General features: G+C 44.3%; 1 protein-coding gene, 1 non-coding gene and 1 pseudogene across 2 annotated transcripts; 1 reads left to right on the forward strand and 2 right to left on the reverse strand.

Moving 5' to 3' along the window:
• The first annotated feature begins 4,235 nt into the window (after window positions 1–4,235).
• LOC134384256 (neuroblastoma breakpoint family member 6-like protein) lies at window positions 4,236–19,587 on the forward strand. The gene is made up of 7 exons (XM_063105825.1): window positions 4,236–4,413; window positions 6,170–6,272; window positions 8,772–9,007; window positions 10,153–10,204; window positions 11,087–11,250; window positions 12,781–12,885; window positions 19,532–19,587. The coding sequence occupies exons 1-7, from the start codon at window positions 4,236–4,238 to the stop codon at window positions 19,585–19,587; spliced, it is 894 nt and encodes a 297-aa protein (XP_062961895.1).
• An 18,335-nt stretch (window positions 19,588–37,922) lies between these two features.
• On the reverse strand, window positions 37,923–37,996 carry TRNAN-GUU (transfer RNA asparagine (anticodon GUU)). The gene has a single exon. It is a non-coding gene; the product is annotated as a tRNA-Asn (tRNA).
• An 18,854-nt stretch (window positions 37,997–56,850) lies between these two features.
• LOC134384257 (serine/threonine-protein kinase tousled-like 1) lies at window positions 56,851–58,324 on the reverse strand (annotated as a pseudogene).
• Window positions 58,325–72,089: the final 13,765 nt, after the last annotated feature.

The raw sequence follows: 72,089 nt of genomic DNA on the forward strand, positions 1-72,089 counted from the left end.
GCATTTGTTATTTTCTGTCTTTTTGATAGTAGCCATTCTAAATGGAATACGGTGATACCTCATTATGGTTTTAATTCACATTTCCCTGATGATTAGTGATGTTGAACGTTTTTTCATGTGCCTGTTCGCCATTTGTATACCTTCTTTTGAGAAGTGTCTGTTCAGGTCCTTTCCCCATTTTTTAATTGGGTTATTTGATGTTTGTTTGCAGGGGGCGGGTGTTGGTTTGGTGTTTTGGGAGGTTTTTTGTGGGGTTTTTTTTTATGTGAGTTTTTGAGTTCCTTATATATTCCACATATTAGCCCTTGGTCTGAAGTGTAGTTTGCATACACTTTCTCAAATTCTGTAGGTTGTCTCTTCACTTTGTTGACTGTGTCCTTTGCTGTGCAAAAACTTTTGAGCTTGATGTAATCCCATTTGTCTATTATTGCTTTAGTTGCCTGTGCCTTTGTAGTCTTGTTCAAAAAAGTGTTGCCCACTCCCATTTTGTGTAGTGTTTCCCTATCTTTTCTACCAGTAGTTTCACAGACCTCAAATTTAGGTCTTTGAATCATTCTGAGTTTGTTTCTTGGCAGCTGGCAAATATGGGGATGCTACCCTTTGACCTTGGTGTTACAAGGTGGTTCTCTAACCAACTGATCTAACTGGCCAGCCCTCATTTTGAGTTAATTTTGTAGAAAGTGTTAGGTGAGGGGATAATTTTATTCTTTTCATGTGGATATTTAGTTTTCCCAGCACCATTTGTTGAAAAGGCTGCCCTTTCCTCCATTGATGGTACTGGCAACCTTATCAGAAATCATTTGACCACATGTGTGGGTTTATTTCTGGGCTCTGCATTCTATTCCCTTGGTCTATATGTTGTTCTTTATGCCATAATCACTCTGTTTTGATCACTGTAGCTTTGTAGTAAATTTTGAAATCAGGAAGTGTGAGCCCTCCAGCTCTGTTCTTTTTCAAGATTGTTTTGGCTATTTGTGGTCCCTTGATTCCATATGAATTTTAGAACGGGTTTTTTCCATTTCTGCAAAAAAACTTTATTGGGATTTTGACAGAGACTGCATTGAATCTTTAGATTGCTTTGGGTAGTATTGACATCTTGGTAAAGATATTAGAAGCCATGGCCTTAGGCCAGGGAAGAGCAAGGCTTATGGGTAATGATCTGTATAGAACTGATAGGAAGCTGTGAGGAGGGCCCTTAGGGACTTCCAGGCGGGTAAAGGTTAGAGATGAATTGGGGTTCTGTGGTTTCCAACAACACCAGCTGCCTGTGCTCAGCCCCCCTCAGCTGTGCCATCTGCCTTCAAGGAGCCATAGCACATCCAAAAGATGAGAAAAGGCTGAGCAAAATGCTGGTGGTTGGGTCCTCTGATCTAGACAGACATAGTAGCATGCAGGGACAAAACAGAAGGAAAGGCTGGGCAGAGGTACTGATAATCTGCCTGAATCTGTATAGCACATATAGTAAATGCAGTTTTCAAAATTGTTATCTTACATTTGTAGGTAGCATTAATTAAAAAGCTGTTGGACTGAGGGCTTCGTTTCTTTGTGATTCTCACCAATCAGCAATGAAGAGTTTCTTCCTCAATGAATCCTTGACATGTTTTGAATCTCTCTGACTTCCTAGTTCTCTGACCTTCAAACCCAGATTTAAAGGGCCCATGTGACTAGGTCAATATACCTGGATAGACTCCCCATTTTAAGGTTGATTTAATTGCATATGAAAAATCCCTTTTGTCATATAATGTAACATAATTATGCAATTAGAAACCATAAGAAAGCTGAGTGACTATATTAACAACAGATGAAATAGACATGACACTTTAAGACAAAAAATGTTACCAGAGGTAAAGAGGGATATCTGATAATGATAGAAGGGTTAATCCATCAGGATGATATGCCAATTATAAACACATATGCATTGAACAGAGCCCCCAAATACAGAAGCAACAACTGACACATTGAAGGGAGAAACTGATAATTCAACAATAGTAGCTGAAGACTTCAATACCACACTTTCAATGATGGATAGAACAACTAAGCAGGAGATAACAAGGAAATAAAAGATTTAAACAACACATCCTAACAGACATCTATAGAACGCTCCACCCAGCAAGAGCAGAATATACTTTCTCTCAGGTAGACATGGAACATCTGTAGGATAAACCATATACTCCCTAGTCCTGAAAATAAGCCTCAATAAATTTAAAAGGACTAAATGTAAAAGGACTGAATCATATAAAGCTTTCAGACATCTTACAAACAAATAGTATCACACAGTATAGTTGCAGGATGGCATGTGGGGCAGGCATTTTTTCTGGCCCTCCCTTCTTCACTTTATCATTGAATGTTCAGTGGCACATGTGGAGGTGACCGTGGTGACCAGCAGCTGAAGAGAAAAGAGAGAGATTCCAGGGGAGTATCCCTAGTCTCAGGCTTACAAACCAGGGAGGAATTGATATGTAGGAAGTAAGGAGGTATATCAGAGGGGATCACTTTCTCTCCAGCCTTTCTGTTCCTCTCTTTAAAACCTTGGTTTCTGTGCCACTAAACCCCATTTCACAGGAATGCTATGGGTCACCAACCACCACCACAGACCCATGACCTTGACTTTTACCATGCTCTATCTAAGAATACATCTTCAGGTCAATGCTTTGGCTCAACACAAACTGTCAATCAGTATTCCATAAATATTGCTTCAAACATAAACAATAATAGCAGTTTATAAGTCATTCCAGATTAGGTGGCCACTACACATATTCAAAGAGATATATATAAACTATTTCAATGACTGACAAATTCTCAAGAGATTTTGTGGAGCTAGAATGAAATGCCTAAGTGACAAGCACAAAATATGTAGAGACTAAAACACAAAGAAATCCACACATAGAAAAGGAAGGTAGGGTTAGGAGGTAGAAGTGTCAAACTTGATTGCAAGTTTAAGTTTGATAAAAAGCTATGTTATAGGGCTGAGCCTGTGGCGCACTCGGGGCGGCGCTGGGAGCGTGGCAACGCTCCCGCCGTGGGTTCGGATCCTATATAGGAATGGCCGGTGCACTCACTGGCTGAGTACCGGTCATGAAACAGACAAAAAAAAAAAGAAAAGAAAAAAAGCTATGTTACAACACCAAGGTCAAGGGCTTGCAGCCCTGTACCAGCCAGCCGCAAAAAAAAAAAAAAAAAAAAAAAAAAAAGCCAACATGCTTCCTCAGTAGGGGAAAAGACACTCATATAACACTGAGCTGCATTAAGAAGAATATTAAGACACAGGACCAAAATCCTTATAAATTAATTATTCACACACTGAGCAGAATATCATACTCCAGTTTTTTCTTATAATATTAAAATGGTGTGGAAATGACTGGAGAAGAACCAAAGAAGAACACCAAGACTATGTAAAAGTTTTAAATTTTTCATGGGGAAATAGTGACTTTATCACAGATCTTAAGACAAAGCAATTTGGGAAAGTGATTCCTTGACGTTTTCTATGTACCTGTAAGAATAAACAAGGAAAATATGTACAGGGCTGGCTGGTTAGTTCAGCTTGTTAGAGTTCAGCCTTATAACACCAAGGTCACGTGTTTGAATCCCTGTGCTGGCCAGCTGCCAGAAAAAAGAAAGAAAGAAAATATGCATAGCTTTTAGAAAAGATGAGTCTGTGGTGTTGTCACAAGACACTGAGAGGGGCTGGTGATGGGATGATCCCCGCCAGTGGTGACCTTGAAAGGAAACCAAGCTGCCATGCGTATCAGCCTGGCCTAGACAACTGGAAGGCATGGACTTCTAGGATTCCATGACACCCTCCACCTTCTAATTCTATTATTGAGACTACAGACTGTTACCTGCCATGGTGGGCCCACTCTACCTCTGGCATTCCCACTGCTACAGGCAGTGCCTTAGACTCTGAGCTTAGGCATCTTGTGCTTTATTTTGGGAGTTAAGGATTCTCAGAGTTGTGGGATGCTGACAAAGTTTATCCAAAAAGTAAGTTATAAATCAAATTTACGTTCTTTAGACCTGTTTAAATCCTCTTTTTTTTCATGTAAAAAAATTTTGTTTTCTGGTATAATTTACATACTATAAAATTTACGCATTATAATTGTGCACTTCAATGATGTTTATATTAATTCATCAAGTAGTGCAACCATTACCATAATCCATTCACTTGTTTCTCATTTATTATTTGTTTGGCTTTCCTCTCCACGGGCTCTGGCTCTATATCCACCATAAGCTTCAGCATGGCAGTACCTGTCACCACGATCTCTGGTCCCAGGTCAGAAATGAGCATCCTGGAAACCAACCAGCACCTGTGCTCCCAGCTACAAAAAAGCAAACAGAGCTTCCGAGACCTCACAGAGAAATACCTAATATCCCAAGCTACTGCTTACTCCCTGGCCAACCACCTGCAAAAATACAGTAAGTACTACAGGGTCATGGTCACTAAAATGATAAATGATCATCTTTCCTCTGAGAAACTAAACACTCTCCAGACTTTATTCCTTTCTCTCCTTCATTACAAGAAATTTCATCCTGACCATACCCCTAGAAAGGTAAAAGTGGGTATTTTACCCTCAATTTTCAGAGGATGGAAAAACTGAGGCACAAAGGAATAAACTCTACACGGAGAGAGTGTGTCAGGAGGAATAGGGACTGAAATCGTGGCTCAGGCACTGAAGTGCCTTTTCCCTCGCAGGAATATTATGTATCAGCTTCTACAAACATATAACATCACCATCGCTTCAATATCTCAAAATTCATTGCCAACACTGAGTACCCATTTGCAAAGCACACTGTCAGCTGCACTAGGGGAGAAAGAAGTAATACCACACTCTATCTGCCTTAAAGGAGCTTAAAGCTATCTATCCCCAACTGAGTCATAGATATCTGGAGGTGAGAACATCAGTAACAGACACAGAGGGAAGTCCTGATGCCTGGAGCAAGAGTCTTCCCACATAAGTTCAAGGAAGCCATTCCTCACACTCTGGTTAGACTCAGAGACTCTGTAATGCCCTGTCTGTCTCTCCCTGAATATGAACTTTGCAGACAGCAAGCAAGTCCAGGTGGACCTACAAGATCTGGGCTATGAGACATGTGCCAAAATGAGAACAAGGCCAAGTGCAGGAGACCCCCAGTCTCAGTAGTGGGCCAGGCCAGTGTAGGGGCTCACCCTTGCATCTGCACAGTCAGCTTTCACATTTGGAAATCTACCGGAAAATCCCAAATAAAGGGGTGGAGGGAAGCTGCAGTGACTGAAGGGAACATGGGAACAAGGGCACAGAGAGACAGGTCCATTAGAGGAGGATTCTTGCTAACATTGAACTTGTTTGCTTTCAAATTTCTACAATGGTTTTTAAATAAATCAATGGGGGATAAAATTTGCTATCCAACTTACTGTCATAGACAGAAAAGTAAAAATTAAAGCCTACTTGTTAAAGAAGTGAAAAGACGAGCTTTGGTGTGTGAAAAAACTTTTTTTTCTCACGATCTTCATTATAATAATTATAATTTTCTCTGTGCCTCAGTTTCCTCATCTGTAATGGTAAGAGTAGTACCTACTACAGATAGTGGTGAGGATCACATGATGATAATTCTTGAACTTCTACTAGGATAGTGCCACGGCAAACATTATGTATTGCTTCTCCCTCTAACCTAACACAACACCTGTTAGCATTTGGGCATAAGTCTTTCAGATCTTTTCCCCCCATATGCATTTTTAAGCAGTTGTATGTAGATCAATTTTTAAATCTGTGAAACATTAGGGGACTATTGAAACTCTGAACACAGGAGAACTATCAGTCCTACAGTCTGTGGTGTCTTCCTAAACACACAGGAAATTGCCATTTCATGCCCCAGGTTAATGTTTTACTTAAGAGGCTGCAAGGTTTGGTAAAGTGGTAAGATTTTGAGTCAAACCTCACGGGATGTGAATTCTGATTTGGCATCGTTTTAGTTGAATTATCTTGTCAAGTTACTCTATCTGCCTATGAACTTCTCTTTCCTCATCTCTGAAAAGGGAAGTAGTTGGGAGATTGAGGAATATAGAAGTACCAGTGTAGAGCCTGGTACTCGGGTTACTTTTGTCCTTGGGATGAGCCCTGCTACCCTCTGAAGGCAGTGGCCACAGCAGCATGTCCACCCTTCCACTGAAACAAGCATGTCTGTCTTTTCTCAGTGTGTGAAGAGTGCAAAGAACTCATTAAATCTGTGCTAGAGGAGAAGCTGCAGTTTGAGGAAGAGAAGCTGGCAGAGAAGACCAGACCAGCTACAAGGCTCAGGTAAGGAGGTACCTGTTTAGAAAGTGTGTGAATACTGTTTGAAGTGGGGCAGGCCAGGCTGGTAGAATAAAGAGCAAATTTCTGCAAGGAGAAGGGAAGAAATATACATGGCAGGCACAGAACTAGACAGGACAACCAATAGGGCTGTGGCCTAGTTAGGACTCTGAGGTTCTCCATTAAATAACACATGAATAAAATGAAGATAGATGCCAGGGCTGAAATACTAGCATGAGGCTTGTAGCTGTGTGTCCTTGGGCAAACTTAACTTTCCTATGCATCAGTTACCTCACCTACCTCACCTGTAAAATGAAAATACTGACAGTACCTACCTCAGATGGTTATGAACATTAAATGCATGAATAAAAGTGGTTAGAACCATCTCCGACACATATGAAACTCTCAACAACTACTTGCTATAATTATTATTCTTGCTCTCATTTTTTATAGGCATGGTGGTTGTCACTAATGTACTAACACTTCTACGAGAGATATTTTCAAGCTTTCCAAAGTGCCTTTCATGATAAAAATGTTTCTTCTCAACATTTTTTAGAAAAATTATCATACTATGAGGAGTATTAAGTGGTAGGGCTATTGGGTGATAGGTAATTGAGTAGCTGTTGTCTGAAAAATGAATTATTAATTTGCTCAGGATCAGCATTGCTCATCCTTAGAGGGTTTCAGGCATATGGTACATTGCAGCATTAAAAATGTCTTTTAACCCTTTGTTGTGTCAACCAAAGTAAATTAATCACCTGGTTGAGATATAAAACAAGAGGGTTTATTTGAGAACTCATTAGGACTGCTGACCTGGAGATACAAGTCTAAGAAGTCTCAGGCATGTGCAATGAAAAGACAAAGGTGAGTCAGGACATTTAAAGGATAAAGCCCCCTGTATTAGTCCATTTTGTGTTGCTATGACAGAAATACCTGAAACTGGGTAATTTATAAAGAACAGAGGTTTATTTGGCTTACAATTCTGGGACAGCTGCATCTGGTACAGGCTTCAGGCTGCTTCTACTCGTGGCGGAAAGTGGCAGGCAGCCAGCGGGTACAAGCAGATCACATGGTGAGAGGAAGCAAGAGAGGGGAAGCAAGAGGAGGTGCCCAGGTCTTTTAAACAATCAGCTCTCACGGAAACTAACAGAATGAGAACTCACTCATTACTCTCCCCGACCTAGGGAGAGCATTAATCCATTCATGAGGGATCCACCCTCATGACTCAATCAGTTTCCAACAATGCCACATTAGGGATCAGATTTCCACATGAGTTTTGGAGGGGACAACACATCCAAACTCCGTCACTCCCTAAAAGGAGGAGGTGATTAGAAAAGTTGTGACTGGTATTAGTAACAAGTCATACAGCCTTGTCCATAAGGGATTGGTCATAACAGTTCTTGGAGATGGGCTTTAGTCAGGGATCTTCTCGTTTGGTAGGAAGTAGCAGAAAATAGAGATCAGCAGATTCATGGCAGTTGTTTTATCCAGGAAGTCACAACCTTCATGATGTGGGTGAGTGCAAAGTTTCAGAAGTGGACTCAATCAAGATGTGCCTGAAGTTTTAGCTGAGATGGCCTTCCAGCTCCATTCTAGGTGCCTTGACTAGGCCAGTGTCACTTTCCCTTGTTAGCTGAAATGAAATCTTAGAAGCTCAAATGTGTAAAGCCCACTAAAGCAGAGATACTTGATTCAAGAGGCATACGTCTGGAGCCCGTTTCTCCCCAGTGTATGCCTTCACTTCCCCTGACATTTTATAGAAACTCTATGGAATAGAGTTTAAAAGACAGTATGTAGATGACTACTTAATAGGACAGTAGGGAAGAGATTCTGGCATCAGTTGGGGTAGATGACTGTAAATGTTAAGTACAGCTTTAGGACGACATGGTTGCAAGCATTAACAGAATGCCTACTTCTATGCATACACTCCACTGGGTGCTGTTGGTTGGGTAGTATGCGACACTGTCTCTAGCCTCACAGAGCTCACATTCTATATTGGAACCCATGAGAAATATTTATACAATAATTAGAAAATAATGAAATCCCACACAGAGTAATTGTTACTCAGAACTTTACTCTTAATTGCCTTCTTACTGATTATGACTTATCTTCATGTCATTCGGAAGAATGCTGTTTTTCTTGACCCTTTCATTGATTTTTCTTTTCACCTTTCAATTATCACAAGATATACCTGCTGAACACTTCTGTACCTAGCTCTTTTGGCCACTTACTACATAATGTTTCATGTATTCTACATGGAAATGACTTGGGTTCAAGTGAGGAACTGAAGGGGCAACTTTGAAAAGCAAATTTAGCAAACAAATAAACAAACATCTCTGGGTTGCAAACAGATGTTTTCTCATTCCCTCTGCCACAAGCAAGTCACACAACTTGCACAAGAATTCAACTGATGGAGGCCCTTAGGGATGTTCTAAGAGATGTCTCTGCTGAAACTTCTATAAACCTACATTCATTCTTACATTTTCATCTTCTTTCCTACCACAGGAAATATGAGCCCCTAATTCAGGCTCAGGCCCAAGAACTGACTCTCTTGCGGCAGAAGATACAGGAAGGGAGAGGTGTCTGTTACCTTTTCACTCAGCATGTGAAGAACATAGTCACATGTTTTCAGGGCCTTCTCAGGAGCACTGGCATTGACTACCACCAGGGACAGAGATTCTGTGAGCAGCTGGCTCAAGGAAGCCAGCTGGCAGAGAGCCTCGTCAGAAAACTCACCATGGGTAAGTTGTCTACAGGTTCTGAAACACTTAGCTCCTCCCAAGTCCCCCAAAGGAGGAGAAAGATGCAAAGTTATCCCCTTTGCAGATTACTTATTTTAGTTTTCACTAAAACTCAGGCAGCAAACTGAAGCAGTTGTAACACTCACCTTCTTTGTGTTCTGTCTCTCAGGGATCACTCTACTGTATGATATCTGGTGTTGAAAGCTACTGCCTACAATACTTATTCTGGTTTTTCAGTTGTTTAAGATGGAAGGACAGATCTGGTCCCTATTACTACATCTTGGGCAGAAGCAAAAGTCTCCATTCAATCATAGCGGACAGAAAGAATATGATAGGAGGCAGCTTGTTAGAATGGAAAGAGCCCTGGACTAAGAATCAGAATTACCCAGCCTCTAGTCTCAACACTGTGATTTGCTAATTAGTTATTTACTAACTTTGTACAAGTGATTGATCCTTCTTGAATTTCTGTTTCCTCGTTTGTAAAGTGGGTCAAATTATACATTCCATGGTTTCTGTAGAGATTAATTGAAGTAATGTTCATGACTGCATTTCACTTTAGGGGTTAGTTTAGGTGCTAGATGTAGTGGAACCTGCTGTTGGGAAAGTTCACTTATACCAGAACACTTCATAGAAAGAATTACCCCTGAGAACATCTGAGGAACCACAACAGGGGCAGATTTGTAGGTGCCTGTGCAGTCCTCTGATTTTGAAGTAGAGGTAGGACACGTTTATTTGTCCTCTCCTCAGAGACTGGAGAAGGTTCTGTGTGAGAGTTGTAATGGGGCACACAAAAATGGGCTAGAAATCAGTCTTATAGCAGGAATGAAGGTTACAGCTGGAGAAGTCCAGAAGGCAGCCAGGCAAGTATCCTGTGAGCTGGGGAACAAAAGATGTTAAACTTTTTGCCAGCAGATGTCATGGTAAAGATTCAACACACCAGGAACGCCCTGTCCAGTGAGCTCAAGAAAGCCTGGTAAGGCCATTCTCTAAAGACACAACTTATGGCCTTCTGGAATAATTCTTTCAGATCATTCTGAGCTCACGTGGAGAGTGTTATGTCTCTGATCACATAGGCTCCATGTTTGTAATGTGTGAAATGGGACCTGCTTGATTTCTGAGTAGCTTTTTCCATTTTGGGTTTGCAGAAAATCATAATGATAAGAAGAATAAAGACAGACAAGAGCCACTGGCCTCCAGGTAACTCAAGATGAAGGGGCTGATAACGGAAAGATGAAATCTAGAGAGGATTTCAGAAGCAAGGGATCAATAGGTCAAAGGTCTCAGTTCTAGGAAAAAAACAAACTGTTGGTTGCAACTATTTCTTTCGTTTATTATATAATGATGTGTCCTTTTAAAAATAGTGTTTGTGGCTAGCCATCAAACAAATAAAATAAAAAATAAAAACAGTGTTTGTTCTCTTTGCAGTTCTTGTATTGGTTCCCATTTCTTAGTAATTTCTCAAATTTATTTAACTAGTTAATCTGACCTAAAAGCAAACTAACCTGGGATCCCTGGTATTTGCATTTTAAAAACCAGTGTGGTTAAAAACCAAAGTGAGATGCCTCTCCAGTATCTGTACAGTTGTCCCGAAGTATGTTGGTAGATGTTTCATAGCCAGAGAATTACCTTGAAAACTATATTCAAACCATATCAAATATTTAGAGAGGTCTAAAAGCTGCAAACGCCCTAGGAGGTTTTGTTGTCTCAGGAGCCAATATTCAATGGACCACTTCTTAAATAGAATTTACACACAGCATTTTGAAGCCAGTATTATAGGTCTGTGTGTCCTGTGTGTCATAAGTGTATTTTAGAGTATTTGTTGAGTCTACTTCTTCATCCGCATGTTCTGAGGTTAGTGCACTGAGCACCTGCTATTCTCTCTTCTGCCACAACTCTAAGCATACTATACCCGCATTCAGAAGTGGACTGTTAGATTTCCTCTCTGATAGGATGGCCCTTTTGGATTTTGTTGCCTCTTCCACGAGCTTTATATCAGGACCAGCTGTAAATCTGTGTGGTTCCAGTTTGCCTTGGTTTAATTCTTGTCTTGCCTAACCCCTCTCCACCACCCCCCACCAGGCTCAGCGGGGGGCTCCAGGAGGAGGAAGTAAATGAAGTCCTGGAGAACTCACTAGATGAACAATATCTGACTAGTTCCAGCCTCTGTGGCTCCCACCAGCCTCCCAGCAGCACTGCCTTCCTGCCTCATGCACAGCAAACCACCTCTGCTCTGGATGTAGCCAGTGAGTACTCTCTTTATAAAGAAAATAAAGTTACTACAATCTTCCTGTAGCTTTTACATTCTACATGCTCACCACCTCATGTAGACTGAGAGATATCTTCTCTGCAGGCAGGCCATAAAGATTCACCTTGAAAAGGTGGTTAGGGTGAACACAGCTCTGCAACCAATTGTCAAGTGCAAATCACTGGTGGGTCAAGCCATTTGTACTGTTCCTGATATAGACCTACCCTCAGTCACTCTGGCCCCTGCTGGCACATGCAAGCTGATGAACTCAAGGCAGGCCAGACTGGAGAGAGTGAAGGGATCACGACAAACTCTCCGCACCAGTGTGGCACATGTACAGAATCTAACAGACTTCCTTCTTTAAGATGGGACATCTTATCTTTTCTGAAATGTTTTTGACAATTGCAGTTCCTGAACAGTGTCCCCAAGCTTTTCTAGCTGTCCAACAATGTTGGCAGTCTTGCCCATATTTTTTGGAGGTACAATTATCATGGTTCCTGGGCTGCAAGTTCCAGTCTCCATCTCCCATTGGATGCTTGGCTTCCCATAGGTTCCATCTGAGTTCCAGAACATCAGGTGATTTCCCCAAAGACAAGACTCTGATCTTGCCAACCCTTAGGTAAATAAATAGCCAGGGTTTCTATCCTTTGTGCAGCAATAAAGATTTTCTTTTTAAAAATTTTTGTGGGTTTAATCTCAGCGCTGTAATCCAATCTAAACAATCAGCATATCTGCCAGAGAAAAGGCTGAATCTAACAGCAATGCCATCAGCATGGCCCCTTCCCAAAATAACCTCATGCTAGCTATCCAGTGAAGCTCTTCCACATATGTAAGAGCCCCTTGGGGCAGCAGCCTCATAGGTGAATAGATTAAAACCTCAACCTTTATCTCCTCTCTCTTACTTGACTGTTTGACTGTCCTTTGAGGACAGCTTGTATTGTTAGTGAACTATTTGCCTTATACCCTCTTCTGGGCAAGAGAAAGAGACTATATTAATTCACTTACTGATTTTTTTATAATATAAACCATATCAGGTTTGTCTTTCTACCTCTTTTTGCCAGTGGCAAATATAAATACATGCCTTTTACTACTCAGATCATCCTCTTACAAAGATGAGGTAGGTGCAGAGGAAGGTCTTTATTATCTGTTGGGAGAGGTATTTAGTAGAGAGGAAGATATTCCCTAGTACCTACAAGTCATCCCAAGAAGGTGGCCATACTTTCCCCAGTGCTAGACAAGCCCTCCTCAGAGGCTTTCAGTGTTTTCCTGCCACTTGTCAACCTCTCTTACACTTCCCATATCCCTGTGTGGGAGGTGGCCCTGTGGATTCTGCTTAGCACTTGACCATGCTTTATTTGAAATCCTAAAAGCTCTTAAAGGAAGTTGCTTGGTGTTCCTTGATGAGAGGTTGAAGTTGGCAGAAGAATGCTGAAAGGCAGGATCTTGATGAGAGGCTTCTGATAACCCCATAAGTGACAAGAATTGTTCATCTCCTACCTTATTGCATGTACTGGTGGAATGGCTTCAGATGAGATCCGGAACCTGCAGCAGCACCTGAAGGAAACGCTTTTCATCAATGACTGCCTGCGAGAAAAGCTGGAACATCATCTCAGCATCTTTGACCAAGGAAATGGTAGGGGAGGTCCACGTTGGCCTGCTTCTGGCAACATGTATCTTTCTAAGGGCATATCACTGGGGCAGAGCTTCACAGATTTCAAGCATTTCGATATATCTTACTTCACTTATTTATTACAAATGGATCAGCTAGGGAAGTAGAGTAGGCACTATTATTCCTATTTTATAGGCAAATAAATAGCTTTAGATAGAGACTTGCCCAAAGGCTAAGTTATGCCTCCATCTTAGAACCATCCGACCTCCAAAAGCATTCTTGTGATTCCTATGCTATAAATTGTCTGCTGTCTGTCTGTTTGTTATGTGATTGCCTTTCAGTAGAACCCAGGTTTCTGAGCTCCTTATTCAGCAGAGTGAATGTCTCCTCTGCTGCCATCCTACATATGCCTCTCTATGTCTTGGTTACTCTTGATGGTCCCCAAGGTGGTTCTTCTCCGCACACCCTCCTCTTAGATTGCTCTCACACAGAGGCCATCATTCCACGACATTGTGCTGGGCCAGAAGAACCGTGACCAGGTCCTTTCCCACACCAAAGCAGCAGCTATTTAAAGGGAAAAGCCTTCATATTGCAGCCATGAGTGTGACAATACATGTGAATGTGCTGGCATTTGTTGAATATGATGTGAGAATCAAGCTTCTGTCCCACCAAACTGAAGTCCCAGCCTTTGAGTCCCTACAGTTGTCTTCCTGGGCTGCCACAGAATGGAAGGACATGGAAGTTACAGAAAGCATTCTCTTAAGCAAAACTGTGTAACTTGCCTAAACTGTAATTATTTCCTGGAACAGGAAGCACCTCTAACCTCTATCAGCAGATCCTGGATTCCGCTGCCCAGCTGTTTAATGAAAACAGAGTCCTCAGGGAAGAATACCAGAGACTCCCAGCTTGCCTGAATTATATTTCCAGAGGTAAGCGGTCAAAGCCCACAATGTGAGGTCACTCTCAGATCACTCCCTTCTCCTGTCACATCCGGCTGTAGAAATAAGGGGATGGAGGCCAGAGCTGCCCAAAGCATCATGACCCACAATTCTCATAGTTATTCTCAATTTAGAGAAGGCTGCTTCCTAGGTACTCTCCCTCCAGACCCCCAGATTGCCAGGCTCCAGGAATGATTAACTCTGGTAAATCCACTGTTTAGGTACAAACCATACCCCATTATTGCAAGCCTGAGAAGAGAAGAACAAACCTAAAAAGTGAAAAGATTTAAGAAAACAATGAATTATTTTAATCAAGTAAAATTTGCCAAGATTAGATAAACTCTTCCCTAGAGAGCAGAAAGAATAAGCAAACATAATTTAGATTCTAAGTCTCTGAGGAAGTATGAAGACCAAAAAGTTACCATAAGCCTAAAAAGGAGAAAATATCTTAATTTTCAAACAGATGAAAATAAAGTATTAAAAAATTGAAATATGTACAGTTCATGCTGATCCTTGGCAAAATACAAATTTATGTACTCAAATTATAGTATCCTAGTCACCTTTTAATGTACCCAACTCTGACTAGTGAGGAGAAAAACCAAACCAAAAGAAAAATATCTTCAGATTGGTAAAAATGTTTATAAACCTGCGAAATAGCTTTAGCCTATCCTCAATACCCTAGACTTGGTATTTACTGAGCTCTTGCAATGCCCATCTCAATATCCGTCCCTGCACAAGATCAAGTAGGTATCAGCCAAGAAAACCTGGGATTCCTTTTACCCTCTCATGTCTATGGTTTGCTTTGCTTCCATAGAATTTTCTCAGTAGGACTGCCCTCAGACTACTGAAGTCACTTTGCTTGACGGCTCAAAGAGCTGGAATAAGTACTTGGGAGTTTATGTCAATCTCACAGCACCCAGCAACCCTGCCTGCAAAGCATTTACCCACGATTGGCAGGTGCTGGTGTATGAAAGCCCACCTGCTTGACTTGAGAGGGTTTTTGTGGTGAATTAGCTTTGGGAAAAGACAATCCAAAGGCCAACTTTTAAAGTCCCAGATAAATGAATGGAAGGAAATCCTTGCCTTGGAAGTCCAACTGAGATGGAAAGTGATTTACTTGAGACTTTGAGAAGGAAGACTAAAATTTTTAGGTCTAATGGGAAAGAAGCCCCAGGTGGGAGAGAAAGATAAACAAAGAGAATGGTGAGGAATAGGGTGGGTCTACTGAGTGGCATTAAATCATGTTGTCTTATTATAAGAAGCCAGTGAGCTTTTAACTAATGAAAATGCCTGAATTCCACACCTAGAGATTCTGACTTAAATGGTTTCAGGTGGGTTTTGGGGTATTAGTAGTCTTTAAAAAGCTCCCAGGTGATTGCAACATGTGGCTAGATATGAGAAGGACCATCGATCTACTAGAATCTTAGGTCACAAGCACAGAAGTGTACCAAACGTGCAGCTACTTCCTAGAAAAGGCTTAACATAAGCCATTGATGGAATCTGCCTTCCACTCTCAATTGTCTTGTTTGCAGAGCATGGTAAAAACAGAAGGGAAACAGAGGTAGAAAGATGGATTGAAGCTATAACCTGTCTATGTAGACCAGAGTTTCTCAAACGTTTTTGACCACAAGATGCAGTAAGAAATATACAATTCTTTGTAACACAGTGTATGTTTTAGAAAAGAAGGGGAAAAAAGCTCTTATTACATGTAATGGGCCCTACCTATTAAATAAACCCTGTAGTAGTAAACAGTCCACAATATTGATTTCATAACCCACTAATGGTTCAGAATCATAATTTGAAAAATTTTGCCTTCGGTCAACCTTTTCATTAAGCAAAATCCCACGAGAGACTAAAGAGACTATACTAGCAAGAACATATAAAGCTTTAGGGAACAGTTTTTACATTTATACTTGCCTTCCCTATGCTGGAATGAAATACTGGAAACAAAACAAAACAAAAACCCTTTCCCTAAAAGGTAGTTTGGAAAGGAATAGGTGATGGCGAACAACTAGGAATGAGAAATTAGTACTTCTTCATTTTTGTTGAAGAACTTTGTTAGGTTATCTACTGAAAATATTCCTAGAATGTTCCTAAGGAGCAACGTGATGTGGAATTAACTTTGCAGAATGTTGGTCTCCACCGAGTGTGCATGGATCAGCCCAAGGTTTATCCCTTGCTCTTTATTTGCTAATTTCCCTTTTTCTCTTTCTGATGATTACTTTCCCCATCTCACCTTCTTTCTTTAGAAGAACATTTGCAAGAGTCTTTCAGTAAAGCTTTATTCCTGAGCCGGCCAAGATGACCCAACAGCCTCTAGAGCCTGTTGGTTTCCTCCAGATTAAGGTCTTCTCTCTAAATTCACCTAAGCTCTGTGATGTAGTTAAAATGGTTTGAGGCCTGGATTCTAGTGCCAGGTTTTCTACCTACAGCTCACATGTCTTTAGCTAGTCCTTAGCCTCTTGACACCCCTGTCTCCTCATGGCCAAAGATGGAATTGTACTAGGATGTTGACTGAGGACCCTACTGGCTTTCACGTTCTATGGCTCTTCCTTTGACAGCATCCTCTTATTTAAAAGAAACAGAATATGGATTTAGGAGGGAGATTTTCCTGCAAAGGATCCTCACTTCGCTATAATAAGCTGTTTCTGAATGTGCATGTTTAAAGCTAAGTAAATCTCTTCCTGGGAGGCGTGAAATGAAAGACCTTTCTTTTTCTCCAGAGTAGAACTAAGAGTAAACTCATGCTGAGGAGGAGGAGGAGGTAGGAATCTGGCTAACTCACCTGCATCAGCTTCGAACAGGGCTATTAGCATCATAAGGTGGTAGGGCCCTGTATCCTACACCACAGGCCAGCTAGTATATTGCAGGAGACTTTCCCTCTAGTCTGCTGTTATCACTATCTCCTTCCAGACTGTAGTTCACCACCATAGCTTATCTTCTTAAGTGCACTCAGTTTGCACCTGGCCTCTATCACCACTCAGCTCTCACTCCAGCCTTAGTTAGGTATCAGCAAGACCTGACAGAAGATTTTTTTTTCTGTTTCAGGTAACAACTAATGTTGTAACTATGAAAATTCTTGTCTACATTTCAACAAAGCACAGTCACAAACAGTTCCACAATTGATGAGAAAAAGTAAAACAGCACAACAAAAATGAAAGTCCAAATCTGAAAGTGAGAGGGTTCCATCTCTGAGAACCAAATTTCACAGCCACTCCAGAGTTTTACTCCAAATGGATAGTTTGATTGCAGAATCACAGCTCTTCAACCTGCAAATGTGATAACTGCCTACGAGACACCAGTGTTTAGATTTACAGATGATCTTGGAAGACCCTAACCCTTTTCTCTCCCCACCCCCATCCTACAGATGACTGGAGTCAGCAGCAGCTGGAGGGAAATGGCAAGGAGTGGGGATCAAGTATAAGTCAGAACAATGTCACTGCAGACTATCCAACACCTCTTCAGCACATGTCCATTTTCCTTGAAGGATGAGGGTTTAGAAACTCTGAGAATAAAACTTACTTTATACACATTCTGTTGCCTATCATTTTTTCTACAAATCAAAATTATAAAGCTTTCTTTCTTCAGCAGGAAACTCAGCCATTAATGTGACCACTACATGTATACCAGAGAGTGACAGCAACCAGCCTGGCTACATCACTTCATTCCAATACTAAATGTTAGTAAGCACTTGGAATTGTATAGAAAAACTACATTGTGTCCCATATTTTGGGAATCAAGATAACTGAGGCAAGAAATTCTGCCCGTGCAGGGAAGCAGATCTGTGAGCAAGGCAGCAGTCTCACACATGTTCACTCCTGGGCCACCCAAGGAAACAGTGGTACAATCCCTGCCAAAGAAGGATCTTGAGAGTTTGCTGTTCACTCATGATCTGGAAAAATCTTTCTTTATAGGACAAATTTCCATCCTAGAGGTTTCTGTAGGACCCATCAGTAGAGACTATGTACCTAGATTGGGATGATAGGTTTTAAATAATTTCATTTGCCTCTGGATTCATTTTTCTGAAAATAAATTCTTCACACCCATTGACTTGTGTTTTGCAATCACATATAAAAGCCGGTCATCTTATTCAGAAGCTTTGAAACATAGAAAGTAGCCTGAAACTTACCAGACTTCCAGGATAGAAGGCTGATTCATATAAGAAGGACTTGAAGACGCTTCCCCCATATCCTGGGTGACAGGAGGAGACCCTTTAAGTAGATTTGCGCAGCAGACTGTTGACCTACATTTTCCTGTAGCAGTGAGTGGTACTGAGGACTGTCACCCCCTCCTGCAAGGGGGAGACCCAGAGATAGCCAAAGTTTTGGCCTAGAACTCAGCCAACTCTTCATAGACTCCCATGTTTTACATTTTCCTCCACAATCGTTTTCTTTGAAATATTTCAAACCTACAGAAAAGTTGAAAGAACAATACAATGAAAACCTCTATACTCTTCATCCAAGTTCAACAATTAACATTCCTTTGCTTTTTTTCCTATCTATACACACTTACCCACACATTCATATACCTTTTGTAAATACAAACACTTCACCCATAAATATTTCAGCATGTATTTCCTGAAATTAAGGACATTATCTTATATAATCATAATACAATTCAATGATCGAACCTAAAAATATTAACATTAATTCAATAATATTATCCAATATATGGTATAGATATTTCCAAATCTATATACATGTATGTGTATGTACATACATGTGTATGAATACAGATATGAATGCATATGTGTATATACAGTGTGTGTATATATTTTAGAGACAGAGAAATGAGTTGTGGTCCACCTAATTTCAGAGTAGGTCGACTTTGAGGTAAATTTAGATCCTGAAATGGCATAAGATTTCTTTCCTTCCCTTTGATCTATCTTCCATCTACCCAACGGAGAGGCTTCACTGCCTTTCTTTCCAGTCATGGTCTTTTTGGGGCTCCTTGTGGGCATGTCCGAAGTGGGTGGCTGGTTTTCCCTACGTGGCCCTTCCGGCCTGGGCATTTCTGGAACTTGGAAGTGACCCAGGACGTCACTTCCGGCGGTGCGACCAGGAGGAGCCGCAAAGGCAGAACGCAGTGGAGACTACAATTTAGCCAAATTGCCCAACTGGCACCAGGCACCTGCTCCTCAGTGTCTGGGGAGGCAGAAAACGTGATCCTTAAATCTCTGCAGGCTAAACTGAAAGAGGCGTTAGGTTTCAAGAGCGTCGAGAAGACTCTTGCTGAGTGGACCCAGCTCCCAGCCTGACCAGCGAGGACATGCTCAAGAGGGGCTGATTTCGAAGACAAATCAAGGAAAAGGCACCACAGCAGTGCAACCCCAGGACACCGAGACTAAAATCTCAAATCACGGCTGTGAGCCGAGTGTCGCGAGTTGAATTGATTCCTTGCTTTTATGAAGAGAGTCGTTGGCCCAAGTTCAGAAACCAGGACAGGAGGGTGGGTCTCATCAGAGGGTCTCAACAGAGGGAGATCCCGCATCCACTTCCCACTGAGACGTTGGGCAATGTCTGGAGACACTTTTGATTGCCACGACTTGGGGGCTTGTGGATTCTACTGGCATCTATTTTGCAAAAGCCAGGAGTACTGCTAAATATCCTACAATGGACGGAAGAACCTTTCACAACAAAGAATCATCATATGGATATCAATAGTGCCAAGATTGAGAAACGCTGGTGTGGATCAGTGTTCACACTTGACTGACCATAAAATGCTCATTGCAGACTTATGGGATGTGGTGGGGTCTGAGGAAAACACCGTCATCATGAAGAACTCTTGAGTATCTCGGTGTGAGCATAGTAAGGATGGAGTTGCTGTCGGCTAGGATGGGAATACTGCAAGTACAGCAGGTGTGAGGGGTAATATCCGGTTCCGGGCCCAGGGCTCCTCCTTGAAAGGGTTTTCCATCCAGGCTGTCTCGGTTCCTGCATCCCTCTGTGCTCGGCCCCCTCTCCCCTTGGGCGCCTCCCGGCTCCCGCCCCCTCCGGCAACCGCGCCCACTGCCCCGGCTCGGGCGAGCGTCCCTCCTCCCACTGCGTCCTCGCACGGGCGCATCTCTAGGTCAGCGCTGAGATGCGGTCGGGACCAGGCAACTCGCTCTGGGGCTTGTGGACCCGGCGGGCCTCGTAGGAGCGCCGCTGGCGGGGGCGCGGGGAGCTTGGTGCGGCGCCAGCCGGCTCGCCTCTTGGAGAACGCAGGGAGGGAACGGTCTTCTGAACCATTCCTGGAGGACAGGCAGGTCGGGAGTTCCCGGTGCTCAGCTGGAACGAAGCTGCTGTCGGAGGACGCGAGAACGCCACCTAACCTGCCTTCCCCGGTGGCCTAGTGCCCCAGGTTCAGCGCTTCCCTCACTGGGATCCGAATTCGATTCCTGGTTCAAGTCTCGCCTTATGGCAGCCTCCTGGTACCCACGCTCTTTGTGCATCCCCTCTTCCTCCTCTTCAGCTCCCTTTGCGTGTAATAAACTGCTTGTTGGGCGTTTGATGAAACGCTGCTGTTGTCTGCAGGTTGAACATCTCTTGAAACAGGACATGCTTTCACAGGCTCTAGCCAACAATGTCTTTGTGTGGTAAATTGATGTTTCTCAACAATCTGGGTAGCAATATTTTTTCTGCCTTATTCTCTCTTTCCTCATCTTCAACTCCAGATATATGTATTTTGGATCTTTTGATATTGCCCCACAAGTTCCTGAGGTTCTGTTAATATTTTCTGTGCTTCAGTTACAATGATTTATATTTCTCATCATTTGACTTTCTGTCATTTCCATTATCCAGTTAAGTTCATTTGTGATTGTCTTCTGAAAACTTTTCAGTTTTAAATTTTACGTTTTGTTCTTTATATAGTATTTCTATTAGTTGATAAGATTTTCTATTTTTAAATTTATTATGGTTATATTTCCCTTTACAATCTTGAACATAGTAATAACTATGGCTTAAAATTTCTTGCCTCCTGATTCCAACATTTGGATGGTCTGTCTCTCATGACATTCTTATTTTGATCATGGGTACAGTGATACAGGCTAATTTTGGATTGTATTGTGGATATTGTGGATGATACACAAGGAGAATCTGGATTGCTATGTATGGCAAAAGTACTGAATTTTTTACAAAGCAGCCTTGGTTGATATCAAGCTGCAAAGTTTTCTCCTCTGCAATGAATGGCAGGTGAGATCTCAGTTCAGTTACTTTAGCTTCAGCTGGACTGCAAGGAGGCAGCCCATGTATGCAATAATTCAGGGGTCAGCCAGAAATTTGGCCAGAATTTTGACACACAACTTGGAAGTTCCCTTCGTTGGCTTTTTCCTTTCTGAGATTCCCCCAACCCCTTGATTTTCTAACTCCTATGATTGCCCAAACTTCGTCCTCTGTTTCTTTCATCCAGTAAGACACTTTGGTTTTGTATTGGAATTTAACTGACTAAAATAGGGAGACCTAGATTTGCTCACAAAAAAAAAATTTGCAAAATGGAAAACTCACCTAGCACCATTCTTCCACACGTTGGCTGCTTTTGTTCAGTCTGCCAGCACTGTCAGATATTTTTTTAGAAATATATTTTTCCACAGTTTATAGTTCTTGTCTGTGGGAGAGTTACTCTTAAAAAAGCAAGCAGCCATTACCAGAAGCAGAACTCATTCTTTCAGTAATGGCAGCCTAGCACATTGGGCGAGAGCCCCACGCAGGTGTAAATCTCTGCATGGCTGTGTAACTTGGGCAAGCTGCTTAGTGGACCTCTAAAGTCACTACTTCCTGAGTGTAAAATGGAGATATGACACGAACAGAGGTGCCCAGAGAAAGAACTAGGAGAGCATGAAGCCTTCCCGTGGAGAGTACGAGAAGGTCGCCATTACTTCCCTTCCCTCATCACAGTTTTAAGGTCCCAGAGACCACGGAGACTCCTGCAACTGGACCTTATAGCACAACACAAGCCCTGGGGATGAAGAGGAAGATTTTTGCTTGCAGATGGAGATTGCAAAAACATGATTCTGGGCTACTGCGGTAGAAGCGCTGAATCCTAGCCACTAGGCCACCACGGACTTGTAAGGACTCTGGATTTTGTTTTGTTCTTTTGTTTTCCTCCCGCTTCCTAACACTCAGCTCTATTCTAAGGGTGCACTGGGAAACTTCAGTCCGCCTACCATTCGCGTGCCAGCCGCCCCTGCAGGGAGAGTCTAGAAGGTCTTACCCCCCAAAATTTTTCCAGAAAGCGAGCCCACACGCTACGCACCGGAAACTCTGCTCCGCAAATGGCGTGCCCACGAAGGCTGCGAGGTGCAGAAGTCACGGAGCAAGTTGCCGCCTCCAGGCTATAGCTCAAACTGATGTAGAGGTATGCTGTTTTAAGGCAACAGCATGCCTCTGGGGAGATGGTCTCGGGAGCCAGGGCAGTGGACGAGGTTGCCAGGAGGAAGGGGGATGGGAAGGGCCCAGGGTGAGAAGGGACTGAGCACTGAGCCCCCGGATCTCCAACGACAACAATGGGACTCAGATGCATCAAGAACCAAGCTGACCTGGATGGAATTTCTTTCAAGGAAGCCCTCGGGTTCCAGGACAGAACACTGGATGTTCCCCCTAAAACCTTTCTCACCTGCAGTGTTTTCATCTTAGTTAGAATTCCTTGTTCTTATCCTTCCAATTCTCAGAGCAAAAACAAACAAAAAACAGAGTTCTTTTTGACGCTGAAATATCACTCAGACTCCACATCTTGTTAGTCAGGAATTCCTGTTTTCCTCTCGGATATGTACGTTGGTCCACACAATCCTCCTTTTTCCTGATCTTTGAATTAGAGCAAAGGATTCTCCTGATAAAGGCGGGGAGATCAACTTAACTCACGACCCTCTGAAGAGTGGGGTTGGCCTGTCTTTACACCTTTTCTTTGGCTCTGCCCTCACCTTCAGTCTCTTCCTGGCCTGTCCTTGAGGCCCAGGGACCTGCCTGGGACCTGTCTGTGCTGCTCCTCTCACCTGGTCAGGAGCCCCAGAGCTTCCTGTTCAGCCTGTAGAGAAGCTTCAAGTGGCACTTTTTTGTGTTTGCCGGGTGAGGCGCAGGTATGCAGAGGCCACGAAGGGAGTTTGTGGTCAGCCAGAAGCCTGCAGCCCTTTCTGCTGCTGTAGGGCAAAGGGTAATTGCCCCCTTTTAACTGCCAAGAGAGGACCCCTAAGTGTCCTCAGAGACAGAAAGACGGTGAATCCTCTGCTCTGGGTCGGTGGGGAAGGAGAGAGAGAGATCAGGAGGGAAGGCAAAGGGGGAAATATGTCATGAGATTTCCTAATCTAAAGCTATCACAAAGACCACCTCATCTGGAACAGGACCCCCCAACCACTAGTGAGGGAGACATAGTCAGGTCACTTCTTGGTTTCCAATTTGAGCCAAGGCAGAAACAAGGCTGAACACTGCAGTCTGGTGTCCAGTGAGCATGCTGCCGGCCTTCCCAAGGGTAGAAGCAGTTGAACTTCAGATGTGAAGGAAAGGCAGTAACCACTTCAGTGAGAAAAGCAACTGCTGAGGTTTTCAAGATGGCGGTGGCTGCGGCGGTTGGCGCGGAGTAGCTGAGGTGGAAAAGGTGGCCACTGGGCCTCAGGCAGCCGGGAAACTTGTGGACCTTCCTCTCGCCATCTCTTAAGGGAGGACTGCTGCTGCTGGCCAGTCGTGGGGGGTGACCGCCACTCTACCCACGGCAGGAAAGGCTGCCTCATTTACAGGCAACAGCTTTGAAGTGTGGAGCAGGAAAAGAACTGTTTCTTAGCTGCAAAAGCGACTCTCAAAACAGGGAACGCGGTGCCAGGGCTGCTGTGGATGCCGACAGGACCCCGGAGGCCGGGGCCCCGCTGAAGGCGGCCAGCTGCCCTATTCAGGATTCGAGGTTTCAGGCCGGCATTGAAGAAGATTCCTGGGAGCGCCCGAGCCGCGCCGCGACTGAACAGCCCGAGGCGGCAGCGGCCGAGAACTGGGAAAGGCGGCAAACCAGAGACAGACAGCGAGTGCCCGACCTGGCACAACCCTGTGAGTGACCCCTGGCACAGCTCTGTTCAGGGGGTGGATGCCCATGCGGCTCCCGCCTGCACCACCAGGCCACTCACCGCCCCGGTGCTGCCTCCATTTTCCCAGGTGTGGGCAGCTCCGCCCTGCTCGGCCATCACTGAGCCCTCCCACTTGCTTGGCCTGGCACGGGGCTTTCCGGAGCCTGCAGACCGGCCTCCGCTCCCACTCCCTCCGCGGCCATCACTGAGCCCTCCCACTTGCTTGGCCTGGCGCGGGGCTTTCCGGAGCCTGCAGACCGGCCTCCGCTCCCACTCCCTCCGCGGTTCTCTGGCGGGGCTGGTGGCGGGGGGCGTGTCCGGCCAGTGTCGGCAGGGCAAGGAAGTACGGGCGGGTCGACTGGCACTCCACCACACGCTGGACTCTGGCCCCAGGTAAACTCCCTGTTACTGGGAGGCAGATACCATCTCTGCAGCCACCAGTTTGGAAAAAAGCCTAACGAATTTCTGGTTGGGAATAGTGTGGTAGGAGAGTTCCCAGGTCCGCTTGAACCTGCCGGAGACCAGGCTGCAGGTGGGCGCTAGACTCGGTTTATACTGGGGGGATACAAAGGTGAACAAGACCCGAGAAAGATCTACATAGTGCTACAAAGGCACCCAGAGAGACCGGTCGTCTGTGCCTAGCAGAAACCTGGTAGACTTCCTGGGCGAGGCGGTGCCGAGCAGGGTCTTGAAGGCCCAGCTGATAGACGAGGGGTGCAGAAGACAGGCCCCAGCCCAGCACAGTGCGCACAGAGTGGGGAGACGTGCGGCCAGGGAGGCGGAGACTCGACAGAAACCACACACCCGGTGGGGTCGCCACTGCACGATCTAACAGCCTGGGCCAGAGCACACGGAACAGGGAGAAGTCCTGCACAGGAAGTGAAAGCTCAACAGAGATCACACACCCTGTGGTACGTGATCCACCAGCCCAGCAGAGTCCAAGCTGACCAGAAAGGTGGGTCCCCGGAGAAGCCCAAGACCCGAGGCAACCACACACACAAGGCACTAGAGGCCAACTGAGCAGTCACGGAGGGAGCCATAAGAAATTGGCAACCACAGCAACATCCTAGTTAGTCATTAGTCTCAAACCGGTGGACTGTGAAACCCCCTGCCACAATGAATAAACACCAAAAAAAAGATACCAGAAATACAAAAAATCAAGAAAGTACATCACCAAAAGTTAATAAATCTCAAACTCTAGATCCTATAGAACAAGAAGCCCTTGAAATAACTGATAAGGAATTTCGAGTGATAATTCTAAGGAAACTGAATGAGATACAAGAAAACTCAGCTAGACATCATGATGAAATGAGGAAAAGTATACAGGATCTGAAAGAGGAAATGTACAAGGAAATCAATGTCCTGAAAAAAAATGTAGCAGAACTTGCTGAACTGAAGAAGTTATTCAGCGAAATAAAAAACACAACGGAGAGTTTAACCAGCAGGCTTGTCGAAGTTGAAGAGAGAACCTCTGAACTTGAAGATGGGCTGTTTGAAATAACACAAGCAGACAAAAAGAAAGAAAAAAGAATCAAGGACATTGAAGAAAATCTGAGAGAGATATCAGACAACCTTAAGCGATCAAATATCCGAGTCATGGGTATTCCAGAAGGGGAGGAAAATGGAGATTCCATTGAAAACATATTCAACAAAATAGTGGCAGAAAACTTCCCAGGTATAGGAAAAATCACAGATCTTCAGATCCAGGAAGCTCAACGATCTCCAAATGTATTCAACCCAAAAAGACCTTCTCCAAGACATGTCATAGTCAAATTGGCAAAACTCAGAGACAAAGAGAGAATCTTAAAAGCTGCAAGAGAGAAGCGTCAAATCACCTATAAGGGAGCCCCAATCAGGTTAACATCAGACTTTTCATCACAAACCCTAAAAGCTAGAAAGGAATGGGATGATATTTTCAAAATACTAAAAGACAAAGATTGCCAGCCAGGAATACTCTACCCTGCAAGGCTATCCTTCTGAAATGAGGGGCAAATAGTATATTTCTCAGACAAACAAAAACTGCGGGAGTTCACTACCACACGACCACCCTTACAAGAAATCCTCAAGGGAGTACTGGGTTTGGTTCCTGAAAAATAACTACCACTGCCATAAAAACCCAAGAAAAATCTAAACCCGCTAGTATAATAAAAATGGCATTCATGAAGAGAAAACAAGCTAACAAAAACACTATCTACAACCTAAGGAACCAACAAACACAGAAAACAAACAGTATATCAGAAAGCAAGGAACAAAAGACACCTAAGACAACCAAACAACCAATAAAATGCTAGGAATAAATCAACACCTTTCAATAACAACTCTTAATGTAAAAGGCTTAAATTCCCCAATTAAAAGACACAGACTGGCTGACTGGATCAAAAAGCAGGACCCAACTATATGCTGCCTACAAGAGACCCACCTCACCCATAAAGATTCACACAGACTAAGAGTGAAAGGATGGAAAAAGATTTACCATGCAAACAGAAAAGAAAAACGAGCTGGAGTAGCTATTCTTATATCTGACAAAATAGACTTTAAACTAAAAACCATAAAAAGAGACAATGAGGGACACTACTTAATGATAAAAGGACTGATCCATCAAGAAGACATAACAATCATAAATATATATGCACCCAATGTTGGAGCAGCCAGATTTATAAAACAAACTCTATTAGACCTAAAGAAGGAAATAGACACTAATACCATAATAGCAGGGGACCTGAACACCCCACTGTCAATATTAGACAGATCATCTAGGCAAAGAATCAGTAGAGAAACACAAGATCTAAACAAGACTCTAGACCAATTGGAATTGGCAGATATCTACAGAACATTCCACCCAACAACCTCAGAATATTCATTCTTCTCATCAGCACATGGATCATTCTCCAGGATAGATCACATATTAGGTCACAAATCAAGTCTCAATAAATTCAAAAAAATTGGAATTATCCCATGTATCTTCTCAGACCACAATGGGTTAAAACTAGAAATTAAGAACAAATGAAACTCTGGAAACTATACAAACACTTGGAAATTAAACAGCATTCTACTTAATGACATATGGGTCCAAGAAGAAATCAAGCAGGAAATCAAAAAATTTATTGAAACTAATGAAAACAATGATACATCATACCAAAACCTGTGGGATACTGCAAAAGCACTATTGAGGGGGAAATTTATCGCATTAAACGCTCACTTCAGAAGAATGGAAAGATGGCAAGTGAACAACCTAACACTTCACCTTAAAGAACTAGAAAAACAAGAACAATCCAAACCTAAAGTTAGCAGACGGAAAGAAATCATTAAGATCAGAGCAGAACTGAATGAAATTGAAAACCAAAAAACAATTCAAAAGATCAACGAATCAAAAAGTTGGTTTTTTGAAAAGATAAATAAAATTGACAAACCATTAGCATGGCTAACAAAAAAAAGAAGAGAGAAGACTCAAATAACAAAAATTAGAAATGAAAAAGGCGATATTACAACTGATTCATCTGAAATACAAAGAATCATTCGTGACTACTATAAACAACTATACGCCAACAAATTTGAAAATCTGGAGGAAATGGATAAATTTCTGGACACACACAAGCTCCCAAAACTGAACCATGAAGACGTAGAAAGTTTGAACAGACCAATAACAATAAAGGAGATTGAAGCTGTTATCAGAAGGCTCCCAACAAAGAAAAGCCCAGGACCAGATGGATTCACAGCAGAATTTTACCAAACATTCAAAGAGGAATTGACACCGATACTTTACAAACTATTCCAAAAGATTGAAAAAAACGCAAATCTCCCAAACTCATTCTATGAAGCAAACATCATCCTGAAACCAAAACCAGGGAAAGATTTAACCAAAAAAGAAAACTACAGGCCGATATCCTTGATGAATATAGATGCAAAAATCCTCACTAAAATACTAGCAAACAGAATAGAGCAACACATACGTAAAATTATTCATCACGATCAAGTGGGATTCATCCCAGGGATGCAAGGTTGGTTCAACATACGCAAATCAATAAATGTGATACACCATATTAATAAACTCAAACACAAGGACCATATGATCATCTCTATAGATGCTGAAAAAGCATTTGATAAAGTTCAGCACTCATTCATGACAAAGACCCTCTATAAGTTAGGTATAGAGGGAAAGTATCTCAACATAATTAAAGCCATATATGCCAAACCCACTGCCAATATCATCCTGAATGGGGAAAAGCTGAAAGCTTTTCCTTTCAGAACAGGCACCAGACAAGGATGCCCACTCTCACCACTCCTATTCAACATAGTGTTGGAAGTACTAGCCAGAGCAATCAGAGAAGAGAAGGAAATAAAGGGCATCCAGATTGGAAAAGATGAAGTCAAACTGTCCCTGTTTGCAGATGACATGATCCTATATATCGAACAGCCTAAAACCTCTACAAAAAAACTTTTGGAATTGATAAATGATTTCAGCACAGTAGCAGGATACAAAATCAACACACAAAAATCAGTAGCATTTCTTTTCTCCAATAGTGAACATGCAGAACGAGAAATCAAGAAAGCCTCCCCATTTACAATAGCCACCAAAAAAATAAAATACTTAGGAATTGAGTTAACCAAGGAGGTGAAAAATCTCTATAATGAGAACTACAAACCACTGCTGAGAGAAATTAGAGAGGATACAAGAAGATGGAAAGATATCCCATGCTCTTGGATTGGAAGAATCAACATAGTGAAAATGTCCATACTACCCAAAGTGATATACAAATTCAATGCAATCCCCATCAAAATTCCAAAGACATTTTTCTCAGAAATGGAAAAAACTATCCAGACATTTATATGGAACAATAAAAGACCATGCATAGCCAAAGCAATGCTGAGCAAAAAAAATAAAGCTGGAGGCATAACACTACCTGACTTTAAGCTATACTACAAAGCTATAATAACCAAAACAGTATGGTACTGGCATAAAAACAGACACACTGACCAATGGAATAGAATAGAGAATCCAGAAATCAACCCACACACTTACTGTCAGCTGATCTTTGACAAAGGCACCAAGCCTGTTCACTGGGGAAGGGACTGCCTCTTCAGCAAATGGTGCTGGGATAACTGGATATCCATATGCAGGAGAATGAAACTAGATCCATACCTCTCGCCGTATACTAAAATCAACTCAAAATGGATTAAAGATTTAAATATACACCCTGAAACAATAAAACTTCTTAAAGAAAACATAGGAGAAACACTTCAGGAAATAGGACTGGGCACAGACTTCATGAATACGACCCCAAAAGCACGGGCAACCAAAGGTAAAATAAACAAATGGGATTATATCAAACTAAAAAGCTTCTGCACAGCAAAAGAAACAATTAAAAGAGTTAAAAGACAACCAACAGAGTGGGAGAAAATATTTGCAAAATATATATCTGACAAAGGATTAATATCCAGAATATATAAGGAACTCAAACAACTTTACAAGAAGAAAACAAGCAACCCAATTAAAAAATGGGCAAAAGAGCTAAATAGGCATTTCTCTAAGGAAGATATACAAATGGCCAACAGACATATGAAAAAATGCTCAACATCACTCAGCATCCGGGAAATGCAAATCAAAACCACATTGAGATACCATCTAACCCCAGTTAGGATGGCTAAAATCCAAAAGACTATGAACGATAAATGCTGGCGAGGCTGCGGAGAAAAAGGAACTCTCATACATTGTTGGTGGGACTGCAAAATGGTGCAGCCTCTATGGAAAATGGTATGGAGGTTCCTCAAACAATTGCAGATAGATCTACCATACGACCCAGGTATCCCACTGTTGGGAATATACCCAGAGGAATGGAAATCATCAAGTCGAAGGTATACCTGTTCCCCAATGTTCATCGCAGCACTCTTTACAATAGCCAAGAGTTGGAACCAGCCCAAATGTCCATCATCAGATGAGTGGATACGGAAAATGTGGTACATCTACACAATGGAATACTACTCAGCTATAAAAACGAATGAAATACTGCCATTTGCAACAACATGGATGGACCTTGAGAGAATTATATTAAGTGAAACAAGTCAGGCACAGAAAGAGAAATACCACATGTTCTCACTTATTGGTGGGAGCTAAAAATTAATATATAAATTCACACACACACACACACACACAAAAAAAAAAAAAAAACCAGGGGGGGGAAGAAGATATAACAACCACAATTATTTGAAGTTGATACGACAAGCAAACAGAAAGGACATTGTTGGGGGTAGGGGGGGAGGGAGAAGGGAGGGAGGTTTTGGTGATGGGGAGCAATAATCAGCCACAATGTATATCGACAAAATAAAATAAAAAAATAAAATAAAATAAAATAAAATCATCAAAATCAAAAAAAACACAACAACTATTAAGTTAGATGCCTACCATTTCCCATTGAAACTCACAAAATTGCCCTTGTTTCATGAGAGAAATGAGCAGGAACATTGTCGTGGTGGGGATGGACTCTGGTGAAGCTTTCCCGGGTATTTTCCTGCTAAACCTTTGGCTAACTTTCTCAAAACACTCTCATAATAAGCAGATGTTATCGTTCTTTGGCCCTCCAGAAAGTCAACAAGCAGAATGCCTTGAGCATCCCCAAAACCTGTGTCCATAACATTTGTTCTTGACTGGTCCCCTCCTATATAATTCCAATTATGTAACATTTTTGAAATGAATAAATTCTAGGAATGGAGAACATATTAGTGATTTCCGGGGGTTGAAAATAGAAGTGGGGGCACAGAAGAGAAGTGGGCATGGTTACAAAAGAGCAAAGTGATTAATCCTTGTGGTGATGGAAATGTTCCATACCTTGTTTGTATCAATGTCAATATCCTGGTACTACAGTATTAGCAATACTGGCAAATATTTCCATTTTGCAAGTATTACCAAGATGTTACCATCGAAGAAACTAAGTAAAGGGTACAAAGGATCTCTCTGTATATCTTCTTAAAATTGTGTGTGAATTACTCCAAATTAAAAGTTTGGAAAAGTTTATTAAAAGACATCTAAGTATATTTGTCCTTTTTTGATCTTGCTCTTGCTTTGAAAACATGAAGGTAATATTTTCCCAACGCCTTGTATTTTGTTGAAGACAGTTTCAATAAAAAACTGTTCTTACAGCTTTTCCTAAAAGAAAAGTTTAAAACTTCTACTGGTCCTTACTGTTCTTCTTTGAGAACTGTCCAGATTTTTTTTCTACATCTTTCAAAAACATGGAGAACAAAAGTGGCGTATAATACTGTACTGCTCTTGGTTCTCCAGAGAACCAAAACAAATAGTACATACGTACGTGTGTGTGTGTGTGTGTGTGTGTGCATGTGCACGTGTGTGTGTGTGATGGATAGAAGGAGACTTCCCGTAAGGAATTGGCTGACATGATTGTGGAGGCTGAAAAGTCCAAGGTCTGCAGTCAGCAAGCTGGAGACCCAGGAGGGCTGATGGTGTAGTTCCAGTCCGAGTCCAAGTCCCAAGGCAGAAGAGAGATGTCCCAGGTCAGCGAAGTAGAGAGAAAGAATTCTTTCTCAGCCCTTTATCCTGCTCAGGCCTTCAACAGACCCAGTGAGGCCCACCCACACTGGGGAGGGCACTCTCTTTGGTTCAGCCTCTGCTGACTCACACGTTGATCCCATCCAGAAACACCATCAAAGACACACCTAGAGAAAGGTTTAACCAAATACCTGGTCACCCCATGGCCCAGTTGAGTCAACACATAGAATTAAACACCACAAATACTCTCAATAAATATGACTAATAAACTCAGCATAATGTCCTGCCTGTTTATCCCGTGACCGTTATCCCATTCTGGTGCAAAATTAGCTTCTTTTCCCTTGCAGTTAATTTGACCTACTAGGGGTTAATTTTGACCTACTGAAGGCTCACCCCAACCCCTACCCACCATCGCCACATGTGGATTGTTGTTTTGCCAGGGCTTTCTTTTAAAAATGGTCAATAAACTCTATGCTTTGCTAACATAAGTTGGAATTCCATTTTGGCTTCACATGTCACTTTCCATTCTGACAAAATCTTAAAATATTTTTGTTGATCTCCACGAATGTGACTAATTGATATCGTGGTGCCCACTCTTAATCTAATGGTTTTCTTTATGGTTTCATTCAGATCTGAGGAGATCTGCCTGGGCTGCCTTAAAATCTTTGAAAATGGCCTGTGGCTGTGATCATCTAATAGGGTCCAGTAAAATCTCGGCCATGGAATGAAGAGATGGAAAGTGAGAACTGTTAAACTTATATAACGACTTTGTCCAAACCTGTGCACTAAGAGTCACCAAACCCTAGCATGTCTTCTAGCAGCGTAAGGGTGTGTCCCTAGTATGACACCAGTCTGCCATTAAAATACCTGCCTGAGAAAGCTTAAGGTTACCAGAATTACTGTTTGTTCTGGTCACACGTGAAGACGGTGATGATGGTCTCCTGACCTCCCTATCTTAGAGCACTCACTAAAAAGGGGATCCTTCCTCTGCCCCTTTGAGATGTGTACAAGTATGTACCTCCCACAGACTCAGGAGTGTCCCCTGAGGATCTGCAAGCCATTCGTTTGAAGTGTCGTCATCGGGAAGGATTGCGCCTCCATCTCTCAGTCTCTGTGGCAGGACAGAACTCTAAATTCAATGATTTCCAGGAAGCACACTCAGCTGTCCTGACTAGTCAGACGCTTGCACTGACCAACCCTTTGTAATTTTTCACTTGTGACTCTTCCCCCTCCTCATTCTCCCGTAGGAATGCCCGGTCACCTCTGCGCAAATCACAGCAGAGCTCAGCGCTTTCCTCTACTGTCAGTAGTTACTGCATCAAATCTGATTTCATCACTTTAACTCATGTCCAGCCTTTTTTTTTTTTTATCTTTGACAAAGAAGTACAAGTGATCGTTTTTAGTGACAAAGCGGCTGCAAAGAGAGGCATAGACATGACAGGAAAAGGAGGGATCACCTCATCTTTCTCATTTCACAGGCACCCATTTCTACCTGGTTTTAATGAGCCTGAGACTTGGCTGGAGCATCTCTCTGTGGCCCTATTGTAAGACTTGAATAGGCTGTTAGTGACACTTGGTGTGACCACAGCTACCTTCACAGATGCCACTAGGGGTTCAGAACAAGGTGAAGAAGGGACACATAAGAAACTGATTTTGAAAGCTGATTTCTCTTCCCATCCCCCAACTAGAGTATGCGTGATATTGCTGTGTGATATTGGTCGAACTGCAATTTAGTACAACTCCTTTTCGGATAGTTGGCAGTTTCTCATAAAGTTATATATACACATATCCTATAACCCTGCACTTTTACTTCTACTTATTTCCCATGAAAAATGAACACACAGCTCCATGAACGCTTCTAGTAAAATGTTCATAGCACTGTCATTGATACCAGGCAAAAGCTGGATACAGCACAAATGTCTATCAACAGGAGAATTGCTGTACAAAGTGTCATATAGTCATAAATGCCTAATGCTCTGCGATAAAAGCAAGCAAACTACAGAAAAACATGATAATCGGACAAAGCCTCCAAATACTATGTCCAGGAAAAAAATGTCTGTCAAAAATATGTTTTTGAACACCTAAAACAAGTCTATGTTAATGTGCCTGCCTGACACTCCTGTGTGATTTTATTTCTATGAAGCATTAGAAGACAAGAGTGGTTCCCTCTTTGAGATATTTTGGTGGGAAACTTCCTGGGTTGATAAAAATGCTCTATAGCTTGGTCTGGCTGATGGTTACTAGGGTTTATACATGTATCAAGTCTCATTGTATGCTTTTTCCATTTACATTTTTAAACATAAAAGTAAAGTTAGTTATTTTTAAAACTGCTGGAATCTCATAGATAATGATTGTATTAGTTCATGGTTTTACCCTGATGCATAATTTTCACTTTCACGTATCCTGTGAAATCTCTACAAAAGACTTTAGAGGAAATTAGAACTTTTTTTTTAAAAAAAGGATGACCGGTAAGGGGATCTTAACCCTTGACTTGGTGTTGTCAGCACCACGCTCACCCAGGGGGCAAACCGGCCATCCCCATATGGGATCCAAACCCGCGACCTTGGTGTTATCAGCACTGCACTCTCCTGAGTGAGCCACAGGCCGGCTCCAAAATTAGAACTTTTTACACTTCCTAGCCTAGACAATGCTAGAAGTTTGGAACATCATATATCCGTTTACCCACCACCTGATCTTCAAGCTGTTTTCATTAATTTTATTTCACCAAATATTTTACGTCACAGACACTATTATTGTTGCTTGGATAGTAATGTTTATTTGACCTAGCCATGTATTTAACGTGTCCACTGCTCTTCATTCCTTCCTTCATTTTGCACATTTCCCTTGGGGTCATCTAACCTCTGCCTAACAAACTACCTTTTGCATTTCCTTTAATTAGGGTCTGGTGATTGTCTGGAAAAGTCTTCACCATCAACTAAAAGATATTTAGTCTTGGGCTAGTAGCCAGTAGTAGGTGGAAAATAAGAGTATTTTAGTGCTTTAATGATGTCTTCTTTTTTTATTGCTTTTGCTGAGAATTCAGCACCCAATCTTTGGATGCAATAGGAATATTCCCCCTCTGAGTGTTGCTATAATTTATAGTTTTAATTATCTTTGGTGTTCAGCAGTTTTACTAACGTGCCTAGCTGTGGTTTTCTTGTCCTCCTCCTGCTTGGACTTCATAGATCTTCTTGCACATGTGGCTTGATATCTCATCAGGTTTATTTTTCTTAAGCATCCATAATTTGGAAAATTTTTTTCATTGTGGTTTCTGCCCCATTTTCTGTCTTCTACAACTTCTGAGACTTTGATTAAATGCTTGTTAGGCCTTTATGACATGACTCATATCTTCCTTACACTCTTTTTAAAAAACTTTCCTTCCTTTTAGTTCTCTATGCTTATGTCTGGATAGTTTGTACTCATTTATTTTCAGGTTAATAATCCCATTTTAGTGAATCCAAATGGCTATTAAACCAATCTATTGACTTTTTAGAAAGATAACTTTTGCATTTTATTAAATGTCTACATTTATTTTATTTCTAATTGTAAGTATTTACTTTATTTCTACTTATTTTAATTCTAAAATATTTTATTTTGCTTTATTTATTTTAGGAGTCAGAGGGAGGCTGGCTGGTATGGGGATCTGAACCCTTGACTGAATTTTATTTTTATAATGTCCATTTTACTTTCTGAATAGATCCTTATGCTCTGGAAAAAAATTTATTATCTTCTGGTTTTTGAACATCTAAAACATATCTTTTTAATGTTCCTCTCTGATAACATCAATATCTCCATCACCTGTGAGGTCAGTGTCTATTTTGTTCCTTTATTTTCTCATGCTTCTATTTCTCTACATTACTAGAATATTGTCATTGAATGATGGAGACTTGTGTGAAAAATTACGGAAGTTCTCGTTCATGATGCCTCTCTCTGAAGATTATTCCCCCTCACCCCTCAGCAGGCAACAGAAGGGCAGATCACCTCACCCTCACCTCTGACGCAGCTGATTTGCAGTTTGTTTCCACTTGTGGCAATCTCTCGTTTTTCTGTGTTACAAATTCAGCAACAAGTTGTTTCCCTTAGAGAAACATCACATTTAAAACATAAGTAGCAAAATATTTTTTTCTAGAAATTTTAGTTGTCTTATTCTATGTTTCTGTAAGTGATGATTACTGTCCTTAAGATAACTGTGGCAGTAATTCTTTCAAATGTTTAGGACACCGAAATCATCTATTCCCTCCAGAGGAAGAAAATCACGCCACTTTGTTTCCTGAGAAAGTACTTCACATTTATAAAATGATAAGAATCCATCAAAGTAGTGGGCATTCTAAAGGATTTGGTTGCGGTTAGTGACATCGTTTAAGGTGAAAACACAGGCAATGGTATCTACAAACAACATTCACCAGTGAGGGAAACAAAAGGAAATAATTAAGCGCTGTTAGATTTTGGGGGGACCCTCATTGCTGAGAATCTGAATAATTCTGTGATACTCTTTTGAGTTTGTCAGGACAGTCTCTTTTTCAGGATATGAAGGCATTGCTTTTCATCCATTTTTAATAAGGGCTGAACTTGCTTAAATTCCTGGAAATTATTAAATGTTCGTTTGTATCATTGTCAGAAGTGCTCCCGTTGCTGATTCAGTTGCCTATTTGTGATGATATAAATGTCTTTCCTCTCCTTTCTGTGCTGTGATTTAAACAATCCTTAAAGGACATTGATTTTTTCAGCTGTTTAGTCACTTACTTGAATATATCAATGAAAGGAAGCCGCCCCTTGCATGCTAGAAAGTCAGTTTTCTTCCTGTACTAAGGTCTTCTTTGGGTGTACCAGTTTAGAAAAGCAGGTTCCCTGTGGAGCTGAGAGTTGGGGAGGAGGAAGGTCTGTAGTGCTTTAAGAACATACCAAATGTAGATATGACACCCTTGCAGATATTGGCAACTATTGAGCCCTTCAGATTCTTTTTTTTTTTTTCTTTTTTTTACCAAAATTGGAAAGAGAAGGTATGAATGGCTTCTCATTGCTGCAGTCTCAAACATCAGGAAATACCAGAATCCTCAGGATACTAACAGGGACTGGATTCCTGTCAGCCACCAGCCAACAGAGATTGTCCCCAGAAGTGCACTTCATAACACCAGGACCAGAGACCCACACTGATGGGAGAAAATAATGATGTAACAACGAGACAGAGAGAGGGGGAGAGAGGGCTAAGGGGAGAGAGACAGGAGAGACAGACAGAGACAGAGAGAGAGAGAGAAGCAGAGAAAGCCAGAGAGAGAGAGACTTGTCCAATATCCACACTAGTATGTAAAACCCAGAGATAGCAATTTAGTTCTTGTGGTACAACAGAACGACCGAGGGAACAGAGCCAACAGCTCTGAGGATCCAGCTCCGCACCACGCGCCTGTCAGGTGCAGGATTCTACTGGTCCAGCGATGGGTCTCAGACAGGCTAATTATTATGGACAGGCCTCCGCCACCCCAACAATCTGTCAGGGAAGAATATAGAAACAGTTGTGTGACACTAGTTTACCATCGCATGGGAGGGACAACCGGCGTTAGACTGTTTTCATCAAATAACAGCCACACCACGAATTATAAAGAAAACAGGAAAAGGGAAGAGAAAAAAGTCTGGGACCATTGTGATTTTTCTCCTTTTGGATAAAGGGCTTGGCAGAAAGCTGTCAAAGAAGTCACTCTGGCCACGCTTCATTGGACCTGCGTCACTAGGTCACCACAGAAAACAATTACACTTAGTGGAGAACGACAAAATACCTTGGAAGTTCAGCTGTCTGACTGTGCAACAGAACATCCGTGTGTAATGTCCACCTTGTCCTGCTCTACCTGCCCCTTAGTTAATGAGGGGCACCAGTGTCCTTGTTAGAACAGCACAGATAGACGTGTAGAAGTTCGTTTCCCAGCAAGTACATGAAGAAAGGGACATGGATGGAGTTGGGAAATAAACTGGGGCATGATTTGGTACCGCTCCCATGGGAGAAAAATTTGCAGAATTTGCTAAAATTAGAGGCATTATAAAACACTATAATGTAGCAATTGCACGGTGAGTTCTGTACACGACAGAAATCTCTGCGCAAATGACAAAAGATACTTATAGAAGAAGGATGATTGCAGCATTATTTGGAATCAGAAAACCATGAAGCCAACCCAATTTGAAAAACGTTTTGGGAAGGGTTAAATAAATGATGCACAAACTAAAGAAGAAACGCTTTTTAAAAAACAACGGGGAAGATAATTACGATGGTCACACGATGGATAGAGCAACCACTAAATCCAGGCACATCCTGGGGACAGGATCCTGCTTTGGCCTGATTTACGCGTAAATGTCACCGCACTCGGCGAAGCCTGTAAAGGGCAGAAGATCGCATCGCGGCCGAACTGGGCTTTCCCGCCTCCTGTTTCAGGAGCCGCCGAGCGCACGGCCGGTGCTTCCTGAGAATCGGGTCGGGGAGGCAGGGGCGGCCGCTGACGGGTACCAGGCATGAGGCGACCCGCACTCCGGAAAGAAGACAGAGGACGTCTCGTTCCCTGGTTGTCAACGTGCAGCTGACCGACCGCAGGCACGAGTGAAAACGGAAAAGTGGCGTCCCTGGGTGGGCTCGAACCACCAACCTTTCGGTTAACAGCCGAACGCGCTAACCGGTTGCGCCACAGAGACGCCTCTCGCGCCGCCTTCTGGCTCCACCCGGTGAGCGCTCGACTCCCTCCGCCTCGCGCGCGCGCGCTCGCTCTTCTGTGCCCCAGGATCGGCCTTGCAGGACGGCCGTGCAAGCGCCAGAGCCTCGGAGAACCCGAGACTGCAGAGCGGTGGACCGCGGCGTCGGTCACGCTGGCTGATCCCGAGGCGAGAAGCGCAGCCCAGTGGCCCTCGGCCCGCCTTGCCCGTCGCCTGCTTCACAAGCCAGCGCCCCTGAAGACGCCCGGGTCCGCGACCCCTGCCGGAGCCGCGTGGGGCCCAAGGGGAGCCGGACGCCCGGTGGGCTCCCGTCACGGCTCCTGCCGTCCTTTGCGCCGCCTGCACCCAGGGAATGAGCCTGTGCCCACCCTCGTGAGCCGCCTTCGGGGCCGCTGTGAAGCTTCCGCTGCCATCTTCGGATTCCTGTGTCCAGCACAGGGCTTGGACGAGGACAGGGTCGTGGTGACCGTCGCTCTCGGGTCCCCTCGACGAGAGCAGGGTTTGGCATCCACCAGGGCGCTCAGTCAGGACTTGGTGAGTGAACCCACCGTCTTTAGACTTTAGTCCCTTGAAAAACGCTGAGCGTGGAAATCACGAAAGGTTGTTCAAAGGGGAAGTTGCTGTTCAGAAGCCTCTACTCCGGTTGATTTCTCAGCACCCCGTGGCGCTGGCAACGAGCAAGAATCCGCGGAGCCGCGCACTCGGGCGACGAGACTTCCCAGGAGGCCCGTGCAGCCCTAAGCGCCAGATCCTTGGGAGATGAGAATTGTTTTTATTGTAGCAGAAGAAGGAGAAACAGAGAGAAGGTGAAGGAGAGAAAAGCGTGGGGACCTGTAGCTCTCTAAAGGTACAGTACTGCTTTTTGTCTTTTGTTTTTTAATGCGACATGATGATTTGAGCTGCAACCATTGCGTTGTGTGTATCAGTTTCTCTGGTGTCATTTATCCCAGTGTGTGAGTCCACTACAGTCCATGGTCAATTGGGTTATTTCCAGATTTGGCTATTCTGAGTAAGGTGGCTATGAATATTCTTCTATGGGCCTTCATGTGGACTTGTGCATTCATTTCTTTTGAGTATAAATCTAGTAGCAGAATTGTATTTTTAACTTTATTAGAAAGTATCAAACCGTTTTACAGAGAGACTGCCCTGTTTAATTCTCACCAGCAACGAGACACGGTTGTTCTGCATTCTTGTAAGCTCGTAGTTTTCTCTGTTTCTTAAATTTTATCCATTCTGATGGGTGTGTAATCATATATCATGGTATGTATTTTATTATTGAAGCATGATCGATTATACATAATTTCTGGAGTACAGTGTTGACTACCATCACCTGTGTACAACACCTGAGCTTTAGTGTCCCCATCTGCAAAGAGGGGTGGGGTGTCCATTGTCAGCCACCCACAGTTGTCTTGAGCATAAGAATGTGAAGAACTCTATTTGAAAGTGCTTCGAATGATTGAGCATCATCTGGGCATGAGGAATGATTAGACAAGAAGCCACGGTCTGGGCGAAGCTCAATTAGTAGCTGTGGGTCAAGAAGAGGGTTTTGTGCAACTCCAGAGGCCAGAGTCCCTCATCATGCATTTCCTTTCTCAGCTGAGCCTCCACCCCCGGAGCCTCCAGCAGGGCCCAGCAAGGAAGAACGGGGGCTGCAGGTGGAGGCTGAGCAGCTGCAGAAGCAGCTGGAGAGCCTGGTGGGTCAGCTCCAGGCTCAGGTAAAGAACAACGAGGGTCTGAGCCACCTGAACCGGGAGCAGGAGGAGCAGCTGCTAGAGCTGGACTGGGCTGCTGGGCTCTGAGGCAAGCAGCACAGGCAGGTACTGGAGGCCACGCAGTGCCACCATGCCACCACCAGTTGCGTTCTGTCCTGGCCCGTGAGCTGCAGGAGCAGCTGGCTGATCTGTAGACTGGCTTCATCAGCCTGGTGTGCCACCCGCTATGCCGGTCTGCCCTCCACACTCGCCCCCTGGGTCTTTGTTTCCTCACCTGTAAACTGGGGTGCTGGAGATCTCACATTAAATGGTACCTGGGAAGGCACCTGTGATCCAGTGCCCTGTGCCCTCTTCCCTGTGCCACGGGTCTCCAGAGGCATCAGGGGACCGCCGATTGCTTCTCTCCATCCAGACCAATTAGAACGTGGAGGTCCCCTGTGCACTGCAGTCAGGCAGCATGAGAAGACGGAGTGGCAGAGAAGCTGGGCCAGAAAAGAAAAAAAAAAACGAAAATCAGAAAACAAACAAACAAACAAAAGACAAGAAACTACGAAGAAGAAGGAGAAAACACTCAAAGGGAGAAAACACCCAAAAGAAGAACAAAAGACCCATAAATGAAGAAAATAGCCAACATAGGAGGAAAACACCCAGAAAGAGTAGAAAACAACAATCAAAAGGAAAACTCCAAGCAGAAGAAAACACACCAAATAGGAAAACACCCCAAAGAGGAAATCACCCAAAAGAAGAAGAAAACACCTCAAAAATAAAGAAAACACCCCAAAGAAGTAGAAAACACCTACAACAAGGAGAAAACACCCCAAACAGGAAAACCCCAACAAAAAGAAGAGAACCACACCATGAAGAACTGCCCTAAAGGAATAAATCCCCAAAAGAAGACAACCCCAACAAAAAGAATGCCAAGAGAAGGAAGAAAAAATCCCCCCCAAATAAGCAAACCCCAACAAAAAGAAGAAAACCACAATAACGAGGAGGAGGAGGAAGAGGAGGGGGGGAGGAGGAGGAGGAGGAGAAAACCCCAAATAGAACAAAAGCCTAACAAAAAGAAAACTCCAGTTCCGGCCCTCGGCTCACTTGGGAGAGTGCGGTGGTGACAACACAAGTCAAGGGTTAAGATCCCCTTACCCGTCATCTTTTTAGAAAAAAATTTTTTTTAAAAAAAACCCTCCAACAGAAAGAAGAAAACCACCCATGAAAAGAAGAAAAGCCCCCCAAAAGAAAAATATACCCCCATGAAAAGAAAACATCCCCAAAAGCCCCAAAAGAAAACCCCCACAAAACAAAACCCCAACAAAAAGAAAACCAACAAATAGTGCCAAAAAAAAAGGGAGAAAACAAAAAGAGTACAGAATAATACAAAAAACAAATTAAAAATAAAAAACAGAAAAGACAAAACAAAGAAAATAGAAAGAAAAAAAAAAAACAGGGAAAAGCAAACGAGAGAAAAGAAATAAAAAATACCATAAAAAATAAACCAAAAACAAACAAACAAACAAACAAAAAAACAGAAAAATCAACCAAAAAAAAAAAAAAACAGAAAGAAAAGAAAGCAGCAGGGTGCCCTTAGTAGCCCAGTCTCAGGGGCCTGTAGGGGAAGACCAGTACAATTGGTCCCTTGGGCAGGCCAGGCCAGGGGCCCCTAGTGGCAGGCCTGGGCAGGGGGCCTTTAGAGCCAGGGCAGGCCAAGGAAGCACTTAGGGCAGGCCAGCCAGGGCAGGCAAAGCCAGGGGAGTCTTAGAGCCAGGGCAGGCCAGAGGGACCCTTAGCATGAAGACAGGCCAAGTGGTCCCTGGAAACACCAGTCAAGAGGGCATTTAGGGCATGTAGGGCTGCCCTTATTAGCAGGGTGAACCTTATTGAAGTGGTTCACTAGGGGCAGACCAGCAAAGGGGAGCCATGTGGCAGGTCAGGCCAAGGGGTTCCTTGGGCAGGATAGGCCAGGCCGGCCCTTAGCGGTAGGAGTCCCTTGGCAGCATGCTTGGCCTGGGCAGTACTCAGTGGTAGGCGAGGGCACAGGGGCCCTAGGGTCAGGCCAGGCCATGGGAGCACTTAGTGGAAGGGAAGCCCAGGCAGGAGCACCCATAAGCAAGCCAGGACACAGGTGGCCCATAGTGCCAGGCCAGGACAGGCCAGAAGGGCCCTGGGGACAGCCCAGGTGCTTAGCTCTGGGCCAGGCTGGGCCAGACAGGCACATAGTGCCAGGCCAGGTGAGGCCTATGGGAGCCTAAGGGGGATCACAGGGGGCTCTTAGCACCAAGACAGGTGAAGGTGGCCCAGGTACAGGCCAGTCAAGTGGGGCACTTAGTGGCAGTGGTGCCCTTAGTTGCCAGGGCAGCCCTTAGTGGCAGGCGAGGGCACAGGGGCCTAGGGTCAGACCAGGCCATGGGAGCACTTAGTGGAAGGCAAGGCCTGCCAGGGGTGTCTGTAGCACCAGGCCAGGACAGAGGTGGCTCATAGTGCTGGGCCAGGACAGGCCAGAAGGGCCCTAGGGACAACCCAGCACAGGCCAGGTTCGTCCCTGGCTCTGGGCCAGGCTGGGCCAGATAGGCCCTTAGTGCCAGGCCAGGTCAGGCCTGTAGGATCCTAAGGATAGGCCAAGCCAGGCCAGGGTGGGTCTGAGGCAGTGGGTCTCTGGTGGAGGCCTGGCTAGGCCCACCCTTAGTGGCAATGGGGCCATTAAAAGGCATGGCCAGAGAAGCTTTTCGTGGCAGGCCAGGAAACTCCAGAGTTGCCCTTAGTGGCAGGACAGGTGAGGCCAGGGGCTCTCTTAGAGGAAGACTAGGCCAGGCCAAGGGGACCCTAGGGGGCTCTTTCTTTCTTTTTCTTCCTTCCTCCCTCCCTCCTCCCTTCACTAACTTTCCCTTAACCCTCCCTTCCCCTCCCCTATTTCCATCCTTCTTTCCTTCTTTATTTATTTGGGGGCTCTTTCTTTCTTCTTTCCATTCTTTCCTTCCTTCCTTCCTTCCTCTTTCTTTCTCTCTCTCTCTCTCTCTCTCTCACCTCTCTCGCTTTCTTTCTCTTTCTTTCTTTTCTTTCTTTCTCTTTCTTTCTTTCTTGGGAGCCCTAGGGGACAGCAGGCCAGGAGAGCCCTTACTGGAAGCCCAGGCTAGGCCAGGCCAGAACAGGGGGCTACTTAGAGGCAGGGCAGTCAAGGCCAGGGGGGACTAGGGGGGCTCTTTTCTTTCTTTCTTTCCTTCCTTGAATCCTTCCTTCCTTATTTTTTTCTTTGGAGGTTCTTCCTTTGTTTCTTTCCTTCATTCCTTGTTTCCTTCATTCCTTCTTTCCTTCCTTTCTTTCTTTGGGGTCTGTTTCTCTTTCTCTCTCTCTCTCTTTCTCTCTCTCTCTCTCTCTCTTTCTCTCCCCTCCCTCTCCCTCTCCATCCCTCCCTCCCTCTCCTTTCTTTCTATGTTTCCTTCTTTCTTCTATGTCCCTCCTGGCCTGCCCTGGCCTGACCTCCCCTTGGGCTCCCAAGAAAGAAAGAAAGGTTCCCCCAGGGCTGCCGCCCAGGCTGGCCTGCCTTTAAGAGACACCCTGGCCTCACTTGGCCTGTCCTGCCACTAACGGTATCCCTGGACTTTCCTGGCCTGCAACTAATGGTCCCTGGCCAGGCCTGCTAAGGGCCCCACTGCCACTATGGGTGAGCCTGACCAGGTGTAGAGAAGAGACCCATGGGTTGGGCCTGCCTCAGGTCTGTCCTGGCCTGAGCTGGCCTGCCTGTAAGAGACCCACAGATCAGGCCACGCCAGTCCAGGGGGTCTCTTACACGGAGGCAGGTGAGGCCAGGGGGGCCATAGCAGTAAGCAGGCCAAGGGGGCCATGGGCCAGGCCATTCAAAGAGGGCCCTTAGTGGCAGGGCAAGCCATGGCAGGTGATCTCTTAGAGGCAAGCCAAGGAGCTCTTAGCACCAAAACAGGCCACGGTGGCCCAGGGACAGGCCAGTCAAGTGGGGCACTTAGTGGAAGGTGTGCCCTTAGTGGCAGGCTGGCCCTTATGGCTGTGGTCTGCTAGGGGCAGACTAGTAAAGGGTGGCTGTATGGCAGAACAATCATTGGGTTCCTTGGGCAGACCAGGCCAGGCTGGCCCATGGCAGTAAGAAGCTCTTGGCAGCCTAGGAGCCTGGGCAGCCCTTAGTGGCAGGCAAGGGCACAGGGGCCCTAGGGTCAGTCCAGGCCATGGGTGCCTTTAGTGGCATATCCTGCCAGGACAGAAGTGGCCCAAAGTGCCAGGCCAGGACAGGCCAGCAGTTCCCTTGGGACAGCCCAGGAGAGGTCAGGGTTTCCCTGGCTCTGAACCAGGCTGGGCCAGGCCAGCAGTGTCCTAGTGACAGCCCAGGTCAGGCTAGGGAAGCTTTTCGGGCAGGCCAGGCAGGGCCAGGGCTTCCCTCCGAGCAGGCCATGCCAGGTTAGGGGGAACTTGGGGTAGGCCTGCTTGGCAGGCCAGCCCATCCTATAGGGTCCCTAATCACAGGCTAGGGCAGCAGACCCTAGGTACAGGCAAGGCCACTGGGCCTCTCAGTGCCAGGCCAGGCCAGGGAGGCCCTTAGCAGAAGGGTGGCTGTTAGCAGCAAGGGGGCCCAGAATAGTAAACCTGGCCATGGAGGCCTTTAGTGCCAAGTATTCTGTTATAGCCACAGAAAATTGGTACCAGGAGTGGGCTGTTGCTTGTAACAGACACTTGAAAATGTGGAAATGGCTTCGGAACTGGGTGTTCTGAGTTTGAAGGAGTTTGGAGGACTCAGAAGAAGACAAAAAGAGGAGGGAAAGTTTGCAATGTCTTAAAGACTGTTTAAATGGTGGTGAGCAGAATGCTTATGGAAATATGGACGGTAAGGACCATTCGAAGGAGGTCTCTGATAGCAATAAGGAGTTTATTGGAAACTGGGGCAAAGATCACCCTTGCTGTGAACTGGCAAAGAACTTAGTGGCATTGTGTCCATGCCCTAGGACTATGTGGAAGTTGGAACTTAAGAGCTGTGAACCAGAGTATTTGGTGGAACAAATTTCTAAGCAGCAAAGTATTAAGGGAGCTGCATGGCTACTTGTAAGAGCCTGCTCTGAGTTATGGCAGCAAAGGCATGACATAAAGCCAGAACTTAAAAGGGAACCAGAGTGTAATGATGGAAAATTTGCAGCCTGGCCATGCGGTAGAGAAGAAGAGAGCATTTTCAGAAGGAAAATTCAATGGTACTAAGAAGATTAACACAAAAGAATGGGATTATCAAGAGAAGGAGAAAAAGGCCCTGAAGGCATTGCAGAAGGCTCTGGGGCCACCTCTTCCATTTCAGGCCCAAAGATCTAGGAGACAAAATTGTCTTGGGGAACTGGCTTGAGGAGCCCTCCACGGGCTCACTGCTCAGGGCCACCTTGGGAAATTGACCTCAGGTGTGGCCGGACCCACAGCTTTGGAAAATACAAGCCAGAAGCCTTGGTGTTCACATGGTGTTGGGTCTTCAGGCTCACAGAATGCCTGAGCTCAGAAGGCTTGGGAGCCTCCACCCAGATTTCAAAGAATGTATGGAAAAGTCTGAATGCCCAGGGAGAGATCTGTCACCTGGACAGAGTCACTGCAGACAGCCTTTGCTAGAGCAATGCCAAGTGGAAACGTGGGGTCCGAGTTGCAGCAGAGAAACTCCATCAGTACCATGTCCACTAGGGCCATGAGAGCAGGACTGCCATGGAGACCCCAGACCTGTGGAGCTACAGAGCGGAATGATAGCCTGGGATTGCTAAATGTGGCCTGCAACCAGGAAAGCCATAGGACCAGAGCTGCCCAAGGACTTAGGGACCCAACCCCCACACCAGCATGCAGAGGACATGGAACATGGACTCAAGGTAGATGATTCATCATCTTTGAGATTTAATGCCTGCCTTGCTGGATTTTGGACTTGCTCAGAACCCAATACCCCTTTCTTTTGGCCTATCTCTCCCTTTTGGAATGGGAGTATGTACCCTATGTTTGTTCCACCATTGTATCTTGTAAATAGATAAATTGTATTGATTTCACAGATGGGCCTTTGAGCTTTGGACTCTTGAGTTGAAACAAGTTAAGACTGTGGGGATGAAATGCCTGTATTTGCATGTGAAAAGGACTTGAGTTTCGGGGGGCTGGGGCAGACCATGCCCAATTGTATTGATTAAAAATGGTGGTCAGGTGTATGGTTCTGAGGGCTTTAAAAGAAGAGCACATGTGAGTCTGTCTCTCTTTCTCTGCTTCCAGCATCTTACAATGTGAGACCCCTGGGTCACTGTTGTCTCCACCAGATGGACTTTGTACTTCCTAGCCTCAGAAACTATAAGCAATCAATTTCATTTTTCTTTGTAAATTACCCAGTTCCAAGTATTCTGTTATAGCAACACAAAATGGACTAAAACAGGGGCCCTGAGGCAGGCCAGGCCAGTGGGTCTCTTGTGTAGGCCTGGACAGGCCTGCCCTTAGTGGCAGTGGGGTCCTTAGCAGCAGATCTGGCCAGGGCAGCCCATAGTGGGAGGCCAGGAAAGGCCAGGGGCACTCTTAGTGGGAGGGCAGGCAAAGGGGGCCCTGGGGCAAGCCATTCGAGGGAGGCCCTTAGTGGCAGGGCAGGCTTAACCAAAAGATTGGACGAGTGGGGTGTTTTAACATCACAGAACCGAGTCCTGAGGTGAGTGTCGGATGTCTCTGGCCTTTCAGAAGTAGCGCCTGGGTCACCTCCACCAGGAGGGGTGCCTGGCCCCGGCCCCTCTCCCCATCCTCCCTCCCACCCCAGTTCCTGGGTATAGCTCTTGCCAAGGTTGGCTCTTCTCTCATTTACTACCTTCTACCCTGTCCATGCCATGGGGGAGAAGTTTTTTGCAACTGGCTCTTTTTCACAATGGAAACAGACATGGCCTGAGACTGGAGTCCCTCAAGCAGCAAAGTTCAAATGGGACAGCCCTGGCACACGAGAGGCCCAGGATCAGCTATGGATTGGTGACGGCAGGCAGGATTTCAGAGCTGGGGGCAAAGAGGGACCCTGGAGATGCCTAAGGTTCTCCTTGCTTTGCAGCTGAAGCCAAGGCCCCAGGGGGAGCACTAGTCATGGCAGGGCTATCCCTGCCATGGAGCCGTGGAGAGGAGGTGTGGAGGGCGTGCGGGTGGCCTGCAGCTGCTCAGGAGTCACACAGGATTGAATAAGGGTCAACCCCATCAGCCCTGCTCCCTAGGCCTGGCCTGGGCTCGGAGGCACGGGGAGGTGGGCACCAAGGTGGCGCAGACCTGCCGCACCTGCCTCTGCGGAGTCAGCTCCAGCTCCGGGCCCTGGGCAGGGGTCGCTCCATCCTGTGACTGTGGCGAGTGAAGGGGACACACACACACACACACACACACACACACACACACACACACACACACACACACACACACACACACACACACACACACACACACACACACACACAGTGGAGCTACCATCACACAGTCAGGCTGGATGAGGAGAAAGGAGCGCGTTCCTCCAGCCCAAAGCTCAGCTGAACAGGGCTCTGCGAGGGGGATGAGGTGGCTCTGCCCTGCATGGATCCCCAACCCCCCCTCCAGGGCCAGTGTGCCCCATCACCAGATTAACCCTCCCTGTTGAGTTAGGAGCTGCGCGCCCTGATAAACATGCCCCGGGTTGCCAAGGGGAGAGAACAATTCGGCCCCCACCCCCCACCACGAAACTGGGCTAATTCACAGAAGAGAGAGGTGCAGGGTGCAGGAGGGGTCAGGTGGCCTCAAGGGCAGGGGGTACACCCAGGGAAGGCCCTTCCTCATTTTTTCTGGAGGCAACAGTGGCCTGATCTCTCCCAGCCAGGCTGAGACCCTCCAGCACAGGCTAGATTCAGGGATAAGGTCCCTCTGCAGAGCCGGGTGGACACCACCCCTGAGGCTCACCCGGGCCGCAGGAGTCCCTGGGACCTAATAAGACACAAAAATCAGCAGGCAGGCCGCGGGGGTCAGGGGGATTGGGGAGCCAGGAGCCGGGGGTCGAAGGCTGGGGGGACTGGGGAGCCGGGCGTCGGAGGGACTGGGGAGCGTGGGGCTGGGGGTTGGGAGGACTGGGGAGCCTGGGGTCTGGGGGACTGGGGAGCTGGGGGTCAGGAGCCGGGGAGCCAGGGAGGACTGGAGAGCAGCGGAGCCGGGGATTGGGGGGAATGGGGAGCTGGGGTCGGGGAGCTGGGGGTTGGGGGGACTGGGGAGCTAGGGGTCGGGTGGACTGGGGAGCCTGGGAGCAGGGGGTCGGGGGGACTGGGGAGCCGGGAGCCAGGGAGCAGGGGTTTGGGGGGACTGGGGAGCCGGGGGTCTGGGGGACTGGGGAGCCGGGGGTCGGGGAGCCAAGGATTGGGGGGATTGGGGAGCCGGGACCCAGGGAGCTGTGGGTCGGGGAGACTCGGGAACCGGGGGTTGGGGGACCAGGGAGCCGGGGTCAGGGGATGAGCGGGGTGAGGCCACCGGTTAGTAGGGTCTCAATCCGAAGGCCCAGGGATCGAAGCCCATGACCGGGAGAGCCCTGGGGGTGAGCAGCCCCCGACCCGGGGGGCCTTCTGGGCAGGGGCGGTGCTGGAGGTGTGATGAAGGTCCTAGAGAGTTCCTGGGGGTGGCAGCAGTACTTGGGCGTGAAATCCCCGAGGTTTCAGGGGGCCCTACGAGTTTCCAAGCTGAGCTGTTCCCCGGGTGTTTCTGAGGTGCCTCTGTCCTGGAGTCGACCGTAAGTGTGAAGCACTGGGCTTGCTGGTGGGGTGGGGGTCCCTGGTTGAGGTGGAAGGTCAGGGAACTAACCTGACCTCTGGGTGAGGGCACTTGGAGGCGGCCCACCAGCCCTTCCCTGTGGCTGGTGGGAGGGAGGCCCCAAGCTTGGGTCCTTGGACTTTCCCTTTGGACTGGAGCCAGGGGTCAGAGGCCTGTCTAGTGCCTGCTCACCCCACCCTCATGGACTGGGTCCTGCCCGGGCCTGGGGAGGAGATCCAAGGGAGGGACCATGGGGGGGGAGGGTGGCACGCCCTGCCTGCTGGGTGTCAGGGCAAGAGACTCTCCTCCAACCCCAGGACTCCCTGGGACCCTGCATGGTTGGTCCTGCTTAAAGAATGTGCCCTTGTCCTCCAGTGGGCGCTGGGACCAAGTGTGTGTAAATGGCCCCCAAAAGGGTCAGGCCTGGGGCCTGGACCAGATTATCATTCTTCACGGGATTTAGCCCCAGCGTCTTGCCCCAGTATGCACCTGCCCCAGGTTGCCTCCACAACACGAATCCCATGTCAGGCTCCAGTGAAGGGCCCTGCCTGTGCGGGGCGGCAGGAGCTCCTAGAGTTTGATGCATGTTGCTCTCTCTGATTTTGTCTCACTTGGGGACAGAGAATAAGATGGCATCTAGTCCACCCTCATCCTTTTACAAGTGGGGAAACTGAGGCCCAGGAGGGGAGTTGAAGTGTTCCAAGGTCACAGTGAGGTCACCTTGGGCACACAGTTCAGAGCAGGGAATGGAGCCAAGTGTAGAAGCAGAGGTCTGGGGGCTCTTGGAGAGGTGGGAGCAGCCTGAGCCGGGTCAGCTGTCCTGAGCAGAGAACCGCAGGGCCAGGGAGGGGCTGCCTTTTCACGTCCCTCTCCTCCTCCTCCTAATCAGAATGGCCCTTTATTGAATGCCTCCCGGCCAGGGCATTGGCCCAACAGTGAGGCAGCTCTCTGGTGAGTGCAGGATGTAAGCCTCTGCAGGAAGACCTGCTCCCTGGTTTGCAGAGGGGCAGCTTCTCTTCTCGCTGTGTCCTTACACAGCAGGGAGGGACAGCGTCTGTCCCGTTCCTTACTGCAGGGCACTAATCCTGTTCATGACAGCTCCACCCTCACAACCTAATCACCTCCTAATACCATCACCTTGGAAATTAGGTGCTCAACATAGAAATTGTGGGGACGCAGACATTCAGTGCGTAGCACATGGCATATTCTCACCCATTCTTTTCCTTTTGACCTCCTGTGTCTTCGTGTAAGTGGATTTTTGTAGTGGGATCTGCTACCCAGTCTGAAAATCATTGCTAATAAATGAAGCTTTTGGGTGATTTACGTTTTATTATATCTTTGGTATGGTTGATTTTACATCTTCCATCTTCCTGTTGGTTTTCAAATGTTCCTGTTTTTGTTTTTTCCTTCTATTCTGCTTCTTTTTGGGGTGAAATATTTTTTCAGGGCTCTTCATCAGTTTTTCTGTTGGTTAGTCGTTGTTCTAATGATTACAACAATCGCTCTTAATTATTACAGACGGTGGAGAACTAATGTCTTGTACACGCCGTCTTTCGTGTTGTGGTTGGCGTCGCTGGTCTGCAGTTTCATCCTGTTCATCGCCCGTCAGCCTGAACAACGTTCTGCAGTGTCCTCGCAAGGTGACTGAGCAGGTTCCAGGTTCCCCTTGTACCTGTTTATCCGAGAGTGTCCACGAGGCTCCTCCGTGGTGAAGATTCTGGTCACGTTACCGCATTCTGTGCTCACTTTTCCTCCTTTGCTGCTTTGTGGACTCGATGCTTTGTCTCCCGCGCACACACCAGCAGCACCGCTGAAGCCCTGGTTTGGAATCATCTCTTCCTTGGCTGCTTTAAGGACTTTTTCACCTTTGGTTTTCTGCACGGGGTCTGTCGTGAGCCTGTTCATTCTCTTCCTGCAGATTTCCGAGCTTCTTGCTTCTGTAGCTTGATGTTTTTCACCAACTGACGGAAATTTTGGTCCTGTTGTGGGTTTTTTTCCTGCCCCACTGTCTCTCCTCTCTCCTCCTGTGTTTTCAGTTACGTATGTTACACAGCTTATCATGGTCCGACAGGCTCTGTTCATTCTATTTTTACCTGTGTTTTCCTCTTTTACTCAGTTTGGACAATTTCTGCTGATTGGCTTCAAGTTCTCTGGCCTCTTATCTGCTGTCTCCAGCTGCTATTAAAAGCATCTAGTGAATTGTTTAATTCAAATATTGTACTTTTAAATTCCAGAAATTCTCTTTGATTTTTTATTTCTTTCCTTAATTTTTCATTTCTCTGCTAAGATCCTCATTTTTTTCACCCCGTATATCCGCTGTTTTCTTTCAGTTCTGTAACATATTTAAGTAGGTTAGGATTGGCCTTGAGACCAGCAAAGGGGAGTGGCTTTGAGACTCACCAGGGGACGCTCTTAGTGATGAGAACACGAAGGGCAGGCCAGGAATTGGGACAACAGTCTCTGGGGAGAAACTTTCCCCTTCACATGTGTCTCCCCATCTGTGAACAATGGCAGCAAAAAGCTCGATTAAAGCCAGTGACACTAGAGTTCCCGGTCCCCGGCAGGCTGCAGGGCAGGGGATGACCAATTTCCCTGTTCCATCACAGAACTTCAGGGAATCACTTCACAAGTCCATGGCCAGTCCCACGTTGCCTGTGTTGTGAACAGCTCTGCTGCGACAAACCTATGGTTCCCAGGAAATGGTGGATGGTGATTATGAATACTGTTTCCACTGGTGACCTGGGTGATTTATTTAGTATCTCCCTCCTCGCCCTGCCGCCCCCTGCCCCCCGTGGGCCTGACCTGCGCGCTCTTTCCTTGCAAACCCTTTCCCCTCAGCGCCTCTACGTTGTCCTTCTGACAAAGGGGGTCCCTAGGGTTCTTGCCTCTGTCTTTCAAGTTTTAGCAGGAATCTTAACAAAGGATATGTCTTAGGGCGTTTGTCTGTTTTAATGTGGAGCATCGACACAGGCCAAACAATGCTTCTCAGGCTGCATTTCAGTCTTTTGAAGACCAGTCAGCAGGCTGGTTACAACTCCAAGGAAGAGCAGAGCAGCCCACGAAGACTTCGCGATCGCTCATCTCTTCCATCGGTCTTCAGGTTCTTTTTGAAGGACAGTTTTATTTTATCCTCTACAATACCTGAAGCGTCTTTTATTTGCTTTCTGTAGTTTTCCTGCTCAACAGCTCATGGAGCGTATTTTAACCTTGGACGGACAAAGAGCTAAGCGCCGTTTTCACAGAGAGCCTGAGTCTGGATGGGTTTCCACGTTCACCTCACAGGATTCCGCCAACAGGCGGAAAGGGTTTCTTTTTGCTGAAAGACTTTAATTCTCCCTCCCTCCCTCCCTCCCTCCCTCCCTCCCTCTCTCTCTCTCTCTCTCTCTCTCTCTCTCTTCTTTAGCAGTAAACTTTTAAAAGTTTGGGGAAGAATGTGCCATTTTCTGCAGCAGTTATTTTTCTTGCTGCAGTGGTTACCGCGTTTCCTTCATACCCGAAGTTCAAGTGCTTCCACCCTGGGGAAGGCAGGGACAGTTTGGTCCCCGGACACCTGGCCGCAGTGCTCAGCCTTGTCCTGCTTTGGCTCAAAATGCAGTTGGGGACGTGACTGGACTATGTCACGCTCACCAGGAACTGGAGGCTCGAGTTCAAAAGGAAACAAACTTTAGATCAGGAAACTTTATGAGAATCCCCCTCACACACGCACTTTTCCCCTCCATATTCTATCTTCCTTCTCCCTTGCCCTCCCAGAAAGGATTCACCGCCTTCCTGTCGCGTCTGGACCCTTTGGGATCCCACATAAACAGGACAAAGGAAGCAGTTCTTTCCGCGACAGGAGCGGGAAGGTCAGTCCCCACCGGAGGAGCCACAGCCTCACCGCGTGCGACCCCGCACACCTGCGCCCCTCCGGGGTCGGGCAAACCCAGTGAAGCTCCCCTGAAGCTTCTCTGCAAGTCGGAAGAGAAGGGGTGTGAGGTTCTTGTCCCGGGGAGAGGAGCCGCGCAGAGGGGACCTAGTCCTTCCCCTGGCCCTAGAGAACAGTCTCATAAGAGGGACAGATCCAAAGAAAAAGCGCAAGGGCGGCCCAAGCCCACGACTAGGAGACTAAGGGTCTGAGCCAGCCGAGAGTCGCGTGTCAAATTAATCCCCCATCCCCCACCCTCACCTTTATAAGAAGGGTCATTTTGTCAAATTCAGAGATCATGGAAGGGAGGCATTGTGTGGACACCTGACCAAGAAGAAAACACAAATTCCTGACTATCGGGTGTGGAGGTCTGAGGAAAACACTGGCGTTGAGGCGTTTTCTTGGCCTGAGCACGTGGAAAGATGAAGCGTCTAAGATGGGAAAGAAACGGGCACAAGGTTGTAGGGCAAGATCTGAGATCAGTTCAGGGGCCCAGAGCCTTGCTTGAAAGAGTTTTCCATTCAGGCTGTCTCGGTTCCTGCATCCCTCTGAATTCTTTTGGAGATTGGGGATGACGAGGTCTAGGTGCTCGGCCCCCTCTCACCCTGGGCACTTCCCCACTCCTGCCTCCTCTGGCAACCTCATCTGCTGCCCCAGCTCTGGCGACCGTCTCTTCTCCCACTGCCCCCTCGAAAAGGCGCATCTCTAGTTCGGGTCTGAGGTGCAGCCTGGACCAGGTGACTCCCTCGGTGCTTGTGGACCCGGCATGCCTCGTGGAAGTGCCACTGGCGGGGCATGAGACAGGCACACTGGGTGAGTCTCCAGCAGTGTCACAAGTTGGAGAAAGCAGGAAGGAGATGGCCTTCGGGGACAATTCCTTAGAGGGGTGGGTAGCACCAAGAAGGGTAGATGGAGCTTTCCAAAGGTCAGTGGAAGGGTGGTTCCTGCTGGAAGGATGGAAAAACTCCCCCTACAGTATAGTTTGTGGTTCCCTGCTGGTCCAGTGGCTAGGGTTTGGTGTTTTCATTGCCGCAGTCTGGGCTCCACGCCGGGTCAGAAAAGCCTTTTTGCAATATCTGTGCACACCAGAATCTTTCTCTTCATCCCCAGAGGTGCAGTATTTCGCAAGGCCCTGATGAAGCAGAGCCGAGGGACAAAAACTTTGGTGGGGCCCTGTCTCGGGTCCCAAGGCATCTCCCAGGTTGGGACAGGTGAGATGCGGTGAGCAGCTGGGCAGGGACGCACCTCCACTCCTGCTGCTTTCATCTCAGAAGCTGAACAGAACCTGGGACATGAGTTGCAATCACTTCTTTTCAGAAAATGTAAAACATACAAAAAAGTTGCAAGAATATATTCATATATGTGAATTCAAAAATATATTTATCGCACATTCTTCGTGTAGATTTACCAGTTAATGCTTTCCCACATTTGCTTTCTCTTTTCACGTATGTGTATTTGCGACACCATGTGAGAGTAACTCACAGAAATCTCAAGATCACTAGGTTGCGCCGCTGTTGCTCTTTCCTTTGGCAATGACCCTCAAAGCCAGCCTCTTCAGGACCTTTCCTCGAAGACCAGGAAAGGCCTTGCGCTGTCCTTGAGGAGCCTAACACCCATTCCGTTCAGACTGTTACAGAAGCTGCAGGCAGAATTTTCATCAGCTTTCTCAGTGCAGGCTAGGCACCCTGCCTGCTGGACCAGACATGATTAATTTGTTATCCCCCAACCTCCACACACCAGTTGCCCTCCAAGACAAAGGATACAGAAGTCTTTCACAAAATGGTCCTGTTTCTGCCTACTTTTCATCTAAGACACTTGCCAGTGAGAAGCAGCAACTAAGGGAACATAACTGGGTTGACTTAAGGTTGCTTCTCTGTCTTTCCCTAATCTGGGTAAAATTTCTCACTTGATAACCTCTAGGTCAGCAATAAAATAAATAAACAAATGGCAAGAAAATAGGTGGTGCAGTTATGGAAAAGGCAGAAACACAATTGTCAAATGTAAAAGTTATTATCTACGTGAAAACAAATAATGTAAATTCAAAAAATAAGAGAAACTAGAGCCAACATGGCAGTGTACATTTCTCGGACCTTGACCCTGGCTGGGTGGGTGTGTGATATGAGCAGTTGACCTAATGGCTGGTCTTCTGTCCAATTCAAGTGATGTGATCAAGGACTGACATGGGTTGAATGTTCACAATTTTTTTTTCTTTTTTTACTTCATGAACATAGTACTTTATGATTTGGAAAGATGAAAACTCAACAATAACAAAACTGAAAAACTTGCAGGCAGCACCTAAAGCACTCAGCCAATGCTAACATTTCATTACTATGTCAGTATTTTTTTAAAATAAAATTTGTATCTTAATCTATAGAGGAACAGGTATAACCCTTATACCACTCCTGATAGTGCTAAGTTGTACCCAGGATTAACCTTGATAATGGTTCTTAGGTTTAACTTTAACATTTTGTAACACTTTATACTTGTCTTGAAGTATACTTAAAGAATTTATAGAGCTGATTCTTAAGTAAAGGAGCTAAGTTAGTCAATATTCTAAATCTTGAAAACTCTCTTCAAATGTAATTTTCATAGTCTACATTTTAACTGTCATTGTTTATTATTATTTTGGCTACATTTTCTATAGTTTCAACAGTATCTTAAAGAGACGGTGTGTCTGTGTACAACAAGTAACTGTACAATATTAAGTAAAGAATCTGTGGTAAGTATAGCCTCCTTTTTCTGCAACGTGGACATCATACATGTAAATGTAAGCATTATGAACGTGACAGTAAAGAAAAAATTTCTTATGGGGGTGAAATACAGCATCCTGAAAAATACTGGTTTCTACTATACAAGGCAGTTAAAAATTTTTTAAAAATCTGTACAAATCTCCGGAAACTTGTTTTATGGAACCATCATCGCACTTTGCTGATAGGAACAGTCTAGAAAATGTAGAATAACCATGAACAATTTATAAATCTAGTATCTATGTGCTCCACAGCCCTAGAACCCAAGAAACTGACTTAACTCAATGTGACCAACATGGATTATATTTATATGCCTTGATTGTAAATGAATATCTGCTTTTAATATCTCTCTGTGATGTATAGTCAACACACATCTTCAAGAAGGTCATTCAATTTTTTAGCAAAGAAGCAACATCATTTTGCAGCAATTAAAATGCCTTCAAGAAGACTTAAACACAATATCCAATTAGAAAAGCCATATTTTTAAACATTTGTACAAGAATAAGCAGCTGAAACTGAGTAACTGAAATATGATGTCTGTATAGTATTTACAGTAGAGCTTGAAGGGAATTTATCATTATCCTGCATTTGGTTACATACTGTCACTTGTTTTCATGAACAAGGCCTGATAACAAAAGAAAAATACCCGTTATCAATTCTAACATGTTGGAAACACTGGAGATATTACAATTTAGTGAATTCAACTGATTTCAAAACAAGCAGCTCATTTTGTCAAAGGTGTAAAGTATCTAGGAATAACAGCTTTCCCTTTAACATAACCAGTAAAAAAAAGGAACATGTGATTTTGTGGTATAATTTGGTAAAAGCCAGAATTGGCAAATGACAAAGTCTAACTTTGTCCAAAAGTTCTCTCACATTCTATTACTATTAAACACAACTGTCACCGTCATTCAGTTCTTACTTTGGTTTCAGCAGATTAATGAATGTTGAAAAATACATCCAGTACTGCCATTTGCAACAACATGGATGGACCTTGAAAGAATTATATTAAGTGAAATGAGTCAGGCACAGAAAGAGAAATACCACATGTTCTCAATTATTGGTGGGAGCTAAAAATTAATATATAAATTCACACACACACACAGACACACAAAAAAACCCGGGGGGGGGGGCGGAGAAGATATAACAACCACAATTACTTGAAGTTGATACGACAAGCAAACAGAGGGGACATTGGTGGGGGGGAGGGGAGAGGGAGGAGGGAGGGAGGTTTTGGTAAGGGGCAACAATAATCAACCACAATGTATATCGACAAAATAAAAGTTAAAAAAAAATAAAAATGAAAAATACATCCAGGCACTGTAGTTCTTGTGTTAGAAATATGTCTCATATTTTTTCCATGTGTTTTTAAATAATGAAAAACTGCCCTTCATATTAGAAGTCTCTAGTAGCAACCAAACGTATTTAAGTATTATAAACATTATTTACAGTGTTCTCAAAAAACCAAACATTTCTCTTGTATCAACATGGTATTCCTGTTTCTGTGCAACAGGCAGTCATCCTTCACTGCTCAAGGATATACTCAGAAGTGTGTATCTATTCATTGTCCATGATCCACTCTCATATAAATGATCTTACAAAGAACTTCAGTCTACAAACAGTTCTTAATCATGTCCTGTGTAAAAAAGAAAACAAAAAACACTCAAATACTCTGAAACTCAAGTAAGCATTTGGAAGTGATTCAAAGATATGTCAATCTTGGAGGAAAGTCAGTAACTATGCTTGAGGAAGGGGGTTAGGGAATGATGTCAGCCCAGCCATGTATGAGTTTCCTGAAGAATGTGATCTTCTCATGTGGGGGAGAAGGTATGAGCCATCTGCCATTTGGTGCACATCAAATGAGACGACTTTTCGGTATCCCAAATATCATCTTATAAAGGTCTTGGCTTCACTGCTTACAACCGGTTTTACAAGGAACTGGACTTCTGTGGCTTTTAGTTTTGTATTTTCTTGAAGAATGTGTCTTGTTGAAATTGATTGTGACCAAATGGCTTTCTACCATAAAGACACTGAAAGATGACTCCAACTGACGACACACCATTCTTGGAAATCTTTGGTGGCTCTTTTCCCACTACAAAACACTCAGGAGGTAAATACCAGTTAAGTGCCTGCCACTTGGGAAGTTAGATCCATTCCACCTACACCATAGCTGTCATCAACCATAAGCTTGGACAGACCAAAATCAGTGATTTTGATTTCTCCACATGCTGCTCCATCTACCAGAAGGATGTTTCCTGGCTTACAGTTCTAACACTGTACAAAACATATCTGTATCCAAGGAAAAATAATCACAGAGTTCAACTATCCTGGGGTGATCTAGTTCTTTGTGTATTCTATACTCTTTGCAGGCATGTTTGTGGTAGTTTTCTTTTTTCTCTTCTCTACAGCTTTTATTAAGTAGGTGGATCTTCACAGCAGCATATCTTTGTTCATAAAGGTCAAAAACCTTATACATGTCACTAAATTCACCTCTACCAAGCAGATGAATTAATAAATATCTTTCATTTAACGTTGGGTGATCTTTTAACTATGAATTATCTTCATTGTTTATTCTTTTGAGCTGCCATGTATGCAGCTATCTGACTCTTTCCAAATGTTCAAATTATGCGTGAATTTGTCTCTCCCTTTTTTGAGATGTCCTAGTCTAAATTTGAAAATTTCCCCCTGTTCATGATATCTTGCCAAGTCAACAACTGTGGTAAATTTGGTCTAACAAGGGGATCATTTTCTGCTCCATTGACTGCTTTGTTTTTCCTTTGTTTTGGTTTGGAATTGGTAGAGGGTGCCTGAGAATTATTAGCTGTGGGAGGTGTGCGATTGACAGAAGTTTCCCTTGCTTTTCAATATCTTCCCTTTGCCAATTAACTCATTCTTGCTGCTTCACAAGACTCTGAAATGCAAAACCATCTGTCCGTTGTTTAGTAAATGAAGCTCCTGGTCTAACTGTTGTAAAGTGCCCAAGGCATAATCTATCTTGCATACTGTTCTGTCTGCTTGACAGTTTTTCTTGCCTACTATTTTCAATAGGCAGTTTCTTGCTCACTGATATGAACTTATTTAATAGTTCTTTGTATTTTTCAAGTAATTTTTGTCCATCTATTTGCCCTTTGACATCACGGTTAGCCCGACCTTCCTTCTTTTCCTGTTCCTGGTTTTTATTAGTTCTAATGCTGCTAATCCGAGCGTTGTGAGATCAGTTGGAGTAATTTTTAAAGGATAACTGCTTTGGTTGTACAATAGGGTGGTCCTCAAGAGCTAAAGCAGTAGGAGAAGGACTATTCGGCCGAACAAAGAGGAAAGGGGGGATGTGAACGTGAATTTTGAGAACTGGTTACAGGAGGTATGTTTGGACTTGAACCATTTCCCACCTTGGTATTTAGAACAGTCGCTTATTTTGTAGTCTTGTTCTCAATACTTTTTTTCCTGTTTTCCTTCTGGTTTTCTGCTTTTCTCTTTCTTTCCCTGGATGATTCCGATTGTTTCTTCTCTGGTGTCTCTCATTCTTTGTCACTTAAAGAGTCCAAGCTTCCAAAACTGTGATTACAGTTTTCATTATTCGTGAAGGCTTTAGCACCGACACTGCAACTGCCAGTGCTCCCAGTGCTCCCATCTGCATCTCCGGTAAATCCAGCTTCCAATAACTCCTGCCTTCTTGGATCCAGACTATGAAGCTCGTCCCTTGCTCCTTCCCTGGGCCTCCCGCATGGCGGCGTGTGATTCAACAGGGACCTGGCCGCCGCCGCCGCCGCCCAGCCCGGGGTTGCAGACGTGGAGAACTGGGACCACAACGGTGGCCCCTCCACACTCGGTGGCTGCTTTAGACGCTCGTCAAGCTGTCTGGGGACCCGACACCCCACCCCCGCGACGGCAGCTGGGAGGGGAGAGTCAAGGGGTTAGGGGAGGAAACCGACAAGAGGGGAGATGGGGAGGGAGGAGGTGAGGGAAGGAGCGCGGCGGCGGAGGCGTCCAGGGGGCGGCTGCAGGACCGGGCCCGAGCGCGGGCTGCACGGGCAGAGCCTGCTGCACCTGTGCGGTGAGTGCATGGGCGCCCCTGGGGCGGGCGGAATGGTCACAGGGTTCAAACAGTCAAATTCCCTGAGGCCCTCGGCCTTGGTTATGCGAATGTCGAGAACACGGAGCCAGACTAAACTACTGGACTTGAAACTTTATTAAATAAAACCAAGGAAAGTGACAGGAGTCAGAGGGACCCTCTATTTCTGAGGGGAAGGTAACAGAGGAATTGAAGCTTGAGAGATAATATTTCTATTATGTCCACCAATTCTACACTCACTAGGGCTTTTTGTTATTTGATTTAAATAAGAGCAAAGGTGATGAGATTATTGCTGGGATGACAGCAAAACCCAATGATGTAGGGAACCTGCTGAAAAGATTCAAAAGGAAAGCTTTGATTCTAGAAGGTTTATGCCACCAAACACGGAGTTAAAAATCCCAAGAAACTGGCCACTCTGGAGTCTTTGTGCCACACACTGAAGCATACTCTTGCTAGAACCTAGGCTTATGCCTCTTTCATCCTCTGCTCTTCCAAACTCCTTTAGCTTGTAAGCCTAGGGGGGCTTCAGACATCGGGGACTGGGAAAGTAGGGCCATGGGACACATTTTTGGGCTTATGGGAGCATCTGTTAGTTAAATGATTTCAAGGCTAGACTAGCAGGCCAACTGCCCTCCTACAGCATGTTCCTTACCTTCCTCAGAATGGGAGCTTCTGTAAATTCCATCTGCAAACTGAGAAGAGTCCAGAGTCCAGTGAAAACATTAAAGTGATGTATCTTGTGAACTCAGAAGACTCCTTCCAAACAGCTTTTACTGCTGTTTCACCTTAGACCCATGGTGAATGCAAGGGCTTAATACCTGGAGTTAGCTTCACAAACACCGGCAGTTGTCATTTCAAATTTTTCAAAACTAAATATTCAAGTGTAACTTTTCTAAGCTTTTTACCATAAAAATCCCTGGAACAATAAATGCAATTATTGAGTTGATTTCTATCCAGGGAACAAGCCAGTAGTAATAATGTCAATAAATCACAGTTCTCAATTTATCTTTTGTGCCCTGAGAGAGAAGGCCACAGTCTTGAAGATTGACATGCTCGAGGAAGCAGGAATAGATGAGAATGTGATGAGGGGAAGTAGAAAGACAGTGAGGCAAATGGAACAAGAAACTGAAGCTGGTTCAAGTCTCCTTTTCTTTTGTTGAAAAACTGGACCAGTGCAAATTCCTGATCCAGTATGTGGGCAGGAAGAAGTAAAAGGGGTGTGTGTGCATGCAAGCACAAGAAAATGACATGGTAAGAGAAATCCAATGACAGGGTAGCTGAAGTTCCGTGTCTTAAGTCTTTGTGAGATACTATTGTTCTACTGTGTTTAGCATTTTTGTAGTGACACCCTCTGAAGTGATTCCAGAGGAACATAAGCTTAGTTTTAGGTTCTCAGAATTTGTTCTGGATTATCTGGAATTGGGTCTTGGACCTGAACACTGTCAGTTCATGTCATGTAGCAAAACATTTACTCAAATCATTATCTGTGGACAGCTGGACTTAGGTTCCTATAGAAGGTAAGGATTGGGAAGTCCAAGTAGTTGCTGCCATGGAACATTTTAGTGAAAATAAGGAGTATAATGGGTTCATTTCTTAATGCACCAGAGCAAGTCGAGAAACAAAACAAATAAGCTCAAAGCTCTAAATTCCTAGCTCAAACTTTAGGTTGGGGATGTGCAAGCTTCTATGACTGTCTTAAAAAAGAAAAAAACCTTATGTAGTGAGGCTGTAGTCCTGAGTTCTGTAAACTAAACCTAAATTGAATTCCCACTCTTACAGGATCTCTTATGTTAAAGTCAGGGCATTGATTATGAGGGACTGGTATTGGGATGAAATCATATGAACAGATTCTGATGAAGCCATGGATCTTGATATAAACATCAATGAGCCTTCTGTTGCTTGAGAAGCACTCCTTCCTTTGTTGCTTGAGTAGGTTTGTCTCTACTTGCCTAAAGACCTCTAATAATCTCCTCTGAGTAGTTGCCTTACAGAGGTACACTGATACCCCTCAGAACCTACTACCACCATGCTTTAGACCTATAATCAGACTTAAGTCCCAGCAAGCCCCAGAGGGAAACATACAAAGTGTGGTAACCTGTGAGAAGGTGAAATACAACTGGAAGTAATGCAAAATTTTTCCGATTTATATGGACAGAAATCCCAGGGGTGCCTCTGGGGGAATGAATACTAACGGTGAAGAAGCAATACAATGTTGAATCAGAATAACTTTATTTATTGATTTAAGTGCACTAAGTAGAGATTCTGTATTCATTGTGTTTGTCTGTGCAGCTTGGAGAGGTTCTCACTCTTCATTTGTTTGGTTGACTAAAACTTGTACACCAAAGTGGCCTATAGTAAATTAAGTTGAAGTGCCAGAACTTCTTTGGTATATTTTACAGTGCTGTGGATTAGATATCCCCCCAAGCTTATTGAGGTTTGGTCCCCATTGTGACAGGGTTAAGAGGGTGAGAAATCCTATCACAATAGTTGAAAGGCAGGACCTTGAAGAGGTGATTAAATTGTGTCCTAGTAAGGGAATTAATCCATTGGTGATTTAATGGTGATCACGGGAGTGGTTCTGAAGGCTTTAAAAGGAGAGCCAGTGAGGAAGTTAGCTCTCTCTCTGCTCCTGATATATATGCCATGTGATACCTTGCATTGCTCTAGAATTACCACCAAGAACAAAGCTCTCGCTGGACTTTCTCTGGAATTTGGACTTCCCAGTCTCCGTAATTGTAAGAAATAAATATTGTTTCTTATAATTATGCAGTTTCAGGTATTTCTGCTATAAGCAACAGAAACGAATACATAGAGAAAGTATCCAAAGGCTTAGGGAAATCAGTAGTGATTTATCATGTTAGACATGCTCATTCACCCCTATTTATATCTTCTGGAAGGAGCAAAAAGACACTACTTTCAATAAGACTGTGAGAAATATATTCAAGAGGTCTGTCCTTGTGTCCTCAAAGAACTCTGTGGTTGCTATTTTATGAAGGACAGCTGCTGCCATTGAATTATGATCCCTGAAATTAATGGGGATGATGGAAAGATGGAGATGGAAAAGTCATGTAGCAACAAATAATCACCAAAGACAAGGTGGCCACAGTTACTACAATAGGTAGCAGACCTGAAGCAATCATCACAATGGCCAAACCCTCAGAGCCCTTTGACATTAATTCATCAATTAGTGTCCCTAGAACTGAAATAGATGGGCAGCCTATTAAAGTGTTACTTGATTTGTACAAGCAAAAACTTACATTTATTTTCTGGTGAAAATAAGTCTGACATGATTATACTAAGGAGAGGTGGGCCTCCTCAAGGAAAGGTCCTGTTTTCACAGATAAAAATTAATACTCTCAGACCTTTAGTCAAATTGCATGTTCATACCAGCGTCATCTGAGTAGAATAGTCTTTTTTCTACTGCATATAAAGAAATACCTGAAACTGGGTAATTTATAAAGAAACACAATTTATTTCTTACAGTTTTGGAGATTAGGAGGTAACAAATCTGGTGAGGGCCTTCTTCTTGGTGGGGGCTCTCTACAGGGTCCCCTGGTGATGTAGGGTGTCACATGGTGAGGATGGTATGAGCAAGAGCGTTAACCTTCTCACATGCTCTCCTTATAAAGACATCAGAACCACACTCATGACAATTCATTAAACCATCAATCCATTACTCCATGAATGGGTCGACCCATTCACAAGGGCACAGTTCTCATGATCCAGTCACCTCTTAAAGACCCCACCTTCCACTACCATATTGGGAGTTAAGTTCCAATATGAGCTTGGGGGGGCATCCAAAGCTCATATCCTTCTCATATACAAATACATTTATTTCATCCTTATAGCCCCAAAGTCTTAACTTGTTCCACCACAGCCCAAAATGGTCCAAAGTCCCATCTGTGAAATTAAAATAAGTTATCTATTTTCAAGCTACAATGGAGGGACAGGCATAAGACAGAAATTCTTACTCTAAAATGGAGAAATGAGCAAAAAGGAAGGGGTAACAAGCCCTGGACAAGTCTGAAACCCAGCATGGCAGGCATCAGATCTCAAAGCTGGAGAATAATCTACCTCGACTTCATGTTTGGCATCCTCTGCACACTGGTGCAGGGGTTGGGTCTCCAAGTACCTGGGCAGCCGTGCTCCTATGGCTTTCCTGGTATCAGGCCATGCGTAGCTCTCTCAGACTCACATTGCACACTGCTAGTTCTACAGTTTGGAGATCCTGGTGGCAGTCCCACTCTCAAGGCTCTACGAGGCATGGCCATGGTGGGTGTTCTCTGCTTCATCTCTGACCACAGTCTCTGCATGGCATTGCTCTAGTGGAGGCTCTCTGTGATTACTCCACCACTGTGATAAATCTCTTACTGGGTCCCTGGGCTTTTCCATACATCCTTTGAAATCTGGGTGGAGACTGCCATGCCTCCACACAGCTCTGGCATTCTGTGAGCCTGCAGACAACACCATGTGGGCACCATCAAGATTTCCAGCTTGTATCTTCTGGAGTAGTGGGTCTCATAGTACCTGGGGCCAATTTAGCTACAACTGGAGCAGCTGAGGAGCACTGTTCTGGAATGCAGGGAGCAGCTTCCTGAGGTGGCTGTGGGCAGCAAGCCCATGGAGGGTGTCCCCAGCCTACTCCCCCAAACCAGTCTTTCCTCCCAGACTTCTAGGTCTGTGATGTGAAGGGCAGCCTCAACGATCTCTGAAATGCCATCACTACCATGAATACTCAAGAAAGAACAAAACCTACCATTAAAACAAAAATGCTAACAATAAAGAGAAAAAATAGTTTTATCTACCACCCCAAGAAACCAACAAATACAGAAGACAAACAAATTCAGAAAGAAAGGAACAAAAGATACTTAAGACATCTGAACAAAAATCAATAAAATGCTAGGAGTAAGTCAGCACCTTTCAGTAAAAACTCTAAATGTAAAGGGATTAAATTCCTCATTCAAAAGACACAGACTGACTGGATTAAAAAGATGAACCCAACAATATGCGGCTTTCAAGAGACTCACCTCACCATGAAGATACACATAGACTAAGAGTGAAAGGATGGAAAAAGATATAACATGCAAATAGAAATGAAAAACAAGCTGGAGTAGCTACTCATATCAGATAAAATAGACTTTAAAGCAAAAGCCATAAAAAGAGATAAAGAAGGCCACTATATAATGATAAAAGGATCTATCCATCAAGAAAACATAACAATCATAAATATATACACACCCAATGTTGGAGTAGCCAGATTTATAAAGCAAACACTATTAGAGCTAAAGAATGAGATAGACACTAATACTATAATAGTGGGGGACCTGAACACCCCACTCTCAACCCTGGAAAGATCATCAAGGCAAAAAATCAAGATCTAAACAACACTTTAGACCAATTGGACTTGATAGATATCTACAGAACGTTCCATCCAACAACCTCAGAATATTCATTCTTCTCATCAGCTCATGGAACATTCTCCAGGATAGACCATGTGTTAGGTCACAAAGCAAGTCTCAACAAATTTTTTAAAATTGGAATTATTCCATGTATTTTTTCAGCTCACAATGGATTGAAATTAGTAATCAATAACAAATGAAACTCTGGAAACTATACAAACACATGGAAATTAAAAAACATTCTACTTAATTACATATGGGTTCAAGAAGAAATTAAACAGGAAATCAAAAAATTTATTGAAAATAATGAAAATAATGACACATCATACTAAAACCTGTGGGATACTGCAAAAGCAGTACTAAGGAGGAAATTTATTGCATTAAATGCTTACTTCAGAAGAATGGAAAGATGGCAAATAAACAACCTAACACTTCACCTTAAGGGTCTAGAAAAACAAGAATAATCCAACCCAAAGTTAGTAGATGGAAGGAAATAATTAGGATCAGAGCAGAACTAAATGAACTAGAAACCTGAAAATTGATACAAAAGATCAATGAAACAAAAAGTCAGTTTTTTGGAAAGATAAATAAAATTGATAAACCTTTAGCAAGGCTAACTAAGAAAAAAGACCCAAATAACAAAAATTAGAAATGAAAAAGGTGATATTACAACTCATACTTCAGAAATACAAGGAATCATTAGAGACTACTGTAAACAACTATATGCCAACAAATTTCAAAATGTGGAGGAAATGGATGAATTTCTGGACACATACAAACTACCAAAACTGAGCCAAGAAGATATAGAAAATCTGGACAGACGAATAACAATAAAAGAGATTGAAGTTGTTATCAGAAGGCTCCCAACAACGAAAAGCCCAGGACCAGGCAGGTTCCCTGCAGATTTCTACCAAACCTTCAAAGAGGAATTGATACCAATTCTCCACAAACTATTCCAAAAGATTGAAACAGAGGCCATTCTCCCAAACTCATTCTATGAGGCAAACATCACCCTGATACCAAAACCAGACAAAGATACATCAAAAATAGAAAACTGCAGGCCAATATCCTTGATGAATATAGATGCAGAAATCCTCAATAAAATACTAGCTAACAGAATACAGCAACACATACGCAAAATTATCCACCATGATCAAGAGGGATTCATCCCAGGGATGCAAGCCTGGTTCAACATATGCAAATCAATAAATGTGATACACCACATCAATAAAAGCAAAGAAAAAACCATATGATCATATCTATAGATGCTAAAAAAGCATTTGACAAAATTCAACATTTGTTCAAGATGAAGACTCTCTACAAGTTAGGAATAGATGGAAAGTATCTCAACACTATTAAAGTCAAACATGAAAAGCCCACTGTCAATAACATTCTGAATGATATGAGAAAGCTTTCAGCTTTTCCCTTAACAGGAACTAGACAAGGATGTCCACTCTCACCGCTACTATTCACCCCTCCTATTCTAACAATAACTCCTAGTGTTAGAAGTACTAGCCAGAGCAATCAGAGAAGAGAAGGAAATAAAGGGCATCCAGATTAGGAAAGATGAAATCAAACTGTCCCTGTTTGCAGATGATATGATCCTATATATTGAACAGCCTAAAGCCTCTACCAAAGAACTCTTAGAGTTGATAAATAATTTCAGCAAAGTTGAAGGATACAAAATCAGCACACAAAAATCAGTAGCATTTCTATACTCCAACAGTGAACATGCAGAAAAAGAAATCAAGAAAGCCTGCCCATTTACAATAGCCACCAAAAAAGTAAAATACTTAGGAATAAAGTTAACCAAGGGTGTGATAAATCTCTACAGTGAGAATTACAAACCACTGTTGAGAGAAATTAAAGAGGACACAAGAAGATGGAAAGATATCCCATGCTCTTGGATCTGAAGAATTAACATTGTGAAAATGTCTATATTATCCAAAGTGATCTACAGATTCAATGCAATCCCCATCAAAATTCCAATGACATTTTACTCAGAAATGGAAAAAACTATCCATTTATATGGAATAACAAAAGACCACACATAGCAAAGCATCCTGAGCAAAAAAAATAAAGCTGGAGGCATAACACTATCTGACTTTAAACTATATTACAAAGGTATAGGAACCCAAACAGCATGGTATTGGCATAAAAACAGACACACAGATCAATGGAATAGAATAGAGAATCCAGAAATCAACCCACACACCTACAGCCATCTGATCTTTGACAAAGGCACCAAGTCTACACACTGGGGAAGAGACTGCCTCTTTAGAAAATGGTGCTGGATTATTTAAAATATGGCATCCTTGAGGGTTTCAAGATGGCGGCGGCTGCGGCGGCTGGCGCGGAGTAGCTGAGATGGAAAAGGTGGCCACTGGGCCTCAGGCAGCCGGGAAACTTGTGGACCTTTCTCTGGCCATCTCTTAAGGGAGGACTGCTGCTGCTGGCCGGTCGTGGGGACTCAACGCCACTTTGCCCCCGGCAGGAGAGGCTGCCTCATTTACAGGCAACAGCTTTGAAGTGTGGAGCAGGAAAAGAACTGATTCTTAGCTGCAAAAGCGAGTCTTGAAACAGGGAACACGGCGCCAGGGCTGCTGTGGATGCAGCCAGGATCCCGGAGGCTGGGGCCGCACTGAAGGTGGCCAGCTGCCCTATCCAGGATTCGAGGTTTCAGGCCGGCATTAAAGAAGACTCCTGGGAGCGCCCGAGCGGCGCCGCGACTGAACAGCCCGAGGCGGCAGCGCCGAGAACACGGAAGGCAACAAACCAGAGACAGAGCGAGCGCCCGACCTGGCACAGCACTGTGAGTGATCCCTGGCAAAGCTCTGTTCGGGGGGTGGATGCCCACGCGGCTCCCCGCCTGCACCACCAGGCCACTCATTGCCCCGGTGCTGCCTCCATTTTCCCAGGTGCGGGCAGCTCCGCCCTGCTCGGCCATCACTGAGCCCATTTGCTTGGCCTGGCGCGGGGCTTTCCGGACCCTGCGGGCCGACCTCCTCTCCCACTCCCTCCACGGTTCTCTGGCAGGGCTGGGGGTGTGGGGCGTCCCGACCAGTTTTGGGAGGGCTAGGAAGTACGGGCGGGCCGACTGTCACTCCACCACACCCTGGACTCCGGCCCCGGTAAACTTCCTGTTACTGGGAGGCAGATACCATCTCTGCGACCACCAGTTTGGAAAAAAGCCTAACGAATTTCTGGTTGGGAATAGTGTGGTAGGAGAGTTCCCAGGTCTGCTTGAACCTGCCGGAGAGCAGGCTGCAGGCGGGCACTAGACTCGGTTTATACCGGGGGGATACAAAGGTGAACAAGACCCGAGAAAGATCTACACAGTGTCACAAAGGCACCCAGAGAGACTGGTCGTCTGTGCCTAGCAGAAACCTGGTAGACTTCCTGGGCGAGGCGGTGCTGAGCAGGGTCTTGAAGGACCAGCTGATAGACGAGGGGTGCAGAAGACACGCCCCAACCCAGCACAGTGTGCACAGAGGGGGGAGACGTGCGGCCAGGGAGGCGGAGACTCGACAGAAACCACACACCCGGTGGGGTCGCCACTGCACGATCTAACAGCCTGGGCCAGAGCACACTGAACGGGGAGAAGTCCTGTACAGAAAGTGAAAGCTCAACAGAGATCACACACCCTGTGGTACATGATCCACCAGCCCAGCAGAGTACAAGCTGACCAGAAAGGTGGATCCCCGGAGAAGCCCAAGACCCGAGGCAACCACACACACAAGACACTAGAGGCCAACTGAGCAGTCACGGCGGGAGCCATACCAAATTGGCAACCACAGCAACATCCTAGTTAGTCATTAGTCTTAAACCGGTGGACTGTGAAACCCCCTGCCACAATGAATAAACACCAAAAAAAAGACACCAGAAATACAAAAAATCAAGAAAGTACACCACCAAAAGTTAATAAATCTCATACTCTAGATCCTATAGAACAAGAAGCCCTTGAAATAACTGATAAGGAATTTCGAGTGATAATTCTAAGGAAACTGAATGAGATACAAGAAAACTCAGCTAGACATCATGATGAAATGAGGAAAAGTATACAGGATCTGAAAGAGGAAATATACAAGGAAATCAATGTCCTGAAAAAAAATGTAGCAGAACTTGCTGAACTGAAGAAGTTATTCAGCGAAATAAAAAACACAACGGAGAGTTTAACCAGCAGGCTTGTCGAAGTTGAAGAGAGAACCTCTGAACTTGAAGATGGGCTGTTCGAAATAACACAAGCAGACAAAAAGAAAGAAAAAAGAATCAAGGACATGGAAGAAAATCTGAGAGAGATATCAGACAACCTCAAGCGCTCAAATATCCGAGTCATGGGTATTCCAGAAGGGGAGGAAAATGGAGATTCCATTGAAAACATATTCAACAAAATAGTGGCAGAAAACTTCCCAGGTATAGGAAAAATCACAGATCTTCAGATCCAGGAAGCTCAACGATCTCCAAACGTATTCAACCCAAAAAGGCCTTCTCCAAGACATGTCATAGTCAAATTGGCAAAACTCAGAGACAAAGAGAGAATCTTAAAAGCTGCAAGAGAGAAGCGTCAAATCACCTATAAGGGAGCCCCAATCAGGTTAACATCAGACTTTTCATCACAAACCCTAAAAGCTAGAAAGGAATGGGATGATATTTTCAAAATACTAAAAGACAAAGATTGCCAGCCAAGAATACTCTACCCTGCAAGGCTATCCTTCCGAAATGAGGGGCAAATAGTATATTTCTCAGACAAACAAAAACTGCGGGAGTTCACTACCACAAGACCACCCTTACAAGAAATCCTCAAGGGAGTACTGGGTTTGGTTCCTGAAAAATAACGACCACTGCCATAAAAACCTAAGAAAAATCTAAACCCGCTAGTACAATAAAAATGGCATTCATGAAGAGAAAACAAGCTAACAAAAACACTATCTACAACCTAAGGAACCAACAAACAAAGAAACCAAACAGTAAATCAGAAAGCAAGGAACAAAAGACACCTAAGACAACCAAACAACCAATAAAATGCTAAGAATAAATCAACACCTTTCAATAACAACTCTTAATGTTAAAGGCTTAAATTCCCCAATTAAAAGACACAGACTGGCTGACTGGATCAAAAAGCAGGACCCAACTATATGCTGCCTACAAGAGACCCACCTCACCCATAAAGATTCACACAGACTAAGAGTAAAAGGATGGAAAAAGATTTACCATGCAAACAGAAAAGAAAAACGAGCTGGAGTGGCTATTCTTATATCTGACAAAATAGACTTTAAACTAAAAACCATAAAAAGAGACAATGAGGGACACTACTTAATGATAAAAGGACTGATCCATCAAGAAGACATAACAATCATAAATATGTACGCACCCAATGTTGGAGCAGCCAGATTTATAAAACAAACTCTATTAGACCTAAAGAAGGAAATAGACACTAATACCATAATAGCAGGGGACCTGAACACTCCACTGTCAATATTAGACAGATCATCTAGGCAAAGAATCAGTAGAGAAACACAAGATCTAAACAAGACTCTAGACCAATTGGAATTGGCAGATATCTACAGAACATTCCACCCAACAACCTCAGAATATTCATTCTTCTCATCAGCACATGGATCATTCTCCAAGATAGATCACATATTAGGTCACAAATCAAGTCTCAATAAATTCAAAAAAATTGGAATTATCCCATGTATCTTCTCAGACCACAATGGATTAAAACTAGAAATTAATAACAAACAAAACTCTGGAAACTATACAAACACATGGAAATTAAACAGCATTCTACTTAATGACATATGGGTCCAAGAAGAAATCAAGCAGGAAATCAAAAAGTTTATTGAAACTAATGAAAACAATGATACATCATACCAAAACCTGTGGGATACTGCAAAAGCAGTATTGAGGGGAAAATTTATTGCATTAAATGCTCACTTCAGAAGAATGGAAAGATGGCAAGTGAACAACCTAACACTTCACCTTAAAGAACTAGAAAAACAAGAACAATCCAATCCTAAAGTTAGCAGACGGAAAGAAATCATTAAGATCAGAGCAGAACTGAATGAAATTGAAAACCAAAAAACAATTCAAAAGATCAACGAATCAAAAAGTTGGTTTTTTGAAAAGATAAATAAAATTGACAAACCATTAGCATGGCTAACAAAAAAAAGAAGAGAGAAGACTCAAATAACAAAAATTAGAAATGAAAAAGGCGATATTACAACTGATTCATCTGAAATACAAGGAATCATTCGAGACTACTATAAACAACTATACGCCAACAAATTTGAAAATCTGGAGGAAATGGATAAATTTCTGGACACACACAAGCTCCCAAAACTGAACCGTGAAGACGTAGAAAATTTGAACAGACCAATAACAATAAAGGAGATTGAAGCTGTTATCAGAAGGCTCCCAACAAAGAAAAGCCCAGGACCAGATGGATTCACAGCAGAATTTTACCAAACATTCAAAGAGGAATTGACACCGATTCTTTACAAACTATTCCAAAAGATTGAAACGGACGCAAATCTCCCAAACTCATTCTATGAAGCAAACATCATCCTGATACCAAAACCAGGTAAAGATATAACCAAAAAAGAAAACTACAGGCCGATATCCTTGATGAATATAGATGCAAAAATCCTCACTAAAATACTAGCAAACAGAATACAGCAACACATACGAAAAATTATTCATCACGATCAAGTGGGATTCATCCCAGGGATGCAAGGTTGGTTCAACATACGCAAGTCAATAAATGTGATACACCATATTAATAAAGTCAAACACAAGGACCATATGATCATCTCTATAGATGCTGAAAAAGCATTTGATAAAGTTCAGCACTCATTCATGACAAAGACCCTCTATAAGTTAGGTATAGAGGGAAAGTATCTCAACATAATTAAAGCCATATATGCCAAACCCACTGCCAACATCATCCTGAATGGGGAAAAGCTGAAAGCTTTTCCTTTAAGAACAGGCACTAGACAAGGATGCCCACTCTCACCACTCCTATTCAACATAGTGTTGGAAGTACTAGCCAGAGCAATCAGAGAAGAGAAGGAAATAAAGGGCATCCAGATTGGAAAAGATGAAGTCAAACTGTCCCTGTTTGCAGATGACATGATCCTATATATCGAACAGCCTAAAACCTCTACAAAAAAACTGTTGGAATTGATAAATGATTTCAGCACAGTAGCAGGATACAAAATCAACACACAAAAATCAGTAGCATTTCTTTTCTCCAATAGTGAACATGCAGAAGGAGAAATCAAGAAAGCCTGCCCATTTACAATAGCCACCAAAAAAATAAAATACTTAGGAATTGAGCTAACCAAGGAGGTGAAAAATCTCTATAATGAGAACTACAAACCACTGCTGAGAGAAATTAGAGAGGATACAAGAAGATGGAAAGATATCCCATGCTCTTGGATTGGAAGAATCAACATAGTGAAAATGTCCATACTACCCAAAGTGATATACAAATTCAATGCAAT

Source organism: Cynocephalus volans, chromosome 8 (assembly GCF_027409185.1).
Source record: "Cynocephalus volans isolate mCynVol1 chromosome 8, mCynVol1.pri, whole genome shotgun sequence".
NCBI classification, from domain to species: Eukaryota; Metazoa; Chordata; class Mammalia; order Dermoptera; family Cynocephalidae; genus Cynocephalus; species Cynocephalus volans.

Excerpts from the sequence above, each read along its gene's own strand:
- LOC134384256 (XM_063105825.1), top strand. The coding sequence starts at position 4,236 with ATGGCAGTACCTGTCACCACGATCTCTGGTCCCAGGTCAGAAATGAGC. Across the intron at positions 9,008-10,152 it reads CGTCAGAAAACTCACCATGG|AAAATCATAATGATAAGAAG; the intron begins GTAAGTTGTCTA and ends TTGGGTTTGCAG. Across the intron at positions 12,886-19,531 it reads CATCTTTGACCAAGGAAATG|ACTTATGGGATGTGGTGGGG; the intron begins GTAGGGGAGGTC and ends TGCTCATTGCAG.